General features: G+C 43.6%; 1 protein-coding gene across 5 annotated transcripts; it reads left to right on the top strand.

Moving 5' to 3' along the window:
• The first annotated feature begins 11,714 nt into the window (after window positions 1–11,714).
• On the top strand, window positions 11,715–42,216 carry VEGFA (vascular endothelial growth factor A). Of its 5 annotated transcripts, none has more exons than XM_033144536.1 (8): window positions 11,718–12,852; window positions 20,342–20,393; window positions 27,870–28,066; window positions 30,864–30,940; window positions 32,594–32,632; window positions 35,730–35,783; window positions 36,975–37,106; window positions 39,194–42,216. In XM_033144536.1, exons 1-8 carry the CDS (start codon window positions 12,787–12,789, stop codon window positions 39,213–39,215), a joined length of 639 nt encoding a protein of 212 aa, XP_033000427.1. In that variant the 5' UTR covers window positions 11,718–12,786; the 3' UTR covers window positions 39,216–42,216. The 5 variants fall into 5 exon arrangements, with proteins under 5 accessions (XP_033000430.1, XP_033000427.1, XP_033000428.1 ...); XM_033144537.1 differs by having other exon boundaries at window positions 35,730–35,779; XM_033144535.1 differs by having other exon boundaries at window positions 11,719–12,852; window positions 35,730–35,801.
• The last annotated feature ends 29,873 nt before the right edge of the window (window positions 42,217–72,089 follow it).

Genomic DNA, 72,089 nt, shown 5'->3' on the forward strand with positions numbered 1-72,089 from the left:
TTTGGCCAAGTTGTTGCTGGTTACAAGGTAATCACCGGATTCGAAGGATGAACATTTTTGACAGACAGCAAAAGTTTCAGCCCTGAAAGGGGCTATTAGGGGAAATGGCTTGGCAGTGTGCTAATTAATAAATGAACTGTGGAAGTGCAATATAAACCTGTCAGTTGATGCAGGATGCTAGATGTCAACACCACAAAAGACAGACTGGGCTGAAACTTGCTTTAAAAAGAGGCGGAACAAACAGGAACTTCACCGAAGAGGTGCTTAACAAACAAAGCTCTCTTTAAAAAGTAGTGAACATACCAAATAAAAATTTAAAAATTTTAAAAAATCCACCCTCAACCCAAGCCCCCCCCCCAACAAAATAGCTACATGCACCCAAGACATGAAGTAAAGAAAGAAGTTTGGTGTGTAAATATATTAGCAGTACCCAAGGGAAAGTGCAGGTGGTAAGGCAGAGTAATTAAAATTTAGAAACTACCTCATGAGGCAAATCAAATGAATATGGTTATTGGAGTATCGTAGTGTAATTCTTCTTTTGTTTGATGTTTTTATTTCCACATTTAACAAAGAGAAGTAAAATGGTTGTTTTAAAAATAAAGAAAAAAGAAATAATATGAGTAGTAGTAGTGTAGTAGTAGTAATAACATCACCTCACATTAAGGATGCAATCAGTGCATCAATCTTAAAGTAAACATAAATTATTATTAGCCCTCCAGATGTCCAAATAGGTATCAATACAAAATTGATGTCTATATGAAATATGTTCAAATGCAGTCAGGGCAGCGAGGTCCTCAGGCCATTTTGTGATATAATTTATTCGTGGCCATAATGGTTTTAAAAATATCCATTTTTGTTCTGCCATTAATTCCCATACTACAGGAATATAATTTAAAAAGTATACTGCAAGGATTTGCCATGACAAAACTGTGAACAACAACTTCAGACAACCTCCCCACCCCACAGAAAAACCACTGGACAAGGCCACATCATGTGCCTCAGTGAGGCCTTTTCAGCATTTCACCTCCACCATCTATTTGTATTGAACAGTGCCTGCCTACACAGATGTTGTGGAGTCCAATATACCTGAAATATTAATTTTTGACAGACTGGTCTTAGTTTCAAATCTAAAGAATCATTCCAATTGTTTACACTGTAAGGGGCATTCTAATTCCCTCATCCACACTTCTCTAAGTTCCTGAACTTTTATTTCACAAAAGTTCCATTAAGCATTTATAAACAGCAGTTTATCCATAAAGATCCAGTAATTCATTCCAACCATTTAGGAGACTTTGAAAAACTCAAAACAGATGAACCCATACACAGACACTAACAAATGCTGTAATTGAAGATATTGCCATTCACCACTCACTGATAACTGATGTTTAAACTGTAAAATAGGAAATGACAAAAATGAAGTTGTGGACTGGATGAGGGCTAATAAGCTGATAGGCCAGTTCTGGGTGGGGTTCCACTCCCTCTGTAATAATACATTCAGAGTTTGGAGATGTTTCTGGAACCATTTTTGCACCTGGAGTCTTGGGTAGCTTCAGTAGTGCCTTTTGCCAGCTGTGGCTGATATGCCAACCATGGCCGTTCTTGGACAGGGATAGTATATTCCTGGTGACTGTGATTAAGCAATATACAAATTATTAAAATAAAAATGAACACAAAGTCTCTGTGACAGCAGAGTACCGGTACTTGGCTGCTGAAAAGAAAATTGCATTTTCTGATAGTTTTGGTTCCATCTTCTAAGTATAACTTGAGTGTTAGGGACTGTCCTGTTCAATTCATGTCATAAATTGGAAAACGTACAGAGAAGAGTAATATAGAAATAGTACCAGGATATGCTGATAATGGGGTTCTGACTCAGTTTATATACCGAAGTAACATTTTTAAAGTGGCTGGATGGTGTGATCATGCTATCACTGCCCACAGTTTATACATATGCTTGTTGTTATTCTGTTGCAGGACCTGCTCAAACAGGTTTTGTAAGTTTTTAGCATGCACTTGGTGTAGGAGTAAATTCAATTTCTCCTCTCAGATGGGAGACAAATTCTGTGTGCAGGCATGGCCTTTCGAGTAACTGAGTCCTTTACTTGATTTAAAACTGTTACAAATGGCAAACTTTGAGACTTTTCTATCATCCCTTGAAAAAACTTTCTCTCCCCATCCTGTCTGAGATTTTTAGTTGAATATTTACCTCGAAGAATACCTAGATAATTGAAAGCTTCCTCACTGCTTGTGATGCATTTAGTCCTGTCCATACATTGCAGTTGAATGAATCCTGAGGCAAGCAGTTCTGCTCAGGCTGCAGGTGGGAATGGGCTGGGAATGCCATTTTGGAATGCTTTCCCAAAGGTGGAATGATATTCATCGGTTGATAATTTTGCCAATATTCCTTAAGTGACCTTCTATTTCTAGGGAGATAAGAAAAAGTGTTTGATCTTAAACTAAGCCAATCCTACCCAAGACAATTGGCATTAAAATGAACCTTCTTTACTCCTGAATCCTTTATCATACCTACGTTGTACAGTTTCTTTAAATCTTACCCTAATTGGCAGTTTTACTTCCTGTTTCATGTTTGACTCAGTTCAGTAGAATGAACTTCACATTGGCTATTGGGCTTCTGTGAGTTAATTTAAATCTAGGTAGCCAATGTGGTATATTCCAGATGTTCTGGGACTACAACTCCCATCATCCCTGGGAGTTGTAATCCAACAGCTTCCAAAAGGCACCACATTGGCTAGGCCTGCTTTAAGGCTGCACACATAACAATATATTCTACTTGTGCAGGTAGAAATTAAAAGCTTCAAAGAGGAATAAGTTAAAGTTTAGGAATTAATAGTGGATGAAGAGGAGCACGAATGATCAGGCTCTACAATTAGTGACTCAGGCACTGAGAACCAAAGGTCATTTTCACATGGAAAATGGAGCAAGCTTGTTTTCTGCTGCTCCGGAGAGTAGGAGTAGTTGAATATTTACCTTGAAGAATACCTAGATAATTGAAAGCTTCCTCGCTGCTTGTGATGCATTTAGTCCAGTCCATACATTGCAGTTGAATGAACCAATGACTTCAAGTCACAAGAAAGGAGATTCCGACTAAACATCAGGAGGAACTTTCTGACAGTAAGAGCTGTTTGACTCCCCCAGGAAGTTGTAGACTCTCCTTCATTGGAGGTTTTTAAGGAGAGGTAGTCTGGACATCTGTCTTGGATGCTTTAGTTGAGATTCCTGCATTGCAGGGGGTTGGACTATATGACCCTCAGGGTCCCTTCCAACTCTACAATTCTATGATTCATCAGCAATGCTTAAATGCTTTTTTTTAAAAAAAAAATCACACGTATAAATGGGTTGATAAAACTAACTACAACTGTACCTTTGATTTGAAAAAAAGCCCATTTGATTTCTATATTCAAATGAATAGCATAGACTAAAATGTGCGTGTGAAAATAGACAAAAGCAACAGGCTAGCATAATATACTTTTTAAAATGCACTTCATGCATGCCGGCTGAGAAATAAATTCTGTGCTCAATGGGGCTTACTCATAGGCAATGCTTTTGGGGAGTAAAAAATTGAGGTGCTGGTACACGTAGAATAAGAAAAGGGCCGTGGATGTCAGCAGCAACAAAAGAGGAGCTGCTACTCCATACAAATGAGTGCAGTCACAAAAAAAATCTTGCTCATCAGTGTACACAGGGATGAATTTGAAGGAAAACCACGCTTCCAAGGATGATACTGGGCAAATACAAAGTGTATTTCTGCCTTGAACACACCAGAGGGAGCGTTAGTCATGCTCTGTAAAAAAAGTATCTGTGATATCTAAAGCTACTCATGCAAGTGCAGCTGAAACGAATCTTGATTTCTGCAAGAGTCCTAGTACTATGCAATAATACTGTACAACTACTGTATGTGATTGCATTTTTTATTTTATTTTGGAGTTTTGGTTGGTATGAGTGACCTGAAGCATTTCTGAGATGTGAGGATTTCTGGACTGCTTTTCCTCAGAAGTGAATGCTGTTTGGCCTTGCTCTGCTGAGAAACCTAAGAAGTCATCTGCTTTTTCTGGTCCTGGGCTTTGGGTTTCGTGTCTAGGGATTCTATACGAAATCAGAGTGTGATTTGAGAGTTAAGAAATAAAACTGGCATCACACCAATACCATCACAGGATTCTTCTTCTTGTTTCCCTGACTTCTCAAGATGGAACTCTAAGAAAATAAGTGTTTACCGGTAGTTTGGTTTCTCTAAAGCCTAGATTTTCTCAAATAGAAACTGACATTTGAATTTTGCATAGGACTCCCTTAAAAATGTTTGGACTTTTCTTTGGAGGACACAGATCAAACTGCTTCCAAAGAAAGGGAATACAGTCGTACCTTGGATCCTGAACGCCTTGGTACTTGGACGTTTTGGCTCCCGAACGCCGCAAACCCAGAAGTGAGTGTTCTGGTTTGCGAATGTTCTTTGGAACTCAGACGTCCGACGGGGCTTCTGCAACTTCCAGTTGGCTTGGGTTTCTGAACGTTTTGGAAGTTGAATGGACTTCTGGAATGGATTCCGTTTGATTTCCAAGGTATGACTGTATAGTTTCATGGGATAAGATTCAGAAGTTATTACTAATGTGCAGTGCCTCAGACTTTTCAGTGTGTAGGACAATTTACATGGCTTGGACTATCTCTGAGTAGGTAGTACTCTTGGACAGATGCCTTTTACATTGCTGTAAATGTTGTTGTTGTTCAGTCGTTCAGTTGTGTCCGACTCTTCGTGACCCCATGGACCAGAGCACGCCAGGCACCCCTATCCTCCACTGCCTCCCGCAGTTTGGCCAAACTCATGTACAAAAGAGCAAATCTTTCTTACACCTCTTCTTCTTCTTCTTCCTCTTCTTCTTCTTCTTCTTCTTCTTCTTCTTCTTCTTCTTCTTCTTCTTCTTCCCTAGTGCTTATTTAATGCTTTAGAGCAGAGTGGCTGGGGAGACCCGGCCAGATGGGCGGGGTATAAATAAATAATAATAATAATAATAATAATAATAATAATAATAATAATAATAATAATTATATTATAGAGCAGGAGTGGATAATTTGATAATTTGTGGCCCTTTGGATGTTGGCCATGCTGGATGGAGATGCTGGGAATTGGAATCCAGCAAACATTTGCAAGACCAAAGGTTCATCACCCCTGCCATAGAGTGTTCAAAGTTATTCATCTACCCTATTGCGTTAATATTCATAGCAGCCCAGTAAGGCAGGTCACTGTTATCTCTTCATTGCAGTTGGTGAATGAGTTTGAAAAGAGTGAGGGCTCATCTACACTTCCGTTTGTCCTGTCTGGAAAGCATGGGTCTGAGCAGCTTTCTGCTTGACCCACTCTTTAGCTTTAAATAGGAGCAAGCAGCAATCCAGAGAAACCCTAACTTGCTGTTTGCTCTGATTGAGTGCTAAAGAGCAGTTTTCTTTGGGCAGAAAGCAACATTGCCAGAGGAAGTATGGATAAGCCCTTGCTTAAGCATGGGTACCTAAGTGAATCCATGACTATGATGGAATTTGAACTGTGGATTCCTTGGTCTACCATTCACTGTTATGCTTTAAATCTATACACATAAACTGGGAATAAGCCCCATTGAACAAAGTGAGGCTGGTAGAGGAACCCTAGACATGTCTACTCAGATGTACAGTAAGCCTCATGGAGTTCAGTGGGACTTAACTCCCATGGAAGTGTGCATGGGATTCTAGACTGAGTAAACTTGTTTAGGATTGCAAAGGTAATCTCCTTACATTTGAATTAACATGAATAGGATTGGGCTGCATGCTACAAAGCTATACAGTATATAATAATAATTTAACAGAGAAACAATGGTGTGTGTGTGTGTGAGAGAGAGAGAGAGAGAGCAGAAATAATGCACATCATATTATTTAAAATGGCATTATTTTGTTACTTTATAATGCAGAATGCCAACATTTTAAGATCCCTGGAAAAACATATAGCTTTCCCCAACACCAGAGTTTTTGTTGGAATTGGAACGAAATAAAAGAATTGGGCTTTTCATGGCTTTTTTCCTGAATTCATGCACTTGCACGAACTCATTTAACGTTGACTGATTTTTTGGGTACAGGAAGTTGTGACAAGTGTCAGGCCCATGAGATCCAGATGAAATATAAAACCAGCCAAGCAAAGCCATAGTGGTAATTTTAAAAGAGAGGCTGCACTGAAGCTTTACAGGGATATCCCCTTTTAGTGGACAGCAAACTATTTTGATGGATTACTTTGCCTTGAAATTCCCCCCAGCATGTGATGGTCCAAACAAGGAACTGTGTGCTACTGTGCTGATTTCTCTCCCCTTTATATTCACCTTCATGTATAGTTTCACATAAGGAATTTATTTGAGAAACCTGGCCCACGATTTAGATGCAAATTTACTCACAGACAACTTGCGGTTTGCTGAGAATTTGTTTGAAATTATTTGATCAGTAACCTCTAGGTCCATTTATTGGCTCATTGCATTTTGCTGATTGCTGCCTCTTTTATTTTTACCCTGAGTCTTATTACAAGGGAGTATTTATTTTGCTTAACTGGATGACCAAGTGCCTTGAGAAGACTGATTTTTCAGCTCCAAAGAAGACATTTACAGTTCAAGTCTATGGATGTCTACAGAAGCAAGCACTATTGAGTTCAGCAGGACTTAGGGTTGCCAGACCTCTAAGGCTGACCCGAAGTCTCCAGCTTTACCTCCTACCCCCCCCCCCGGTGGCAGGGGGGGGGCTTGAATCTCCAAGTGAGGGAGAATGCCTCTGCAGTTTTTTTAACATTCAGAAAACTATGCGTGCAGCTTGCAAGCTTCAGCCTGGCACGAGCTGGCTGCAAATTATTGCAGAATCTCTTGGGGAACAATCACCAGGGGCCACCCCATGACATCACCAGGGACTGCCCCTAGGTCTCAAGTTTGGGTCCTGAAATCTCCAAGGTTTTGTGGAAGTACAAGGAAAAAGAATATGTGGTGGACGTGTAAAGTAGTAAAAAACTTTTGGAAGATGATATATAATGAAATAATATTTTTTTTTTCAAAATAACGTTGGTTAAAAAACCAGAAGTGTTACTAGGAATTACAGGTACCAAGATCCCAAAGGATCAGAAAAGATTGTTTGTGTATGCAACAACAGCCGCACGGATGCTACTGGCCCAGAGATGGAAGAAAGAGTCAACCTTGACGAGAGAAGAATGGCAAATCAAGATGATAGGCTATGTTGAAGTGGCAAAACCAACTGGAAAGCTCAGAAATCAAGAAGACAAGAACTTTAAAAAAGAAAGGGGAAAAATTATAATTTATATACAAGACCACTGCAAGCAGGTTAAAACATTGGCAGGATTTTAATCACACTTGTAAAGTAAAGGAAACTATGGACAATTTAGAAGGAAAAATATTGGGATAAATATTGGCATGCAGTTGTAATTATTTTTATTAGGACCCATGGAAGGGATGGGGGGGGAGTCAGGAGATTCAGAGTAATCTCAGTATTTGGATTTTGGATTGATGTTTGTTTATATATTTTTTTATTTTTTATTTTTTTAAAAAATAAATCTCCAAGGTTTTGGATGCCCCTGACCTAGCAACACTAGTGGGATATACTTCCTGAATACTTGCAGGGCTGGCTTCCCTTACTCTCTACCAATATGTCAACAGTAACATCCTGGGTAAAGCTGCAATCCTGCACATACCTTAACAGTGACATCCTGAGAACCAAACATGCATAGAGAGAAGAACAAACAATTGGCAAGAGTCATGGTGAGGTGTACTGTGGCGATGGAGAGCGATGGACGTAGAGATGGACCAGAAGCAATCAACATCATTTAATCATTCCTCCACCTACCCAAAAGGCAGGGCCAATGTGTGTTCCTATATAAAGCATGAAGAGGTCTGAAGACCAGCTCCTTTTGTTTCACAAATTAAAATGGCTGCTTGTGCAAGCAGATTCCAGTTTGCTCTCAGAACTGGGAATACTGAGAAAATTGGTTCTCAAAGAGAGAACCTTAGACGTGGTTTCTTCCCGCAGCAGAATAAAACCAAGAAGATAAAATAAAATTGTCCCCTCTTTGGGGTTGCAAAGGCGATTACAATAATGTTATTATTTCTGGGGTTGCATCAAAGAAGGGGTCATTGCTCCAACTGTTACTGAGATCCTGGATAATCCTTACACAGCATCTCTGATTAATACCAAACTAACTTATCTGACATGGTAATTCTGAACACTTCTCCTATCCTAGCATACCAGGACAGATTTTTCCGAATCACTGGCTTTGTTCACTTTTGACTTTTTCCTTTCTGTATGATGACACACAGAGATATTTTAAATTCCGTGACTGTCATAGGTATAGTTTTCTACAGAATCTCAAAAGGAACAGAAAAATAATAATAATAAAATGATCTGCACTCATAGAAATGGGACTTGTGGCATTTGTTGGTTTATATCATTTCCTCTTCTTTTGTATTTGTCCCAAAGTATTCCTTCCCTAGCTCTGAGTAGTTTCTTACTCTGAGTACGTTTCTTACCTCACTGAAACTCTTTCCATTTTGATAATATTGCAGCAGCCACTAATGAGCAATTTCACAATAAACAGGACAAGTTAATAACAAATTTACTGTTAATAAGAAATTTACAGAACTGTGAGTCAAGAGGAGGAATCTGAGTTCAACTGAATCTGATGTCACTGAATCTCTGAAGCTTTTGCATGGTGTTAATGGGTTGGAGCCAACAATCATGCAATTCTTTGTGTAAAAAGCTAGTGGGGGTAGCCTGGGTAGCCTTGAACCATAAGGGTGGGGAGAAGAAGGGAAGGGTGGGGGGTGGGAATAACTCTTCTCTCCCTGCTGTGGTCCTGATCAAAAACTTCTCCAAAACTGTCATTTGCATTTCAAGGGAAGCCTCCTTTGGTGCCAAGGAGAGCCATAGCTCAGTGGCAGAGCATCTGATTTGCAACCAGGTTCAGTCCCTGGCATCTCCAGGTAGGTCTGGGAGATATTCTCTGTCTGAAATCATGGAGAATCACTATCACTATAGACCAGGCATGTCCAACTGGTCGATCACGATCCCCCGGTCGATCGTGGGGTGTCCTTGGTCAACAACTTAGCTGAAGCCTCCCAAGAAAAAGCTCAAAAACTTTGGGTAGATCACTGACTGTTTTTGTTTTTTTAAAATAGTGGGAGTAGATCACAGTGTCTTGGGAGTTGGACATGCCTGCTATAGACAATACTGAACAAGATGGACCAAGAGGTTGCCTCTGTTGCCTATAATCCTGTGAGCAGTAGCTTCAAAGAGGAGGTTTTTTGTAGTCAGGGAGAGAAATAGTTCTCCACACCACTTACACGAGGCTTCCCAGCAGTTGCTGCGTACATCACAAAAACATTTGTGCATTAATTGCGTCCATACAGTTAACATCACAACTAGTTTGGTACTCAGCAGGTAAGTGCCAAAGCAGCAAGGCAGGAGGCAGGCAGGTAGGTATAGGGGCAAGTGATGGAAGCAGTTTAGAAGCTCACTGGAGGTAGATGAAGGGAGGATTGAGCCCTCGTCCATCATTGTGGGCACAATGGGTTCCCATTTGGCTAGGAATCTGGCTTTGAATAAGCCACACAAATAAGCCACATTCAAAAATTCAAAGGAAATGCTTTGGTTTCCTTATTCTAAAGCCTGACTGGGGAAATTTGCTTCGCCCTTGTTCTCAGGTATTTGTGCATAGAGTTGAAGGTTGAGAATGTGTGAGGAAAAATAGAAGACCTCCATGTACATTATCATATAAAATAATCATGATGTGTATAATCTGCTCAGCATGTATACAACTGCATGAAACTGCCCAGTACTTGTATACCTCCTGATAAGGAGGATGGAGTAACTCCCCAATGAGGAAAAGTTGGCCCACAGTGCATAGTTAAACTATGGAACTCACTGCCACAGGATGCAGAGATTGCCACCTATCTGGATCAACTTAAAAGAGGATCAGACAAATTCATGGAGGAGGAGAGGGCTACCAGTGGCTTTTAGGTACGATGGCTATGCTCTGTCTGCATAGTCAGAGGCAGTATGGCATTCAGCTCGCAGGCTTCCCACAGGCATCTGGTTGGCCACTGTGAGAACAGGATGCTGGATTAGACGGGCCAATGGCCTAATCCAGCAGACTCTTCTTATGTTATTAGTGAAATATTATATACAGGTGTGAACATCACGCGTGTTCACAAAGTGCAAGTCTGTTTCATGCTTTTCCTCAAATGGATTTTCCCCCCAAAGAGGAAAAGTGCCATATTTAACGTGGCCGGTGCAAAAAATACAACATAAAAAATAATGTCATTTTCAATCCACAATAACCATGCCTCCGATTAACCCGTCGACTAAAAAATATGCTGCTAATGGTTTAATGCTGCAAATATCCAAGTAACTCCCTTCCCCACACTTTCTGTGAGGAGTTAGCCACATTTGCTCAAGTTTCTTCAAATTTCTGCCACCAGGTAGCGCTACAGTCACAGCTCTGCCCATTTCATTCAAGGTCCCTAGGTTTAGCGCCGACTGCTTTCTAATGATATTTCCTCTCCCCCTCTCCACCCCCCACCGCGTTTTGCTTCCTTCAGCTGCGGCGAAGAGCTTGCATTTTGGTCGGGCTGAACTTCTGAAGAGATTCAGAAGTCGCTGGGCAGAAAGAGGGGGAATGAAACTGGGCTTCCCAAGCGGGGAATATTTCCAAAGCCAAGGGTGGGCTTGATGAACTTGGATAGAGAATGGTGCGCGCAGCTTTTGGCGTCCGCTCACCTATGGAGCAGAAAATAAGGCCAATTCCCTGGAAAGCACCAAGTATGTCCACCTGCGCACTCCGGACGGAGTGGCATGCTTGCCTCTTTTGCAGGCAAAAGCGGGTGGGAGAAGAGAGGTTTACAAAAGCTGCCTAGAACTTTAAAAACTCGCAAGCCTTAGTTCAAGAAAAAAGGGGCGGGAAGGAAGCCGCCATATACCAGATCATTGCTCTGTTTAGTTCAACACTGTCTGCACTGGCTGGCAGCGGCTTTCTAGTGTTTCAGATATTATCATTCTTATTTATTGAATTTGTATACCGCCTTTCACCCGAAGATCACAGGGCGGTTCACAACAGATAACCCCACCCCCTTTTTTGTCCCAGATGGATAGGATCGAACCTTTTCTATGCTTCAGCGACAAGGAAGGAACTCCACCCGGGACTTCTCCTTGTCCCACGCCAATAGCTTTGGGTCTCTTTTGAAACAACCGACCCGTGAACAGGTGCCATGGTCACTATATGGACTTGGTATTTCATTTCTTAATGTGGGGTTGTTGTTGTTTTTGCATTTCTATAATGATGGTCATAACCGCACTCGCACAATTCAGTCAGAAATCCTCGCGTAAATGAATGGGACATATGCGCTCCTTCCACCCGTTGAGTGAAAGACTCGCGTGAAAGCCTTTCCATGTCACAATCCTCGCGCCTCGATCCCGGATTCCCGGCTCAACCTTCAATGTGCCGAAGAATCTGCGTGTGCAGCGGAGGGAGGCGGGCGGTGGTAAAGAGGAGGGTCTTTTTTAATTCCAGGTGACAAGTACGGAGTGTCATAAGTAGGGAGGGAGTGGGGGGGAGGAGGAGGGAGGAGCGCGGAGGAGGGCGAGGGAGGGACTACGGAGCCTGAAAAAGAGTCTCTTTCCGAGCAGAGTCGCGAGAGGCAAAGCTCACCGAGCGCGCCAACCAGTCAGAACGTCGCTGCTGCTGCTGCTGCCTGACATTCAATCGAGAGAGAGAAAGGGAGCCACGGACGCACAGAGAGCGAAAAGTGCAGGCTCCCTCGGGAAAGGGAAGAAATAAAAGAAGAAGGAAGGCAAGAAAGACACAAGAACGGGAAAGAAAAGATTCAGGCTAGGAGGAGCGATCTTCCCTATATCCTACGCTTTTAGGATTTGCTATTCCTTTTTTCTATTCGCCTAATAATTTATTCCACCACCACGATCGGCTGTGAGGTTTCGCTTTCCTCGCTAAGCAACTTGGATTTTTTTCTTTTTCTTTTTGGTTAAGTGGAAAGAAAGAGGGGAAACATTTTCTGCTCCTCTTCTTCACGCCTAGCAGAGGAGTCCCGAATCGAACTGGGCTGAGCGATCCCGGGCCCCGAAGGTGGTGCTAAAACGAGAGAGAGGAAACCCCCTCAAACCCAGCACGAAACAAACCACCCAACCACTTCTGCTTGGAAGCAGCGACTCCCGCGACTGCGGCTGCAGGATCCGAGCCCACGCGTGCGTTCGAGAGACCTGGGGGAGAGAAAATGCATTGAAACTTCGCGCAAACTTTGTTCGCTTCCCCCTCTCTCTTTTTGGTGTGTGTGTGTGTGTGTGTGCCTGTGCAGTGCACGCTCGCGTGTGGTGTCTTGCCACCAAGGGTTGGAGTGAGAGAGAGAGAGAGAGAGTGGGCGGCTGGAAATCTGTTACAATTCAGAACCTTCTGACGAATCTGGTGGGATTCCTGCGGAGAGGCTCCGAATCCGAACCGAGGAAGCCCCGAGAGCCTTTCTGCAAGCCGAAAAGAAAGCGAGAGGTGTGCGGAGGGGAATCTGCGTCTCGGGCGCCTAGGGAGCCGGGCTTATGGACGGGTGAAACCAGAGACTGAAGTCTCCCCCCTTCCCCCTACAACCCACCCCTGCGCTTTCCTTGATCGGAGCGGCCCCAGGAAAAGGAAGAAGAGGAGTTAAAGAGAGCGAGCCAGCGCGGCTCCGACCAGCTACTCCGGCTCCTCTTTGCCTCGCGCCAGGAATCATGAACTTTCTGCTCGCTTGGATGCACTGGGGGTTGGCCGCGCTGCTCTATTTCCAGAACGCCAAGGTAAAGCAGGGGGCGGGCGGGCGGATCCGGGGCGGCGGGGAAGCCTTCCTCCTGCCCCCGCGTGGCCTGCTCGCTGCACGCTCGGTTGGCGGCGAGGGCGCGTCGCGGGGGTTCAGGGGATCGTCAGCCGGACCAGAAAGAAATCCGCGCGCGCGCTTGTGTCGGAAGCTGCCTTGGCGCAAATGGAGGGCAGATCTAGGTGCCTCGTTGCTCCTCGGCGCCAAGCCGCCTTCGGCTTGCGCTGGTGCGGACATGCGGTGTCTGCGCCGCTTGCGGCTGCCAACAAAAGGCCGGGAGCGAGGCAGGGTAGAGGCGTGTAGGTTTTTACTGCTGGCGTTCGCGCGAACAGGGCGCGCGGGGCCTGTGGCAAGAAGAGAGGCGCGGGATCGGATCCCCCAGGAGGACAGGTCTGACCTCCTCTTCCTCGCACGTTGCCCAGACGGCTCCTGCTGGGCTGCCCTCCCTTCTGTCTGTCTGCGGAGTTGAGCAGGAGTTGGAAAAGCAGGCGTGAAGACGACACAGGCTCTGCGTCGTCATCGATCGCCGAGCGGGGAGGCAGCTGAGCGCGCTGACTTCTTGCATCAGCACACACACACACACACACACACAAACGCTCTCTCCTTCCTGACATTGCAAAATGGGGAGGGGGGTGGCGGCTGTTTCGGCCTGTTTGCTTTAGGTGGAGGCAGGTTTGCTGACCGGAGTTCAAAATTCCTGGCTTGGAAAAGCAAATAGAGATCAAAGACCACAAAATGGATCCTTGTATTTCTTCCAGATTGATTTTCAAAATAAACGGCTCTGCTGAGCTACCATAAGTAGGAAGTTTGTTCTGCCCTCATAACTCTTTTCTTCTATCAGTTTATTGGTACTTCTGATTGTAGAAGACCGCCCCATTCCTCCTAATATATACTGTAAAGGGCTTTTATCCTGCTCTTTCATCGTACTTTTGTTTAACTCTCCTTGTTTAAAAAAGAGAGAGTCTAGAGTTGGGTATCGGAGTTTAGACAGATTTTCCAGTTGTGGTGGCTCATGTGTGCTGATGCCTAGAGATTCGTGTCATAATTAGTACGTTAAGTTTTATTCTGCCGTTTGTCTTGAGAAATTCTAGGGGAGGTCAGTGTGGGCACAGACCACCCCTGCAACAACATGCGAGAATCAGTGTGTCATAGGAAAATGAATCTGCATTTGTTTAATTTAGCACCAAATGTAAGACCTCACTTAGGAGCCATTTCAGATGTCCTGTTGCCAGGGGGGTCACATGCTTTTCCTGCTAACCTGTTAGCCTGCCACTTGTCTTCAAGTGACACCAGCAGATTATGCTGTGCCTGATGGGGAAACGTGGCTCTGATTTTTTGGGGGAGCCTTGCAGCAAGGCAGTGTGATATCATGGCCATGCTCCCTTTGGAAAGTGCTCTTAAAATGGCATTGTTTAAATATGAGGTCCTGCAGGTGAAGTGAAAGAGGTGAATGAAAAGTTGAGTGTAGATAGATTGAGATAATTAGGGAGAACCAGAGATGCCTTTTCTTCCAGGGAGGTGTGGTGACGGGATGCTCGGCTGTGAAGACTGCACAGTCTCTTGGGTCGATTGTATGGAACTATAGTAAAGGAGAGTAATAGGAGTGCTAGCTGAAGCTCACATCGTTGGCAAGCTGTGTCTCTGCTGGGAAAGGGAAATTGATAAATTTATATTTATCAACTTCCTGCAGTTCTGTCTACACACACCTGCCTGCCGCTGGATGTGTTGAGGGAGAAGTGGTGGTTGGGAGGAGAATCTGAGTTCTGTGCTTTTAAGTGAGCACAAAAGGGGAGGTGCCGGGCTGTGATAAGGCTCCTTTGGTCAAGGGAAAGAACATTTACTAATCACAGACGGAGGCTGTGAAGTGAGGCTAGGAAACCTGCAAGTCAGTGACCTGGCAGAGGTACCACAGGTGTTGGTTTCCATCCACAGGAGATACATATAGACATATATTGGTGCAGTCAGTAGCCATTCCCCACCTCCTTGCCCACTCCAACGATTAGCCAATTCTGAAATCGCTGGTCAGGATATGGTGGGAAGAGGGTTACATGACTTGCTCCAAACTTGTCAAGTTATGAATTTGGGTACTTCATGTTCCTGTTGATTTTCTTGCCCTAGTTCAAAGACCATTTGGATCTAGGCTCCGTCTAAGACCTTGGACAGTTCTATTCTGTCCTGGTTTTTACTTAACTGGCATCTTGCATTTCCCTTTCCACCATCACCTTACTTAGTGTGGTTTGATGTTAAGTTAGGTGTAGTGAACAAGCCTTGGAGCAACTTCCCAGGATGTGTTTCCAGTGGGATCAGGCAAAGATCAAACGCGGAGGGAGGAGGAGGAGGAGGGGAGGGGGGAGGGGACAAGAGCTTGTGACTAGACTGCTAATGATCTTGCAGCCACTAGCCTCTTGCTGTTGATCAGGCCACATCGGGGACAGGGCTTTCCTCCCAGCTCCTTGTGTTAAGCTCGAAAGGAACAGAGTGGGTCACCTCCCACCAGGATCAACAAGTATTCTCAGCAAAAGGCAGATTCCCCCCCCTCCCCTTCCAGTGCTCCTCTGATAATATTCCTGTCATTTCTGAACAGTTCAAGCCTCTCTTTCTCCTCTTAATGTGCCATTTCAGAGATCCCTCTCTTGCTACTTGCCTGGATTACTGGCCTCTCTCCCCTTGTATGCATAATTGGGGGGGGGGGGTGGAAGGAGAGAGATTTTGCAGAGCAAAGCTCTTCCTTAAGTAGAAACCTCTGAGAAGACTTTTTTAGCGCCTGAGATGGAAAGGGTTTTAACTCCTGTCCCAGGGGGCCTTCCAAAGTAGCTGGATTGTTTGTTCCAGTCCTAAACAGTTACAAAGCTCTTTTAATGAGGCTGCGGAGATTAGGGGGATGGGGTTGGGGAGGGGGAGGGGGAAAGGGGTAGTTGTGGTGTGAAGGAGTAAAGTGTGTGTGTGTGTGTGTGTGTGTAATTTATTGGATTAACCTTTTCCTTGGTTCAAACTGGAACTGGGCACCTTGTTGTAAAAGCAGGAGGTAGTGGTTTCAAGAAGAGAGTCTTTCTTGGTGACCTGCATTTTCCCTAGTACTGTACCCAGTTTGCTCTATCTATGCTCTAAGGCAGAATCTGTCTTATGGGAAACTCTGAAGTGAGATGGAAAGATAGCCATAGTATAGAAACAATGAGTAAAACCCCAAGCCAGCAAAGGAGATGGGTGGAAGCAGCCTGACCTTCAGAAGGGCACTAGGCCCTTTTGTCCCTCGGAAGGATCCCGCCCCCCTTTAGTGTCTTCCCCGTGATGGAGAAAAATTTGGTGTAAATGGGGACAAATTGCCCTCCTCCGAAGCACCGCTGCTTTGGTTAGCTGAGGATTGCCCAGTCGCAACAGCGGAGAACATAATTCAGCAGTGTAGGCAAGCAAAGCACCTTCATGTTTCTGATATAGACTCAAGGTGACACTGCTGTATAAATAGCTCCAAGAGGCTGTCTCGATCCCAAGGCAAACGGCATGAGCAATGCTGTGAAAATTTGTACGTGATGGCTAACAACAGTGTGTCGTTACAGGAGCAATGGAGATAGATGGCAATCCCTTTTGGGAGAATACCTCGATGTAATACATCTGATCTCTGTTAATCAGCAGTATTCAGTCTCGTCTTAACACATACTTAAAAAAACAACAGCCCAGAGTAAATCTCCATTTGCTGTCTGGAATGATTTCTAGCGGCCTTTCAGCCAGCTCCGAAACTGGAGGTTTTAGCAGAGCAAAGTGTTGTAAGCAATAGTGTAGCCCAGGCATGGGGAGCCTGTATCTCTCCACGTGTTGCTGGATTACGGCTCCCATCATCTTTGTCTATTGGCTTGCTGGTTGGGGCTGACGGGATTTGGAGTCCAACAACACATGGCAGGCCGCAGGTTCCACATCAATGGCTTAATGTATTTTTGTTTTGTTTTGAACATTGAAGATAGGGAGCGGGAGCAAGTGAGAGAGCGCTATTTCAAGTGAAATTAGCAGGACTTTGAAAAACAACACAAAAGTACCTCAAAGGCAACTTTAGCTAAAAAGTAATGAGCAACTTGTAGCTGATTCGGAATCTCCCAAAGAAGAATAAGAGGAAATAAAGGATGGCAAGCTGAGACATTTTGCTCTTTCACTAGGGCCCTGAATGTGTTTGGCCTGCATTGTATTCTTGCCTACTCATGTGGGAACAGGTGCATGCGATCACGTTTGCTGCAGGTGTGGTATTCCATCATAAACTGGAGGAGTCCCAGGACAGCTTGCCACTTGATGCTTGCTCATAAGGTCTACGTGCGATACGCGGTGCTGGCGAGGTGGGTGGACACCTGCCTGACAGCTGTGGCAGCTTGCCATCTCACTTGCAGGCTGTGCATCTGAGGCCTCGGACGCAACTTTTCTTTTGAGTATATTCCAGCTGCCTGCTGGCCTTGGTTGGTTACTGGGGTTCAGGTGTGGCCTCTTCCTCCCAAATCATGGTTATACCTGTTGTCGTCATCACCTTCACACTGGGATAGAAACCGCTCCCTGTTTTTGAATGGAAATCTTCCTCCGTTCGTAAACATTGTAGCCTGTCGACTACCAAGCTCCCTTTGCTAAGGAAGCCAGCCAGTTGTGAGTTTTCTTTCTGTTTAAAAACAGGTGGTTCTGTCCACTTGGCCAGCACACAGTTTCGGCTGCTTAGATTCCATGGAAGTAAATGTGAGTTCAGCAGCCAAGCTGTTCAAGAGCACAGGCCGGGCATCTTCTGGTGCTTTCCTCTCGCTTCTCCTGCAGCCACCTTTGTGGGTTCTTATCCATTATCTGCAGATCAGGACTGTTGACACTAATGGAATGGCCTGATGGCCTTCTCTCCTCACTGAAACTGGATTGTCGACCTTGGCTGAGTAACTCAAGAGATTTGAAACTAAGCATCACTCAAATTCCTTGAAGTTTTGGGACAGAAACAGAGAGACTCGGAGGCATATCAGTAGCAAATGCAAACCGAAGGGGAAAATAAACCATATGTGAATACTCCCCCCCCCCCGCTTCCTCAGTTTTAAACCCCCATTACTCTTTCTAAAATAAATGTGCGAACTGCTTGCATATAGATATGGCTACCTGCTGTCCACCTGCGCCATCCTTCTTCACTGTTCTGGCTAAATTTCCATTCATGTAGCTATAGAAATTAATTTGTTGTCTAAACGTGCAACCTGCAAATTGTGTGTTGTTTGTATATATACGCCACACGTTCACCCCAAAACACATAGACACCAGTGAAGAGAATGGCTAAGCTGGAAAACCAGGACTGTTATTAGTGACTTCCTAAGGGTTTTAGTATTTGAGCACTTGAGAAAGGAGCTGGTTTTAAAGAATGCCATTTAAACAGTTCTCTGATAACAAGAACTATAGAGCATATCTTGGGCAGGTTAGATGTGAGATAGGTGCTTGTTTGCGATGGAGTGATTGAGAAAAAAGATGGAAGTACTTGAAGGGATGGTGAGGACTATCACTTACCCGATTTTAATGGGACATCTAATTTCAAAGACCTGTGGGGAAACAAGCCAACATTTTGTGATGCTGCATTTAAGACTATTTATTTATTATATTTATATTCCTCTTTTGTTCCAGGCAGCTCTAGGCAGCATGAATGTTCTCCCTCCATTTTATATTCACAACAGACCTGTGAAGTAGGTTAGGCTGAGAGAAAGTGACTGGCCCAGGGGCACCCAGTGAGCTTGATGGTGATTATAGCCCTAGTCTCCCAAGTCCTGGTCTAACGCTAAGCACCACACCACATGCTGGCCCTGAGACTAGCTAGGAGCCACCACTCATGTGCAGATGTAGCACAGGTAGAGTCTCCAACCTGAGGGACACTTCTGCTCCGAATTTGCCTCGCATCACGCCATGCCCATCCTGTTACGAAACTAGGAAGGGGGATTTTTTTTTTATTGTGGACCCTTTAATGGCTCTGCCAGCTCCCTTTTGCGTTCTGCTCCAGGAGTGCTTTGTAGCAGGCAGGCTCCTTTTCGAAATACCTTCTACTGACTTTCCATGGAACAGGGACGTGTACAAATCTCGTGGCATATTTGTCATGTCAGCGCTAGAAGGTCACCAATGTTGTTTTCTCCTCAGCCACCCCGCTCCCCAGTTCAGCTTCGCTCTCTTGTGTTTCGACCTTAATAATCTGAAATGCCTTTGAGAGCAGCTAGTTGCACTTCTGTTGCCTGTTAAAGTGACAGGGAGAAGAGCTTTCTTTCTCTCCCCACCCCCTTCTTCTTCTTCTTCTTCTTCTTCTTCTTCTTTATTTCAAAACCAAAAAGAAACAAAGTACAAGCATCAAATTCAAAATCCATATTCGTATTCTAACATAAGCCTATTACATAGATTACCTAAATTAAAATATACATAATTACTCTAGGCTTCCTTTTGCTATATGTAATTACAACACATTTAGAAAATTTATATTATAAATAATATTATAGATTCCCACATGCCCCCCACTCCACCCATGTGTGATCTCAGTATTTTACTTCTTCCATCTTGTTGTGTTTTTATAGTTTAATAATTATTCAGTTAATTCTATTGTTCTTTTCTTGCTTCCCCCTGCACAGAAGAGCTTTCTGTGAGATCTCTCTTCCTGAGCTCCCCTCCTTTCACGGACGGGGCCTGTGGAACTTGGCTCTTTTAGGCCTTCCCCTCTGCCCTGATGGATGGCATTTGAAGCCCACTTTCCTTCCCGTCTGAGGGAAAGAGAAGGGTCTCTGTGGGTGTTTCAGTGTGGAAACTGGAGAAATACGCCCCACAAATGAAAAGAAAGAAAGAAAGAATTCCACACAGCCCTGCCATACCCCAGAAGTATTTCAGTTGATAATTCAGACACGTTCCTTTGAGGATGTCTCTTTTCCCAGTGAAGAGAAGAATTGCGGATTTGCAACTGTTTTGCCATCAACATTTTTGTAATTATGCCACAAATTATGGCAGGCCTCATCTGCACTTTATCATAACTGTAGTATCATGGCCTCCCTCCGAGAATCCTGGGAAATGTAGTTTGTCAAGGGCGCTGAGGGTTGTTAGAAGACCCCTGTTCCCCTTACAGAGTTACAGTTCCCAGAGTGGTTTAACAATCAGTTTCTCTTCCTAAAGATCACTGGGAACTGTAGCTCTGTGAGAGGACTAGGGCTCCTCACAATGCTCAGCACCCATAAAAAACTACACTTCCCAGGATTCTTTGCAGGGGGAGCCATGACCATTTAAAATGGTGTCTTGCTTTTGCCTTGCTGTAGAGTCCTGGGAAGCAACTTGTTTCTCTTGTTTAGAAGCGTTCTTTCTGGAGACAGGTTAACAGTGTTACTGTGTGTGTGTGTTGTTGTTTTTTAAATATTTTTTTATTAAGGATTTTCTTGTTTTACAAAGGTATATGCAATGTCTCTCTCGTATTTTTCCATGTAACATTTTTAGTTTTGATGAATTTTCTCTTGTTTTCACAGTTCTCGCAGGCTGCTCCTGCCCAGGGAGATGGGGAAAAGCAACAGAGTGAGGGTAAGTGGCTAGTCTTCCTTCTCCTCCCCTAATTGGCATGGTGGGTGCAGATTCATTATGGGAGAAGGATGACAGGTTGTGGAGGTGGATCCATTTGCTGGGTGGTGGCGGGGGGGGAGCCTAATTAATGCTGCCACCTTCTGGAAAATGGGTATAAACTGTGGGGAATCAAACACACATATTAAAAGGAAGGAATGGGAAATACAGTTTGAACAGTTAATGACCAGATTTAACCTTGCCTTGGCTTCAATATATCCCAGCTTGTTGTCCCCCCCCCATTAAAATTGCCCCAACTAAGAAAAATATTGTTTTGTTTTGGAGCACAGACAGCGTGAAACCCTGAGTTTTACCAAACCCTATAAAACATATTGTCTGCAGCTTATTTTTCAGTTTCTAGGATGCTTGCGTTTTAATTTGAATTAATTAAAAATAAAATTAATGCCCCCCCCCACATTCTCAGCAACCCTTTCTAGAAGTACAGAGGAATTTGCCATGGTTTCTGTGGAAGGTCTGGCATTTTTTTTTGTTAACACTGGGCAGCTGCGCATCTTTCCCATTGGCAAGCCTTTGACCCAGGTTGTATTGTTCAGACACAGAAGCAAGACACCAAACTAGTAACCAGCGTTTCAGTCTTCCAAAGATCATGCCGCTGGCAAACCTGAGGGAATTAAGAGGGGATAATTTTCCAGTCAATTTCCTCTCTCTATCCTTAGCAGCAGCGAAACTTATCAGAAGGTGGCCATCTTTTCAAATGCTGCCAACCTTGGCATACTTATCTTGAACATAGTGGGGTTTACTTTGGAGGAAACCTGCACACAATGGCACTGTCAGTGTCTTGGGAGGAGGGGAAATGCACGTGGTGGTGTGTGGGCGTGTTTTAGTTTTTAGAACAGTTGTTCTGTACAAGGCAGGATTTTGGGGCTGAACTTTTCCAGTCAATACATTGCTGGGGTTCAGAGTCCAATATAGCTGGGAATATGGGCAAAGGGTGAATGGAAGTTCCTTGGTGCGTCTGACGTTATGGACGTTGGAACAGGCAATTCAGTCACGTCTGGGGTCAGGATGTTGCGACTATACCGATTTGGAGGGTAGTGGTGGTGGGTCTGAATGCATTTGCTTTCTGAACCAGGGGAACCCAATGTGCTGCCCTCCAGATGTTTTTGAACTAGAGCTCTCGTCAGCTGTGGTCAGCTTGGCCAGTGTTGAGGTGTGCTGGGAGTTGCAGTCCAACAACATCTGACGGACACCATGTTGACTATCGCTTGGTCATTAGACTTTGAGCAAGTGCTGGGCAATTAGGTCTTGTTCTGGAAGTTGGGTGCAGGCTTTTCACAACAAGCCTCTGAGAGAGAGGGAGCAACCAGCTCCTTGCAAAAATCTTATATCTTGCATGTCTGTGCATCATAAAAGAGAAGGATGAGAGATGCTGGAGGCAGGAATAGCATTGGGTGAAGAGGTGGAGCCAGAGGAGGATTTAGTGAGTAAAGAGAGCAGAGCTTTATTTTGATAGGTGACTGAATCACCTCAGCAAGACTTACTTCCTAGTTCTGAGGACCTCAGTTTAACAATACATGATGCAAACTTTGGACCTTTAGGCTGTGCAGTCTCCACCCACAGTGAGATCTCCAAGTTGCTGTTTTCCAGCTTTGCAATGTACCACTTTTGCAATGGCAATGTCACCTGCCTACTTTGGGACACTCAGGGAGTGGCACTGGCTGCTGTTCTTAGTGCAGGGCACCAGGGGGCAGCCTCTCATCTTGCCACAGTCGGTTACCAATTGCAACAATTTCTTTTGGCTGGGTAAACTAGAGGAGCATTGCCAGAGGCTTATAGGAGAGCAAGTTTGTAACAACGGACCCATTTTATATTGTCGCTGGATTTCTTTTCCTGGTGGGACAGTTGAACATTTGTTACTCTCTGGGTTTGTTTTAACTAAATGGGAGGAGAATCGTTGAGTTCTAGACGAAGGAGTAGGACCGGAATTCTGAGTTTCTCTTCCCAGTTATTGCGTACTCATGCTTAGCCTCTATTCCTTAATATTCACAGAACATGTACTGGTTTGAGGATGAAAGATCACTTTGTTCCCCTGGGTTTAGGCATATGGGCTTAGGCATACACTGGTCTTCATTGATTAAAATAATTTATTCTGGGGATAGCCACTTGTATTTTATTGTTCCTGGCCAACTACCACTTAGCTGTCAGTCCACATGATTTAGGAGTACAGTAAGTTGTAGCGCAATCCTATACATGAATAAGTGCACCAGGTTTAATTTCTGCTATCCACAAGGGGGTTGACCACCTGTGGAGCCTGTATGTATACAACTCTGTGTGGGTAGGCCAAAGTCGTGGGGTTGATCTGTTAATTTTCTATGGAGGATCAATGGACCTATTTAGGCCGATGCTGCTTAGGATTGTACGTGTGCAGGTCCTGGGTTGTCCCTGTGTGGGTGACAGAGACAGGGGCAGCTCCACACACAGGGCCAGATCAGACCTCATAAGAACATGCAGACATAAGAATAGCCTGCTGGATCAGGCCCATGGCCCATCTTGTCTGGCTTCCTACTCCCAACCAGATGCCTGTGGGAAATCAGCAGCCAGTATCCACTTTCCCACCTGTGATTCCCACCAACTGGTATACGGAGACATATTACCTCTGACAGCGGAGGTAGAATTTAGAATTTATATACCTTTGAAATGTGTGGACCAATGCAGAGAGAATCCAAAAAACCACGTTTGCTTTCAGGGCAAATGCTTCCTCCCTGTAGTATGTATATAAGGGAAACCTCTGGCTGCTGTGATTGCTCTTTAAATTGTATAGCCCTTTATGTTGAGCAGTGGCAGCAGAGGCTCAAGCTGTGGTTCATCGTTGATCCTATTCTATCACAAAGCAATTGTTTGGGTTCCTTCATCCTCTAGCTTTAGGCCTATCTACAGAATGATATGTACTGAAACTGTCCAGCCAAGTTGGCATTGCTGTCAAAAGCAGGTTCCTGGTTTTGTAGGTTTATCCTAATTACATTTCAAATGCTGTTTAAAGACTGTGGAACATGCCTCTTGTGTGCAGATGCTCAAGAAGCAGCCAGTTAAAGCGGCAGCTTCTATAGGAAATCTCTTGTGACAGTGTGTTTTATCACTATGCATTGTCATGATTGTCACAGATGAATATAAGTGGTAGGCAGATGTGGAACAGTCACTGAGCTAGATTCAGGCAACTGCATTTAAAGCTCACCTGCAGATTCACTCTGCTATATTAATAATGAAATTTATCATAATGCACTATATATAAACCACCGCAACTGTATGTGTAGCCACAAATGAGGGACTCTACAACACATGCTCTCTCCTTCCAGTTGTGCATCACTTTCTCCACAAAGCTGCCTGATTCTGCCATCTGGGATTGATATCTTAGAATTTAGTAGCACTAATTCTCAAAATTGTTTATATTCACACAGTTTCCCTTTTTTATTCCTCATCTTAATGCAACTCATTGTAGGCAATAGAAACTGTCAGGCCACTTTCTCTGGAAGCTCCTGGCTGGTTTACATTTCTGCTTTTTGTGCTGTAGATGTGGCTGTCTAATGAGATTCTACGATTCTTAGCGGCTAGGCAATCCCTCTCTTCACCCCCTTCCATTTAAAGGTGAAAATGTCAGAATGAAAAAAGGAGAGCACGACGCCTATCAATTATATTTGGGCACCTGGCATATTTCTTTGAGTGATATGCAGATTACATGTTCAGTTGCGCATTTTGTCCTGTGTAATTAATTGCAGCCCTCCAGATTTTGATGAATTTTTGATGTGATCGGGGGTGAAGAGGTTGCTCATGTAAGAACAGTGGATAAATCAACACAGTAAATTGCTACCACTATGCATACTCTGTTAAAAAATCCACACCTGCTGGCTCTTGTGTTTTTGCAGCATGGATGGAAGGGATCTTGAGATGCTCTGTCCCTGTGCCCATAGCTGCTTGGCACTGGTGTGTGTGTGTGTGTGTGTGTGTGTATGCGTGCGCACACACACATATATACATATATATATATATATATATACACGCAGTGGACCCTCAGGTTACATTACCTTTGGGAAACGTAACTTTCTGGTTGCGAATGTGGCAAACCCTGAAGTGTATACTTCCAGGTTTCGCCATGTGCAGAAGTGCTCTATTGTGCCATGCACGTGCGCAGAAGTGGTGCCTCTAGATGCATACTTTTTGGGGTACATACGGACCCCGGGAATGAATTAAGTTTGTATCTGGAGGGTCCACTGTATACTGAGCAGAAAAATTATTTTTACCCCAACAGGTTCCTTGCTGCCTCATGCTAGGAAAGGTGTGAATAATCAGCAATGTGGTTACGTGTCTGGCTGCATGCCTGCAAGTTTCCCAGGCACTGAATTGTTTAATTCTCCAGTTTATAGATAGCTGTATTTTAAGGTTAAGGTCACTCTGAAGGGGAAGGAGAAGGAGGTGGCCTCATACCAGGCAAGAAAGGATATGACAGGCTGATTCCAGACTTTGGACTGGGCAGAGGGCTGGGGAAGAAAGGAGGGGGGAGGTGAAAGCAATGAAGGGGCTTGCACTTCCTCGATGAGCACTGCCAGTCAGTACTCTGCATTTTTGCTTCCTGAGCAGCTGCCTCTTTAATGGGCACTTAGGCAGGGCAGCCCATAGAAATCCCAGGCGGAGCCTCCTCCTTAGTTATACCTGCTGCCAGCAGCACTGTGGCACTGTCAGCTCCACATGACCGAGAATTAACTTTTGACAATTAATTGAGAAGCCCTGAGCTCAAAGCCTGGCAGCTTCTGTACATTCCTTTCTTCCCTCCCTCCCCTCCCTGCACCTCCACTGCTTCGATGGAGCAACCTTTATGCAGGTTTGCCACAGGTTCAGGACTCTTCAGAAATGCTTACTGGAGTCCCTTTTTTTTCCATGATGCAAGCAGTTTGTGCTTGTTATCACACCGGGTTATCAACCTCACTACTGCAGGGACTCTGCATATGGTACAGGCGTATGATCTGAAGGCAAGAAAGCTCGGGTCAGATGCTATCTGCTGTGTCTGTGAACTGAGCCCTGCTAACAGCTTTTTAAAAACAAAAAAACAAAAAAAACAATGCACGCTGGAGGAAGAAGGAACAACCCCATGCTGCTGGGAGTGTATTTGGAGTGTTCACTCTGCTGTGAACCTTTAGCACTTGGGGACATTGGGAAATTTGTGTGTGTGGAAATTGGTTAAGTTTTTCTCTCTTGGCATATGCACAAGGTCCTTGGGGAAGGGCTGCAGCTCAGTAGTAGAACATCCGCTTTGCATGCAGAAGGTCCCCAGTTCTGTCTGCAGCGTGTCTGGTTAGGGCTGGGAAAACCCCTTAACTGAAGCCCTGGACTGCTGTTCAGTGAAAACAATACTTAGCTAGATTGACCAATGGGCTAATGGTATAAAAATTATAATTTAAATTGCTTGTACATACCTTTGCTGGTTTTTTTTTAATGTAAAACAGTGTTGTGATCTTTTCCGACGTAAAGCAATGTATAACTACTTGAAATCGAGAAGGCAGCTTCATATGTTTGTATAGCATGGAAAATCTGCAGCTGAAATGGGTGCACCATTGCTCCTTTTCTGTTCTACTAGCTACATATTTGTGGCCTTCTTCATGTCTTCAATACTGTTGGAATGCAACATATCCTTTTATATTCATAAAAAATGGTGACACAAGTCTAATAACTGGTCTGGATAATGAAACACATTATCAGAGTCAAAAACAAAATAAAATAAAAAATTCCTTCCAGTAGCACCTTAGAGACCAACTAAGTTTGTTCTTGGTATGAGCTTTCGTGTGCATGCACACTTCTTCAGAATTCTTCTTTCTGCATGCACACGAAAGCTCATACCAAGAACAAACTTAGTTGGTCTCTAAGGTGCTACTGGAAGGAATTTTTTATTTTATTTTGTTTTGACTATGGCAGACCAACACGGCTACCTACCTGTAACATTATCAAAGCTTATGGTGATGACGGGTTGGACCTAGGCTAAGGCTTTCCCCCCAATACTGGAAGTCAGGTAGGATCCTTCCTGCGAACACACAGAGTATAGAGCATGAAACGCAAGAAATAGGAAGAATGTGGGGGCGGGGCGGAAAAGTGCATTACTTTTGCTAAGGCCATGCCAATATACAGTGGTGCCTCGCAAGACGAAATTAATTCGTTCTGCAAGTGCTGTTGTCTAGCGAAAATTTCGTCTTGCGAAGCACCAACGGGGCAAGAGCGGTTTGACGGGGGGGGGGGGAATCGCGAAAATTTTTCGTCTTGCAAGGCAAGCCCATAGGAAAATTCGTCTTGCGAGTCAGCCTTTCGTTAGTGAATGCCTTTTGTCTAGCGAATTTTTCATCTAGCGAGGCATTTGTCTAGTGAGGTACCACTGTACATCCTGTCTCGTTGTAATGTATGGAAGCAGCCTTGTTGAAAGGTGCTGGTAGCTTCTTTGCTCTTTGCCAGGTGGGGTGGGGTGGAGGAATATCCTGGGACACAGACACTCCAGTGCTGAAATGAGGAAGGAGTGAGAGCACTGCTCTGAAAAAAGTAACCTGAACATTTTCTGAAAGGCTTGAAAAATGGCAGGTCATTCCTTCCTTTACTTTGCCTTAAGGGTTTACCTGAGTGATGGACAGATATCCAGTAGGCGACTCTAGAACTTGCATAGCCGCTGTTCCAGATTCCATGCCAATCGCAATAAGCTTAATACTGTAGTTGAAGGGAAAAGCACATTTTCCTTGTGATGAAACATTATGTGATGAGTGCCAGGAAAATATCCCCACCGCAGAAGTGCTTCCTTAGGAGATGATGCCGGGTTCTCCCCAACAGCTGCCTTTTATTTTGTGAAAAATGCCAATTTTTAAGAGAGGCCCTGAAATGCTCAATGTCTAGGACTTGCAGTGGATTTTTTGTTTTTCATATGGTGAGCTATTGGGTTGAGTTATCTGGGTTTGGCAAACTGGTTTCTGAGCAGAGTGCGTCAAACTCCTCATTCCACTTCCACTAGTTTCAGGGGAATGCTGCTCTAATAAGGTCTGCCATGGTCCTCTGTGAGATCTGCTCTGATTTCTGAGGCTCATGATTCGCTTTAGTTTCTGCCTTGCAAATGCGTTCAGAATATGTAGCTCATTAAAATTCAAACGGGCAAATGCTGAACCTGCCAGTGATTTGGCCCTATCTTGCTTTTCTACAACCCCTGTTCTACTCTGTATCTACTTGGGTTTAAGTGCTTTTTAACTGAACTAATGCATTTATTGACAACATGTTTCAGTGAGCCCATGAGATAATGGGAAAGTAGGCAGAAAGAGCACCGAGTGCAGAGCCATTAATCCACACACCCACAGCCCTGTTTCCTACATTGCCTTGAAACAGCTTACGAACGATCACAGTGCAAAACAGAGATGTTCTTAATTCCTAATTTCTTTCCCTCCCCCACCTCTTGTTTTTTTGTAGTTATCTCATTTCTGGTGGTCTTTGAGCGCAGTGCCTGCAGGACAATTGAGACCATGGTGGATATTTTCCAAGAATACCCTGACGAGGTGGAATACATTTTCAAGCCATCCTGTGTGCCCCTGATGAGGTGTGCAGGGTGCTGTAATGACGAGGCGCTGGAGTGCGTACCCACATCGACGTACAATGTCACCATGGAGGTGAGGCTCTAGCTAAGGAACCGGAGGTGGGGGACAGAGCAAAGAGGGAGGTGACATTGCTTGTTTTCTTCAGTGCAACTCGCACAGGACCACGGGTGGTTTATCTAAATCAGGAATGGTCAGCTGGTAGCTCTTGAACCACATCTATCAGCCTCCTCCGTCTACTGATGCTGTCGGCTGTCGAAGGACTGGAGTGGAAGGATTCTTTATTATTCTGATTTTTGTCTGCCGGGTGGCACTCCTTCCTTGAGTGATTTTACTTGCTAGGGAGAGCTGGTGAAGTCAAAAGGAGCACAAGAGACTCCTTCCATCAGAAAATGGGAAGCTGACATAGTGATTTCTATAGCATTACAGAGACCTCTCCTCTCCTCTTGAGGGAAGGGTACCAAGCAGCTAAGTGAGAAATCTGGCTCTTTTTTTTGGGGGGGGGGGTATTACTGGGTTATTGCTTTTATTTTTATTTTATATACCGGTACTGTGATCTTTTTATGTGAACTGCCCTGAGACCTCCGGGTATAGGGTGGTATATAAATCCAGTAAGTAATAAATAATAATAATAATATTATTAATAATAATAATAATAATAGCAGCTTTTCATGTGCTGCTTTTAGATCAGGTAGCCCCTCAAAATTGAGAAATAGCTAGCTGGTCTAGAAGTAGCATGTGAATTGTTGCCCTTCACTCAGCTACTGGGCTGCCCAGCTGGAGTGTCCATGATTTTTTGAGCAGCTTGAATGGGGAGACTGAATATGTTGGCCACTCCAATCTAGCTTATACACTGCCCCCTGCACTGGATGAGCTTGACGTATTTTGTCCCCATTAAGTCTCACAGAAAAGCTTGGGATGGGGAGCCTCTGCACCTTGAGATGTTCTTGGCCTATAACTCCCACCATCTCTGACCGTCGACCATGTTGGCTGGGACTGGTGGGAGCTGGAGTCCAGCAACATGGAGGGAACCCGTTAGCTACAAACTGGGGATCTATGTGTAGACAGGGAGCCCCTCATGTCCATTGGCAACTCTTCACTCTGGCTTCTGCTTAATTCTTGTTTTGGCTTCTGTATCTTCCAACCCCATCTCCCAGTGCAGCAGACTGTGGCACACAAAAGGAGCTGTGAACTTTCTTCATCAAAAGTTGTCCAGGTCAGGGTCCACTGGCCAAGCTAGAGTTCTGACTTGTTAGTTGCAAAGGCACTGCAGGGGTAGGAAGAACAACAATGCAGAGACAAATGGAAGAGCTTCCTCTCTCTTTTACTTTGAATTTAGTCATCCTGAAGGGAAATGGTCGGAAAGAATAGCTAAGGCCAAAGCATACTGTGAGGATGCACGCTTTCCACACAGAGCACAGCCAGTACGCCTCTGCCAGAACTTGCTTCCTGTCTATTCCTCTCAGCTCTGCAAAAATGTCTTGAATCCCGATCCGCATCAAGTGCGGACTTCCGTGCCTAAGAAAACGACTGCTGATGCCCCCCCCCCCCATTACCATTTACAGATGCCAACCTGCCATTCTAGACCTGGCCTCGCCCAGACAGAGGGTGTAAATGCCGTGGTGGTTTTTTATTGGTACACAGACCCAAAACCACAAATGGCAATGTGGATTCCAAGGAAACCAGTTCTACTAATGACCTTGGTGAAGTATGGAGTTAAGCTTGCATTCCTGCCAGTTATCATTTTGGCGGTGCCACCCTTGCGTGCTGTTGCACAAGGCAGAGAAACAGGCCCCCAAGCTGAAGGGTTTATCACCTAAGCCTGCTGCTCACCAAACAGACAACACTAGCAAGCCTGTCTCTGAGACACAGTTTGGTGTCTGCAGGACTAGGGAGCCCCAGTATTTATAGCATTAGTACCCTGCTCTCCATCCAAAAGTCTCTTGCATGCAACCAGTTCAGACAAGACAGTCCTTGCCTGCAGGTGTGAAATCTGAAAGACCCAACACAAAAGGAAAAGGGAGGGACGAGGCGGAAAAGCAAACTCGGATGCCAGTTCTTAAAAGTTGAATAGTTATTTTAGTGACCAGCTGGAATGGAAACAGTTCAGGGGCAGGAGGTTTCCATTCAGCAGAGCTGATGGAATGAGCCCTGCTTCCCTTTTCTTCCTCTAAGGCAGCCTGCTGGAATGACTGCTTACAGTTGACAAGCGAAAGAAGAGGCCCGATAGAGTTGGCTGATGGAATGAGCCCTGCATGTGTGGTTTGCACCTGCACACACCCCTCTTTCCTTAGTATTGCAAATGCACACACACTCAGTAGCAACCTGCACTTCAAGTTTCATCATCCTGTGTGCTCTACAGACATTTGAAATCATTGTGGCTGCCAAAAGTCTCCTGAGTCTGTAGCTGCCTTGCTCAAGTCGTGTCTCATTGTGTCTTCCTGAATCCAGGCACCAATATGCCTCCAGAAATGGTCCTTTGCCCCACCTGTGGAGAAGCATGTCATTTTTGTGGGCAAGTAGGTTGCTTGGTAGCTAAAATTCAAGTAAGAGGAGGATGATCGAAAAAATATGTATAGACTTGCCCTTTTAACAAACAGCTGATTGAGGGTTCTTGTGCTGGTCATCTGGAGCAGGAATTACACAGTTTTATATTACTTTACTGCTTTAGAAAGCAAGTCTATACATGCCTACTCAGGAGTAAGTCCTACTGAGTTCAGTGGGGCTTGCTCTCAAGTTAGGTGGGTATAGGATTGCAGCGTCTCTTAATTTTGTTTTGCCATAGTGCTGTTTGCCTCTTTGTTTTGAGAGGTTGTGATTGGTGAAGGAGACTCAGCCTCTACCTTCTTTCTTTTCACTCCTTTCATTTCAGATCCTGAGAATTAGACACTTTCAAGGCCAGCACTTAAGCCGGATGAGCTTCCAGCAGCACAGAGAATGTGAATGCAGGTGAGAGTGGATACCTTCTTGGAATTGAACACACTGCTTTACAATTGCATCTTTAAAAAAGAAAAGACAAAAAAGGCCCACAGCCTTAGTATGGAGGGGCCTCTGTTTGATGACTGCTTGAAGGAGAATATTTTAATAGAGGTGTTATGTTCTTGATATAATAGTTGTAGGTTAGGTAAAGGTAAAGGGACCCCTGACCGTTAGGTCCAGTCGCGGACGACTCTGGGGTTGCGGTGCTCATCTCGCTTTACTGGCCGAGGGAGCCGGCGTACAGCTTCTGGGTCATGTGGCCAGCATGACTAAGCTGCTTCTGGCGAACAAGAGCAGTGCACAGAAACGCCGTTTACCTTCCCGCCGGAGTGGTACCTATTTATCTACTTGCATTTGGATGTGCTAGGTTGGCAGGAGCAGGGACCGAGCAACAGGAGCTCACCCCGTTGCGGGGATTTGAACCGCCGACCTTCTGATTGGCAAGCCCTAGGCTCTGTGGTTTAGACCACAGCGCCACCCTTGTTGCTCGCCACCAGTTAGGTATGTTCACTGGATGGTGCAGACTGAAGCCGTGAATGCATAGTGCTCGCGAAGTTGGGACAGGGACACCTAGTTAAGCTCCCACCTCTAACTTCTTTTGGTGCATGGGCTTCCCTTTAGATCTTCGCTCAACTAGTTGTAAACACCTGAAAAGGGTTTATAGGTACGTTCAATCAAACATGCTTAGAAACTTCCTACAACCAGGAACCTTACTAAGCTGTGTCTCCCACTTGTGGGGAGGTTTCTAAGTACATTCAGTGGAGCACACTTGCGAAGCCTTCTTCAGAAGCTTCCATTAAGGTCAGAAGCAGTGCTCTGTGACCTCTGAAGCATGGGCCTAAGGAGGCCTGCCAGGCCCCTCTGAATGGTCATCTCTAGGAAACCCCACTCACCTCCCAGCCATTTGATGGCATTTGACAGTTATGTTGACCTTCCTCGCCATTCTCCGCAGTCTTCCTAGGGCTGGGCTTAGCATTTTACGTGTTTTGCATTCGTTTTTACATATTTTTGAAATATTTTATATACAACAGTATATAAAAGTATGTAAGATATGTTTTGAGACCAGCCCAATCCCCTTCTGCCTCTGCTCCTGCCCACAGTTGGAATGCAGCCCCCGGAAGAAGGCTAGCCAGGTTAGGATCAGGCACTTGGGCAGAAAGTGGCCCCCCACTCCCATTCTAAAGGGAAGCCCATGTACCTAGGGAAGTTGGGGGAAAGGAGCTTGTGAGCTCACCCCTGCCTCCATCTCCTCCTTTCGAGCATCACATGTTCAGCCAAAATGCCTGCACACAGCATGAGACTCCATTAGATGCCAATAGTAGCTAGCTGTGAAACATCTTAGCATCATGGCCAGGAATTATTTTGCATCTGGCTGCGATAATTTATTTAAAATGTTTGTTAATGGCCCTTGATTGAGAGATTCCAGGATGGCTTACAGAAGTGTGAATAAAAACAAAATTGCACACAACATATAACACAAGCAGAATGCTGAAAGATAGAAAGGGCACCACTGTAATCATTTTTTTGGGGAGGGGGGTTTAACATGGCGAAAGGGTGGGTGTGATACCTGTGTATATATTCTTGGTTCCCTCCTGATATCTCTTCTCTTGTCTTTCCACACAGAGAGAGACCAAAGAAAGAAGTGAAACCTAGACAAGAAAAGTAAGTAACTTGGCTTAAGTTCTTTTTCTCTTTTGGTGTTGGTAATTTCCCTCCCTCCCTCCCTCCCTCCCTCCTTTCCTTCCAATCATGGGAAACAATAACTGATTGAGCAAACAAACAAACAAACAAAATTGCCATCATAAGGGCTGCACCCTGAATCCATTCTTTGTAGGCAGATAACACATACACACACCTAGCTTTGATGACTGTTGCTGCTTACTCATAGAAATTTGTAAAGAATAGCAAGGACAAAATTGGTAAAGAACAACAATGAAGCAACAGAATCTCCACCCTCCCTCCTTCCCTTTGGGAATGGATTCTAGGTTAAAGTTTCCTTCCATGAGCAGTTGTTGTTGTGGACACTGGAAATCATTGCCTCTCTCTTGCTGCTTGGGTGAAAACTTGCTGACTTACTCATGGCCGCTTGCATAGATTCCTAACACCAAGGCTATGCATGTGAGCTTTGCTGTCTCTCTCAGAGAAGGGGAGTTCTGCCAGCTATAGGGGGGAAAGCTGAAAGTAGAAGCCTGTTCAGGGTATGGGCGGTGAGGTGACATACATGTGAATGAACTTCACATATCGATCACAATGGGTAGAATAAAATAAAGTGAACCTTCTTGACATGTGAACCTTCTTGACATTGGATGGGCTGCCTTGTGGGAAAGGGACTAGCTGATGTTATAATGTGAACGGTGATCTGCTTTCAGCTTTGTGTGGACTAATGCAGCAGTGTTGAGGGGGGGGGAGAAATCCCTCTCTACCCGTCTCCCAGACCATACCAAACAAGGGCAAATGTAATGTTTTCCCCTCCCACTCCTGGCTTAAAAACAAAAATTACACGTGCATTATGAGGGCATGAGTAGGACAGTGGACAGTCTCTGATTTGGTATGGCAGCTACACAGAAACAGAAAGGAAGGAAGAGACTCATAATGGCCAGCTATGTTGCCATTACCATGTTCTAACCTTCTCCTTGGGATTCGTTTCACGGGACCATCAAGAGGGGAGGGCCCAGCAAAGCACTCACAGCTTGGCTTGTTCTTTCTGGAATATCTTGTTCAATGGAGTGGCTGAAAGAGATCAGGGTGTGCTGCTGCGATGGAGAGAAAATGCTCATGTAGCCAAAGTCCTCTCACCTTCTGCCGAAACTTCCACTCCTCACCTTTGGCTGAACTTCAGGTGGCTTGCATCACTTTGCAAATTTCGCAGAACATGGGGCACTCTGCTTTGAGTTTAAGCTGAAATTCCTCTTGCGCTTGATGCTGTTGGTTTTGCTTTCCTCCTGGGGAGTGTGTCCTTCACGAAGTCAAGCATTGTGGAAAGGTTTTCCTCAAGCAGGCACCACTCCCTCTGTCTTGTTTGTAGCTCTAGCTGCGATCTGGGGGTCCTTACTCTGCCTGTAGTAAGGAAAAGAGAAACTGGTGCCAAACAACAGGCTTGAACAAGTCCCAGGAAAGATGCAGCCAGTTATCCCCACAGCCCGCCTCTTCTTCCCATCCCATTGATGTGGACTTGCCTGGGGGAGGGAAGGAGGTAGAACTTGGGAGTGAGATATAGGAACCCTCTCAAAATGCTCTTGCCACAATAGCATTATCTTGCTTCTTTCTGTGTGCATCTCTCCCATGATCTGCTGCTAACACAGGGAATCAGGGTTCCCCAGACATCCACCTGGGTCACGGGATTGGAGCTGAGCATTCCTGCCAATCTCGATCAATTCACATTATCAACATACATTTGGAAGGGCTGTAACTCAGCAGTGAAGCATAAGCTTTGAACCCAAAGGGTTTGAAGTTCAGTCTTGGGCGTCTCCAGGTAGGGTTGGGAAAGATGCCTGCCTGAAACCCTGGAGATCCATTGCAAGTCAGCATAATCAATACTGAGTGGTCTGGCTTGGTATAAGGCAGCTTCCCATATTGGAATAAGACTTGAGTTCCCATATTAGCAGGTTATCAATCTTATCTTAGCTACAGGAAGGTGGCTCCAAATTCTCTGGCAGGACTGTGCCATAACCCAAAGAGCGCTAGCTAGGTTGAGGCTTCGCTTCACCATCTCATCATTTAGAAATAGGCTGTTTGGCAGGTCTTTCTTCCCAGCAGGTCTTGAGAGGCAAGAGAAGTTCAGCAGCCAGTTCTTTGGGTTAGGACTCCTCTTCTTGCATCGTTGTTCACCTGCCAGCATCAGTTATTGCTTCAGTCTTTGTGGATGGCCCCAGCAGCAAAGGGATAGCAGAACTGGCTGCTTTGCTGTCAGTTGCAACAAGACACTCGTAGCCGTGGAACAGCATGCTGGGTTCAAATGGACCCAGAGTTCATGGTCTCCAGAGTAAGGCCAAAGGGACTGAGGTTGAGATTTTAGTCAGCAGTTCCATTTGTTGCCTGCTTACTTTTGAGCACCACTTAGGGCTGAGTTCAACTAAATAGTTGTGCTAGCGGGAGCCAACACAACAAGTCTGGCTAGTGCAATGGGGCTTCCCTCCTTTTGTACCCCCCCCCCCAAATCAACCCATAGAACAGGGGCAAAGATGAGTGATCTCCTTAGTGCTACTTTGAATTCCACCCTTATAATTTTACTGGAGTTCTTCAAACTGGATTTCTGAGGTCAGAAGTTCTGCATGTCAGAATAATCTAGACATATGCTGGGCAAGACGCAAATGCTTTATCAAGGATGCCTGCCTGCACTGTCTCTTACCAGCCGATGGTGAACAATGCATTTCATTTGGGCACAGGTGGCTTCCAGGCCTCTTTCAGCAAGCCCCTCCTCCAAGTGGGGAGAAGTAGCTCCTCCCATCTCTTGGGCCAGTGGCAGGGTTGCATGCTGAGACATTGTTGGGTCTTCCATGGTTCAGCTCCGTAGCCCTGGCAGGGGTTGTGCTGGTGGTGTGAAGGGGGCTAGAGTAAGAGGTGGCAAAAAAGAAACCTTGAGCCAAAGGCTTTCCAGCCTTCTCTTCTTCCTGGGCTTCCTGTTCGCCCAAGCTCACAGGGCAGTTCCTTCCCCATTTCCTGTCCCCCCCTCCCTGTTTTCCTTCCTGCTTCTTCTCTTCTTCCTCCTTCCTTCTCTTTTCTTTCTTTCTGCTTTTTTTTTGTTTTGTTTTTCTTCCAGAAAATCAAAGCGAGGAAAGGGGAAGGGTCAAAAGAGAAAGCGCAAGAGAGGCCGGTATAAACCACAAAACTTGTACGTTTGCATCATGTGCTTGTAGACTCTGCCCGTTCCCCATTTCTTCCCATCACCCCCTCAAATCAAAACACCTGCTTGCAACACACCTAATTACAACAAAGAGGCAATTCCCCACCCACTTCTCCAAATCACTCCTTGGTGGAGAGCTGGGGTGGCCTCACTGGTGGTGGTAAGCGTAGCAGCTTTGGCACACCTGACACAGAGGCATAAAAGGAGGAGCGATTCTTCTTCTTGCTTGGGATTACTCTTTCTCTTCCGAAGGCACAACAACATGAAGGGACAGGCAGGCTTATTTGCTTCACTGTTGCTGCACCCTGCAATTCCCCCTGTGTGATTTTCCACCTCCCCGCTTCCTTTAATTTCAGCTTTCCCTTTAAGGCTGTCATTGTTAATGAGGCTGGCAATGAGGGCTTGGTGCTTGCCATTCATGCATGTTTCTGTCTTTGTGTGTGTGATCTGATGGTAACACTAACCAGTGAGGAGCTAGAGTACTCTGGGAAACATATGAGGAGCGCTCTCTCTCTCTCTCTGTCTTTCTCTCTTTCTTTCTCTCTCTCTCTCTTCTGGATATTGGTGCCTCCTCTTTTACTCTCTCTCTCTTCAATTCACAGAATCCTGCATTGCTAATAATCTGGTGGCAGTTCTGAAACAGGAGGGGGATTTGAAAAGCAGCTATTTTGATTCAATCTCTGAGGAAAAAATTATTATTATGATAATTAAAGCCCACACACACGCACAAAGCAGCTGAATCTAGGAGACTGTCTCCTCTCCTCTCCACCTTTTGGTATAGCTGTTGCCCCAGTTGACATTAGCAAGACTTTCTTTGTAGGAGGAACTGCCACTGGGTATTTAACATGTTTTCACTCTTGTTTTGGGGACCTCTGTTAACATGAGGAGGCTCTCGCCATTTTTACCTTGGCCGATTGGACTAATGCAGGATTTGTGAATTGTGCAGCTGCAGAGAGCCGGTTTCTTTCTCTTTCAGCTGTTGCAAGTAAGTGTTGGAACACCTTTGGGACTGTCTGCCAGCCAGCAGTGTTCTGAATGAGCAGTGCTGAGCGAGTGGGGGTTGGGGGCAGGGGTTGCTTCAATGTTTAGGGTGTTGCATGTGTAAATTTCTTCCCGCTAAAGCGCTGTAGCTTAGACCTCTTTCCTTTTGCCTTTTTGCAGTCACTGTGAACCTTGCTCAGAAAGGAGAAAGCACTTGTTCAAACAAGATCCCCAGACCTGTAAATGTTCCTGCAAATTCACAGACTCACGTTGCAAGTCGAGGCAGCTTGAGTTAAACGAGCGCACTTGCAGGTTTGTGTCCTGAAGAATGAAAGAGAGAGAAAAATACCCACAAACATATGGGCACACACACACACACACACACACACAAACAAACAAACACACACACGTGCGTGCAGCTCACACAAACACACAAACACTCTCAAATTGAGAAAGAGCAAGAGAGAGAAAGTTTGCTTCCTGCTGGCTTCTGTGGCCAATGTTCTATGATCCCTCCTTTTCCCTGCTTGACATGGATAGGGAAAAGGACAGGGCTATTATGAGTCTGATGTCTCAAGCTTCCTGTGTTATGATAGGGCTGGGCTGGAATGACGACAAGACAGGGCGGTGTTAAGATAGAACGTACTCCTTGTCTAGCAAGATGGCTCATTTCATGCTGCTGGAAACCAGGGGAAAGGGCTCAATGCCTTTGATGCAAGTGCTTGTATAGTAGCATATAGGCTATTGGATCATAATAGAATTCCCTTTTGCTCCAGACACAGGGCTGTAAGGAGAACTGAAGTGTAACTAGACAAGCTCTTTAAAATCTTTTTTGAGGCTTGTAGCAGTAGTCCACCTTAGGACTGAGTCCTTCCGTCTGTGGTGTAATTGGAAGAGTGACTAGACTAGGCAGAGAAGCAATGCCACAAGCCATTGATATGCGCCACCTCAAAGTTTGGTTGAGTGCATACGAGATGTCATCATCTCTGTATCCACTTTGTGACCACAAATACCACCCAACCATTCACAAAGATCCCAGAGCTTCCTGCCACCAAGAGGTTTTATACATCCTGTTTTTACGTTTGGGAAATGAGCATTTCTGCCTCGATAGAAAGGGTCTCCTGCAGCCAAGGCTAGAAGGGCAGGAGTCCATTTAGTTCTCTGAGAATAGCACATGTGGTTCTACAGTAACTTTGTCCATTTGGTGCCCTGCAGATGTTTTGGACTTGCTGGGACTGTGTAGAGTTACAGCTGTAGTCAGAAACATCTGGAAGACACTAGATTGGTGAAGACTGACCTACAGTATCCGCAGTTGACCATGTGTGCTTGCAGATATTGAGCTGGATACCGTTGGGCTTTTTGATATGATTGGCCAGGAAGCTCCATTCTCTGCTAGTGGAGGAGTTTGAGACGCACTGCTCTCTATGCAGGGGAATCTTGTGAAGGGTTGTAACTTGAGTGTGGATGCCTTTTGCTGCAGAAAGAAGGGAGCCAGCTCTTCTTGGGTTACAGTTCACCCTGCAGAAGTAGTCCCTGGAGAGAAACCAGGCATCTTCTTGCCCTTGCCCTTTATAGTTTTCCCTCAAACTTTCCAAAGAGCAGCTTTGGAAAACCATCCTTGCTAGAAGCTTAAGGCTCAAAAGATTTCTCAAGGGAGAAAGAAAAATGCTCTAGGATTTGGAAATTGTTCACCCCATGGTTAGGTTCTCCCCTGTGCCAGGGCGAAATGCTGATTTTCAGAGTGTCTTGTCAGTGCATCGGGTGGGAGGAGAGGCTGTACTCATTGGGGCTGGCAACCTCATATCTGTGTGAGTGTGGAAAGCTGCTTCAGATGAACTTTCATTCCTGCAGAGTTATGAAATCTGGACCTTAAAAGGGCACAGCAAATTCATCTTCTTCCTGCTTCCGCCACAAACTGTTGCTGCTGTGTTCAGGCACTAACCACTGTCTCTTGGCAAAGGGTGGAATGACAAACAATATTTTTTTCCCCTTTTGCCTGCGTGAGACACTCACGGCTTTGTTTGGCTGCACCTCCACATAAAAAAACAACAGCAATCTAGATTGGGAGGGGATAATTTGTGTATTTGTGAGTTGAGACGTGCAAGGAGGTATGACAGTTTAGAGGGGAAAGTAGTTTTCTATCATTATCTGGGAACAGGGATCACATGGAAACACAGTGTTGTTGTTTTTAAAAAATTGCTCTTTAAGACAAATCTCAAGTCACCCACCTCACCTGCTTTGTATGGATTTATGTGGGGAAACAATGGGACTGGCTGTTCTTTTAGTAGCTCTGTAGTTCTCCTCTTCCCCCACCACTGCCTTCATCACCTCAGAGAATCGCACACCTAAGTTTCTTCAGTTAACCATAACCTCTTCTCCCCACCCACTCTCTTTAACAGATGTGAAAAACCGAGACGGTGAGCAGCAGAGAAGAAAAGGAGTGGGGGAAGAGAACCTTGGTTTCTGGAGCCTGATATCTCGCCTGGTCAAAAAACACTAATCCAAATGAACACTAAAATGAAGGATCAGTAGAGCACAGCACTTTTGAGTACGGACGATGGACTCCGGAAGGAACATTCCCCGAGGACCCTCACAGGATTCACCTTTTGGTTTTGAACTGGTTTTCTATAGAGACTTTCCTTCTCATGCTGCTAAATAATAGAGCCAGGGAGACCGGAGTGGTATGTTTTGGGACTCCCGTTTCACATGAATAAAAAATATATATGTTTGTAAATATAGATATACATATATATTCTGAGTTTTAAGAAAAAGAAAACATTGCTAACATTATTGGTGTCTTCACTGGATATATTCAACTGCTGTGGACACAAGTGGGCTACTTGGGGCGTAAGAAAGAAACGATGACTGGACTTCAGCCAAAAGCGCTCAGTGTAATCTTCATACTCTTGCTGACTCTGTTAAGCATGCTGCTCCACCAAGCTCAGTTCCCCAGGCCCTGTCTTGACTGGAGAGACATTGGCACCAGAGAGGAGGTGGCAGGGGATTCCAAAGATGGGGCCTTGGAATATTATGGGTCAAAAGGTCAAGGAAGTGGCTCTAGCCACTAGGTCTGAGGATTCGGTCAACTTCCCTCCCCCTCCTCTCCAAAACGATCTGCCCCAACTTGTCTTGCAACCTGCCTGTTTTGATGGGACACTGGTGTATGTTGTCGAATTGACTTTGCTGCAGGAACTTTGCCCTGGATCTATGTTCTGGCCTTAACGGTGCTTGTCAGTGGCTGGTGCTTGTCAACTTGAGCAGGCGTTGCTGGGATCTACAATCTTGCAACCTCTCTTTGCTACTTAAATCAAGGATATAGGGGCTTGGCAGTACATGGAAGCAAGAATATATTAGCCAGGCAGTTGAGCAGTGCTGTCTGCCATCCTTATGCACAGAGCTGCCATTGAAGATGCTTATGGAACATCTCTGGAAAGGGATATTAATCTGAAGTATATATGTACAATAGATTGGGGCGGGGGGTGAGTGTGTGTCTGTGTGGGGAGTATATGCAGACAAATATACAGGTTCAAAATTGGAAAGTGGCATTTACAGCCTGCTGGGCACTATCCAATGAGAGATTACTTCTTGTTTTGTGAATTCATTCATATTCTCAATCTGTTGTAACATGAATGTGCCAAGACATCTTGTGCTATGCTGGAGTTTTGTAACTTTATTTCTGTCCACCATCATGCTGGTGGGGTAATACTGCCTATCCTACCAATACACGGTCTTGCTTATTTGAAAACGTGTTCCATTGCAACAGAAACTTATTTAACAGGACACTTATGAAGCATTTGCCACCAAACATTGGATAATTCATAATGAGTTTATTTGCCTGAAGTAAACTCTCATCTGGACTTTGGGGGTGCCCATCTTAAATTTTCCTCCCCAATAACCTTGAGCAATGTGCCATGTAGAATCTTGAATTTTCAGTGTTGAATTGTTCAGAAAACACTTGTCTGACTTGGCTTGATGTGACAAAGATAGCCTCAAATTGACCCCATTCATCATGCTTCTGCACTACGAGGTTCGGAACATTCTTATGTGGAACCTGATTAAAGTTGGTAGCACCCTAGAGTGGCTAATCTATTCAGGCTCTCTAGATGTTGGCAGTATTGTTTAACCCCATTTAGCACAGCTTTCCCAACCTGGTGCTTTCCAGTGGTTACTGTTGTTTTTACTACAACTAAGTTTTTTGGGGGGATTACAACTAACTCAGCTAGGTTGGGGAAAGCTGTTGAATTAAAGGTGTGTGTGTGTGTGTGTTTGTAAAATCAGGCCCAGTCAACAGCCGCTGTAAACATGCATTGCCTGTGATTTGCAGGACCATGTGTGCACGACCCTTGGGGAAGTAGACAAGACTTTGCAACTCTTAAAACTGGTAAGAGTTGCATTGTAACACTGGCGTGGGGACTGCGTTACAACACGGAAGCTTGGGCTAGTCAGCTAGATATAATGCACAAATTTTGAGTAATGGATGCCTAAGTGCTCTTGTGAGATCAGGCTATAATGCTCAGTGCCTTGCAAGATAAAACACTATAAACACCAAAGCACACCAAACCACTAGGTATTAATTAAACATTCTGATCTGGAAAGGAGCTGGCAGCAATGTACTTTAAATGTCTGAAGTTTGTTGACTTGCCCAAATACACCCTGGCCTTAGCCAGCAAATGAGTGGTGGTGATGATAATAGGGCCATATTGATGACTTGGCAAGCGCAACATGGATACAATCCACTGGTAGCCTCCCCCCCCCACTCATTAGTTCTAGACAAAATTTACTTGGTGGGTGAGTGGAACTGGTGCTCCTGCACTTGGATTGATCCTGGAAGGGCAGTGCTTCCGTTCCCCCCCCCCCCCCAGTTGGATTGAACCCAGCACCTGCGACATTGCGGACAGCTTCCACTGCCTTCTAAGCAGGTGTATGTGGTGCAGACTCTTTGAGATTTGAAGCAGCATTGTTGCCTTTGAAAACCTATTCCTATTTAATTTATGTAAAATATGTTGGCATTCAGTGTGTGTGTGTGTGTGTGTGTGTGTGTGTACCTGAGTGATGCTGCATGCATGGACCTGTGGCTGCCTGGCTGCTCAAAAGGTAGTAAGGCCAGATCTGATTGGCTCGGTGAGTGGGCGGAATGAATCCAAACTTCTTCCCTTGCATTGAGGTAGCTGCAGGTTCTGGATTCTCTCTCTCCCCACCCCCTTCCATTCCTTAAGAGATTCAGCACTTAGCGCTGGCCATCCATTTCGCATTGCAGACCTGTTTCCTAATTCAGTGATGGATGGCTGTGAATGCAGAGGTCTAGAACCATGTGCCCATCGTGTGTGTGTGTGTGTGTGTGTGTGTGTGGAAGCTTGCTTCCAGTTGCCTTCACTGGAGTGGGGTGTATGCCTGGTGCTCAGTTTCAGAAGTTTGGGGGTTTTGTTGTTTTTTTAAATCAAGTTACATTTGGTCTGTGTGAGAATGCTGCCAACTGCCTGTCTGTTTCCAGACAAGCAAAAAATCAACTTGTTGCAAGTTTGATGATTAACCACTATGAAATTCCCTTCTACCCAATAGCAGGTGTGGTGTATGTGAGTGTGAGAGTGTGAAAGTGTGCGTGTGCGTGCGTGCAGGGGTCTGTGTGTGCTTGTGCGTGCACACACACAGCTGAAATGTATATATTCATGCTGCGCAAGGTGACAAACATTGTTCTATATACTTGTTTAATATCCCTTTTTAAAAAAATAGAAATTAAAAATAATAATTTAAACTAGGTATTTTTCAGTATTCTTTGTTAATATTTAATTTTACTATTTATAAGCCGTACCTCTTTTTTGTACTGTTATGTATAAATTTTTAACTCTTCTGCTCCATCCAATCTCTCCCCAGTTGTTGACAGAGTCAGTAGCATGATCAGTTATTTAATTAATATCTCTTTAACACCCTCCCCCTACACATTCCTTTTGAGGCAAGGGTTATACATCTACATATTATATATATATTTGGTTATATGTATGTGTGTGTGTATATATATATATATGTTTATGTATATGTGTGATTCGGAATAAATAGACACTACGATTTTTATATATGTAACCCGCTCCTGCGCCCCAGAAATATAGAAAAAATTACTATCAATTTATTTATTGGTGCTACTGTTTATCTGTAATGTGGCAAGAAAAGAATACATTTGCCACACTGGCTAATCTCAAGATTCCATATGAAATATTTATTTTTAGACAAAAAAATAACAAATATATCTTTAAAAAAACCACCATCTATGGCTTTTTTTGTAATAAAGAATTTAATTCTCACTTGGTTTATTTTCCCAAACTTCTTTTGCATCTTATTTTTCTGCTGCTGTTCTTGAACTGATTTTGCTAATCGGCTGTGGGGAGGGGGTCGGGGGGGAAGGGCTTGTATAGCTGTCAAGCTGCATTGTGAGAAAAAGGAATGTCCATAATCAACAGTCTGGGCATGCCAAGACAATACACTGTAGCCCAGTCAAAGGAAAATCGAGAGTATATGTGAGGTTGGGAGGTAACAAGTAGCCACTTTATTAATTAATGGTTAAATGAAAAATGCACATGAATGGCCAGGATCTCAACTGTCATAGGGGAGCAATAATTTTATTATGTAGTGACCTAAGGCCACAAAACAGCCCTCTTTGATCAATGGGCGGAATACCAATATGCTTTCAATTCTCCCTACTTGTGCTCTTAAGATATCCAAATATTCCTATATACAGTTGTACCTCAGTTTTCAAGCTGGAAGTTGAAAGTTTCATTTTTCGAACGCCGAAAACCTGGAAGTAAATGCTTCCATTTTCAAACGCGCCTCGGAAGTCAAATGGCTTTTGTTGAGTCCCGTCCCCCCCCATTTTCTCTATTGAATTTGCAGGCTGCCCTTTGTGCCTCAGTTTTCGAATGTTTTGGAAGTCTAACAGTTTTCTGGAACTGATTACTTGCGAAAACCGAGGTACCACTACTAGCAATCAAACAGTTTAGTCAGAAAGTAAGATGTCCACTCAGAAGGCTCTAATGAACACAGAGATTGCTGCAAGATCTAACAACCGTTCATTTTCATACGACTGCTGTTTATCAGTGCAAGATAGTTCTGGTGGACATTATTGAAGGCTCTTTCATATGAACCTATGCTACAGATGCCAGTCTTTTGATGGCATGAGAAACCAAGTTTATCAATACCCTAGTGATTTCCTGAAGTACATACCCTCAGCAAGAATGAGTGGGCTTTCAGAAAATACAGTTGCATCACATGCTTTGGTTAACTGCCGGTTAGATAATTTTGTGGGGCCGTCTGATGTTTGTTCCAGCTGGTTCAGGGTTCCAATTTATTAAAACATGGGACACCATGCCTTTCTTTCAGAGATCTTTAAAAATGGATTACAACACATAATGGGAAAATACAAATGTCAATGCTGCAACTGAAATTAACATGAAGTTGGAGCAGTTCCCCTAAGAGGAAAGGTTGCGATGTTTTGGATGTCTAGAGAAAAAGGTGAGGTAAAATTGTGGCCAAAGGACTTCATATTGGATTTTAAACTGGTGTTCCCACTTTGGGCAGTGCTTCAAAGGCTCTAGCAACCAGCTGGTTGTCAGGCACTTCGGCACTTTGGAAGCTGGACAAGCCCCACTCTTTTGGTCACACACCTGTATGACATCAGTTGCAGGTTGGGTGGCTATGTTTGGTCAAAATGACCTCAAATTATGAAAGCCTGTCAGGCCAAGACTGGGCCATGTTCTGGAGTTTCCTGACCCCTGATATCGAGATACAAAATTTCACCTCAGGAACTGAAGGTCTCCTGCCTGTGAAATGTTGAAGGCAGTCTTGAACACAAAGCGTAAATGAATTTCAACATAATTTAAGATAAATGCTACAACCATGGGGAATAATGTCCCTAGGAGAAATGTTGAATGAAAGTGCAGAAGCAGAAGCAGAAACCAGTGAACTACTAGTGTCAGTTGGCAACTTCATTATTTTTGGGTTTAACACTGGGAAATTTTAAAAAAGTGGACCGGGTGATGCAATATTATATTCATTAACATGAAATAATCTTTAAAAAGAGGAACTTTTTTGGCGTTTGTCTTCCTGAAAATGACAAAGGTTTGGTTGGAAAGAAGCAAATCATTTGAGTGTTGCTTGCAGCTAAGTATAAATTCCTTTGGGAATTACAACTTTCCTCATGGACTTGATGCTGACTGGCAACTTGTGAATGCAAGAGGGTTTAGCTTTGGAGCTATTTATTTGTGGATGTCTATCAGTGAATTGTCACATGTTATATTGGTCATGATACATTGGTTGCAGGTCATTTACCAGAGAGCCTATTTCCCACAGTTTCCAATAAACATTACCATAATATTGAGACTTGTCCATGAAACATTAGCTCAGATGGGTAACAAATTATTGATCCATATTTGGGGGGGGGGCGGTTCAAAGTTACAGATGAATTACCGAGGTTGCAAAAATACAGAACATGTTAGTAAATTCAAATGACAAAAAATCAACAATCCAACAAATGCAGAATAAATCAGCATTACCAAAACAAACGAAAACCTGCCAAATCAACGTTTAAGTACATAAATACAAAACAAAACAAGAGTTAGCCAACAATAGTGCATATTTCATTATTATTTTTGTAGGGAATATTAAACCAGTTAACAAATAGTTTAATGTTAATTGGAGTTAAATAATAATAGCTAAAACATAAAATATTATTTAAAGAAGCTTACAAATGTTACATTGGTCACCAAAGAATTAGCCGTCCTTGAGAATACAGACTGGGAGTACCTTTCAATCTGTGGGATCTACTTCTAAGAAGACATCTATGAAGATGGCACTATTAAATTTGTAAATTTGACATTTTCTATTAAAAGTCGTGGTCAAGGAACTTGAAAGCCCTTCATGATCCTCCAACAGCTGAAGCATGTTCAATACAAGAAAAAAATATACCCTTGCCTTTTTGACAGTTTTAAGACTAATTGATTTATTATACACTTTTACTGGATTTGTATTTAGTAATACTGCCTTCTAGGCCAAGAACTTTCTGTTAATTTGTTACATAACGTTACACAATATGCATTGCAACACAACGCCAAACCACAATGCAACTGTCAAATACCACTTTCACTAATACATAGAAAAGTTGCTTTTAAAAAGTTGAATTAGCTTCTGAAGAATGATAATATGCACTAAAGAGAGAAGAAGACCAACGGATGCAACGTCTAGGAGTTTGCTTGTTTTTTGTTTTAGTTTTTGTGCCCTGAATTCTCATATTAAGGGAAAGTCACGTTGAACATTGAAAGACAAGTGGACTGCACTGAATCAAGAACAGAAAGCACACTGGATATTTTAAGTGTGGGATACAAAGAACCCAGCTCAAATTAAGGCCTTTTTGCAGTGTTATCCTAAGCATGTTCACTGAGAAACAAGTCCCATTCAATTCAGTGGGGTTCACCCCCAAGTAAACATGCCTGAGACTGCAGCCTTATGGTGTAACCCTATATATGTCTTCTCAGATGGAAGACCCATTGAGTGTCTCATTGTCAATTATTCACAGATTACTGGGCTGATTTCATTAAGGGATAGACAGCTAGGAATGAGCTTAACTCATTCGTTGAAATTGAAAAATTTGACCTCCACCCCTGGAATGCAGGGGCAGGTATATAAAGGCCACCAAGGGCAAATACAAACAGTATCAGGAAAAGAAAAGAAAATGTCTTCTTCATCCCCATACAAACTCAACCTGGTGGTAACAGAATAAACGATGCAAGGAGGGAGCTGCAGACCAAGATGGGAAAAGAGGTGGTAAGGGAACATCTAACTACTTTAAATGAATTTTAATGTCTAAGGAATGGTGATGGTGCTAAAGGAGCTTATGGAAGTAATCTCAGATCCTCTGTTTAAAATCTTTGAGAATTCTTGGAGAACAGGTGAGGTCGCCGCAGACTGGAGGTGGGCAAATGTTGTCCCTATCTTCAAAAAGGCGGCAGTGGGGTGGGAGAGAAGACCCAGATAACTACTGACTGATCATTAAATAGTCGGTCTGTCAGCAGTTTGAAGAAGATGCTGTGATTACTAAGACCCAGTATGGGTTTCTCAAAAACAAGTCATGCCATACAAGCTTGCTGGATCAGGGGAATGCTGTGGACATAGTGTATCTTGATTTCAGTAAGGCTTTTGATAAAGTCCCCTGTGATATTCTTGTGGATAAACTTGTAAAGTGTGGACAAGATGAGGTAATTGTTAGGTGGATTTGTAGCTGGTTGACTGACTGGACCCAAAGAGTGCTCACTAATTATTGTTCATCATCCTGGAAAAAAGTGACAAGTGACCAGTGGGGTTCCACAGGGTTCTGTCCTGGGTTCGTTGTTGGTGAACATCTTTATAAATGACTTGGATGAAGGAATCAACTCTATGAAATTGAAGGCTCTCCCTTCTTGTGGCTCTTTATCTTTATACTGGACTTGGATCAGATATCCTTTCCCTGAATATGCCTCTTTTGTATCCTGTAAAGTAGGACATATGTCCAGAGTGTTACATGGGAAGAGGAAGTGACTGTTAAAGCACTCTGAGAATTGTAGCTCTGTGAGGGGAATATGGATCTCCTATCAACTCTCAGCATCCTTAATAAACTACAGTTCCCAGGATTCCTTGGGGGAAGCCATGATTGTTAAAGTGGTATAATAGTACTGGATATGACCTTGCTAAATTCTTTTAACTGGCTTTTAATGTTGTCTTTTACCACTGTTATAATCCGACCTGGAACCACATGGTGAAAGGCAGGTAAGAAGTCCAATAATCATATCAAACACACTACTTTTAATAGATAATCTGGCGCCTGGAGCTAAAGTCCTATGGAGGAACTGGGTATGTATAGCCTGGAGGAGAGACAATTAAGGCGCAATATGATAGCCACCTTCGAATATCTAAAGGGCTGTCACATAGATGGCTGAGCAAATTTATTTTCTGTTGCTCCTGGCGGTTAAAGCAATGTGTTCGAATTACAAGAAAATGGATTTGAACTAAACATTCAGCAAAAAAGATCCTAATGGTGCAAGCTGCTTGAGTGACTACCTCAGAACCTTTATTAGAGGTTTTTATAAACAATGGCAAGGTGGTTTCCTGTCAAGGATGCTCAAATACTCTGGGATTCCTGTATGTGGAAAAAACTTACCCCGCAAAAGTTCTCCGCCTCATTTTACTTCTACCCAGCTTCCTCAGGCCTTGATCCTCCTGTGAGCTGAAGTAAGTATTAACAGGAGTGAGCCGACTCCATAACAACAAAGATCTCAGACCTTGGCATGTAATATCCTCTGTGCTACTGACTGTTGCTGAGCAATAAACACCTCTCACACTATTAATAAACCCTATATGTCAGCCTTGGTATTTGTAATATTAGGACACAGTGCCCTAGTGTGCAGAGCGAAGGCTAAATTCAGATGTGAATTTTGAAGCTGGTGTAACCTACACCTTGCTCCAGTGCTTCCTCTGTGTATATGCAATCATCTGTTTGTCTCACTCTGCTATAAATATGGCATGTACACACTGGATGTCATTGCACCACAGTCCTTCCTGAGAATTGTCCATCAATTCAGCTATACTTGGCTATTCCTAGGGTATCCCTTGGCAGGAGGAAACTCTCCTCTTAGTGGACTTTGCCTTGAAGAGAGAAGTGAAGAGAAGAGTTTGGATTTGATATCCCGCTTTATCACTACCCGAAGGCATGGACGTGCAAACACTACAGCCTATCAGAGGGATGCTATTAAATGCTATTGGCTAGCATGAGTCAGCAGAAGCAACTCAGCATCTTCCAAGCACCCTCTGCCACCTGTTACGGGGTGACTGTGCAAAAAGCCTTATGTCCCACACATTACCACATTGTGAAAGGCGATACAACACATCACGTTGCAGGTGTTTACAGACACAAATGCCTGCAAGTTGTGATAATAAATATTAAGCTATTTGGGTGTGCAGTTTGTGATCAAGGTCCATGGTTACTCGCCATGCCTACAAGTTTTGTTAGGCTCTATGTAGTAATTGGTAACTGTAGTGTTAAATATTGTCTCTAGTTACTGTGGATTGGAACTAAGACTCCACCCTTTTGCTTGTTCTTGTGGTTACTTTCATTTTCCTATGCAGTTGTGTGTTAAGCCTGTTCTGGGCCTAGGAAGTGAGTAACCTTGCCTTGTGTTAAAGAAGAACTATGCTAAAATCAAGTTAAGGCTACAACCCACTTACCAGGTTTGGCTAAGCCCCACTGACATGCATAATAGGGCAGGGTTGGAGAACTGATGGCTGGACTCCAGTGGCCCCAGCCGGCATGGTCAATGGTTAGGGTGACCACATGTCCTGCTTTACCAAGAACGGTCCTCTATTTTGAAGGGCTGCCAGGGGACACTTGTCCATTGGAAGGTGTCCAGACCATGTCTGGCTTCAAGAGAATGAACTATAAATAAGGACAGCAGGTGCCTTGAAGTGGTCAGCAGCCTGAGCAGGCACAGATGTCACCTGGTATCGTCCCCACCATGGTGAGATGTATAGTATTTCCATTTAAATGACAGTAATTATTTGTAAATTTGTAGCTATACATATAAATTGCCACCAGCAAATTGCTGTTTGCTTTTGATCTCCATTCTGTTGATTCAAATCCTCTTTTTGGCAAAGCCTGACTGGCCACCCTGCCAATGACCAGGAATGATAGGAATCATAGTCCAGCAACACTTCTGGCACTTGGGTAGACATGATTAGGATCGCCCCATGAGCAGAGCTTTGGACATGAAGAAGATGTGGAATAACAGGAAGCACAGGTGCCCATACTTCCTGTGGTGGTGCTTCACTACCATGGCTTTTGCATATCTTTCCATGGTGAGATGGACACCTTCCTGGTATAGGAAGCTTCACAGCTTCCTGATTAAGAAATGAGCTGCTCCTGTGAAATCTTCTACCCACCCAATCATGTCGAGCATCCACGCTTTTACAAAACTGCCATCTGATCATCTGTTGAAGAGTGGTGGTATAGAAATTAAATAAATAATACATAAACATGGCTGCCACCATGTTTTCTTACAGTGTCAGAGACTGAAAGAACATCCAGGGCATTGCATTTTGGCCAAAGCAAGATGGCACCCACAATTACAGCATTGGGAGCCTATGAAATGGCAACCTAATGAAACCCCGCCCCCTATCCCACTCCTATGTTAATTCATTCAAATGCACATTAAAAATAATAATAATTCATGGCCAGCATTGCTGATGAGTGCACATGTCTCCCTGCCCAAAGCCTGGGAAGAAAACAAAAAACGGTTAGGTCAGTATAATAAATACCAGATAGCAATCCTTTATGTGAAAAAGAACATTAGCTGGAAACACAGTCAGAGTGACTGAGCTGACACACACACATTGGATTCCCTATGGCCTAAAACATAATAATTTAACAAGAAGAGGGACAAGAATTCTATTCCTGCAGCTTCTCTACCATTGAAGTGAATCAGCAGTTACCTGTTTAAGTATTTCCCCTTTGGCCTGTCTATGTCACCTGGTTCTGCTTCTTATGCAAATCAGGTTGTTTAGAGGAGCTTTTTCTACATACCTCTCACTGCTTTCTCTTTGTCTCCTCAGGCATGATGTGAAACTGATAGTCTACCTTTGTTTATTTTGTTGATTAGGTACCTTCGTCCATTACTCATGTATCCCACACAAAGAAAACCTCTGGGAGGGGCATCTTCACCTGATTGTACTTTGAGACACTATGTACAGTAAAAACAAAACAAAAAATAAAAAAAATCCTTCCACTCTGAAGAAGTGTGCATGCACACGAAAGCTCATACCAAGAACAAACTTAGTTGGTGTCTAAGGTGCTACTGGAAGGATTTTTTTATTATTATTTTTGACTATGGCAGACCAACACGGCTACCTACCTGTAGTAAGACTAAGATACCCTAGAATGATACCCTCATGGGGCCAGCTCTACCACTAGGCAGACCATGGCAGCAGGTCCTCGGGGCAGGGAGTGGCAGTGAAGGACTGGAAGGCAGATCTTTGTGTGTCGCCTAAGCTAGCCTGCTGCTCTCCATGTAGTGAGGGATGCTGGCCCGTTGCCAGCATTTAAGCAAGATTCTCTCTCACACACACTCAATTGCTTTTCTCAGGAAAGGGTAGGGTTGCCATATTTCAAAAAGTGAAAATTCGGATATAAAAGTTGTTGAAGTTTTTGAGCTATTTTTTAAAAGGAAATTCGCCCCCAAAATCAACACTTCCAACAAGGGTTGCCATATGTCTGGGTTCTCCTGGACATTTTCACCAATTTTTGGAAATTCAGCCCAGACGTTATTTCCAATGCACTAATACCAGATATGTCTGGGAAATTCCATACATATGGCAGCCCTAAATTCGGGTTTTCCACAGATAGTCATTTTCTCTAAAGAGCGGGTTTTTGCTGGGAAAGCAGCAGAGGGAAGAAAATGTGCTTGGAATTGGAGATTTAGAGCAGGGGTCGGCCCATGGGGTCATTTAACTGGCCTATGGACCCCCACCGCCCACTCGGGGACCCCCGCTGCCTGCTCAGTCAGCTCCTGTGTGCCGCACTAAACTGGTACAGAGCAGAGCAGGGACTGCCTTCTGTGACGCTGCCTGGCTCCTGCAGCCAATGGGAAGCTGCGCACACCTCATCGACACCGGAAGGAGCGCTGGAAATAGCGTTTGTGCATGCGTGCATGTGAACACACACACACACTGCGGCCCACCGCGTGTCTGCGGGACCGTGAACTGTCCCAAGCCACAAAAACTTTGCCGAACCCCTGATTTAGGGTGTGGACCTGTACTTAGAAACGAATCCCAATTCAGCTCATTTTATTGGTTATATATGGTTTTTATCAGTATCTGTAATATGTGTCTTTTTGATGCAATGGCCTGTAGGCTATGCAAATAAATAAAATTTGTTGTTGTTGCCCTGTACTTAGAAATGCGGCATAAAACAAAGTCTGGATGAGCCCTAAATTCTTTGGCAACAGGTCACAGTTACCCACACTCTGATAACTTCTTGGACTGGCTGCTTTAAAACCATTATTTAATTTACTGTATTTCTATACATGCTATTTCTGAGCATAATTCAAAGTGTTGGTGCTTACCTTTAAAGCCCTAAATGATTTAACACCCAAATACCTGAGGTTGTAAGTCATGTTGTGTTGCCTTGGGCAAGATACAGCAACTAGCAAATTTAATAAATAATAATCTTCAATAATAACCGTCTATCTTCATTCTCCTAGCCTCTTGCATGCATTTGAATGTTGTTTTTAGCATGCTGTATTTATGGTTGCATTTTATCTTGTTTTTGTAAATAAGATAAATATAAACCAAGCAACAGATGAAAAATGCAGTGTGATTTCCGTAGCTTTGGAAGGCTTGCTGCCTTAGAAAACCCATGTTCATTTCACAAAGGCATCAAAAACAGAGATCTACCCAGCCTTATGGTGTAATATCTAGTTGTCACTTTTAGGAATCTCACTGATGTTATTGACCATGAACTTTAGTGGACATCATCATACTGGAATAATATGCCAGTGTTTCATCTAAAATAAACCATAATGCCTATAAATCAGCCGAAAGGGGATATTTTAAAGGACCCTGCTTGTTCCTACTGTAAGGCCACTGTTGATACACTGATATCTTCTCAGTGACGCAGGGAATTGACAGTCAGTAACCTCCTTGTTACAATAATGCCAGGGTCACAGTCTGTCTGATGTTCTCTTGTCATTACAGTACCTGAATGATAGGCTTTGTTCCAGAAAATTTCCACATGTCTTGAGGGAATTTCTGAGGCCTGTAAATCTGTTAAATGTCTACGAGAAGGAATCTGTTTGGACCTTGGTGGTTCAGATGACACAGAAGAGACCTGAACAACAGCTTATTCAGTGCCACAACTTTTAGCACCCCAAATACCATGTGTTGCATTCATTTATAAACATTAAACCTAAGGATACTTTTAGCCCAGTTAGGATACCTTTCAGGTATTGTTGGCCATGGGAGCTGTAGTCCAAAACATCTCGAAGACTGTTTTGGTTTTAGGAAAAAGATGGCTGACTGGGGGGATTAAAATCATGAGTGAAGAAACAAGGAAATAATAGATTTTCTTTCAAGCAGAATAATTCAGGAAATGGATAGATGGCATGTTTAAGAAGGAGGTAGGGTGCAGGGAGGAAGGACAATTAATTTTAACAATTAATATTATGTCATATTCCTTCATGACAGTTTCTCAAGGCAATTCTTGTAGACCACACCAGGGCTGATGCGTTTGTGAACAGCAGAGGTGGTGGCAGTAGGGATGTAGCAAGGAATCAATTTCCATTCTGACTTGTGTGGTCACTGCAGCTATCCTGTAAGCAAAGTTTTTTTTTTTTAAGTTTAAAAGGATTGCTATCTGGAGTCTGGTGCAAAAGACCCAAGATTCTGGCCCCCTGGGCCTCCCCTTAACAACACCCATTTAAACAATTCAAAGAAGGGATCTGGGTTTTATATTGGAGCAAGAAAGCTTTGGACTCTCATGCAAAAGACATCAACATCACAAGACGATTTTTCCTGCCTCTGGTCACATATCAGGAATGAATCATCTCTGTGCTAAAGAATGTCATTAGTTTTTTCAAGTAATTTCCTCAGAAACATGGGGAAATATGTCAGGGCCTTTGAAGACATAAGAAGAGCTTGCTGGATCAGGCCAATGGCCCATCTAGTCCAGAATTCTGTTCTCACAGTGGCCAACCACTGTCTGAGGGAAGCACACAAGCTGGACATGAGGGCAATAGCACTCTGCCCCCCTGCCATTCCCAGCAACTGGAAGTAGAACATAGCCATTGTGGCTAGTAGCCATTTACAGCTTCTCCTTCATGAATTTATCTAATCCTCTTTTTTTTAGGTCATCCAGGTTGATGCTCATCACTGGCCTCCACGGACCTCGTCTGCTAAGCACAGTGATATCAGTCATTTCCAGCCATTTTCATGTTGGGTGGGTGCATCTAGGGATATCCCTCTCCAGCATTGCTCTCATATTTTTTTTTCTGGGGGGAGATCTCCTGTTGAATCCTCCCTCCTTGGTGCTGAGGGATCCTCTAACATGCTGGTCCAGCCAAAGTTGGAGGGCCAAAAGGGTGTGTATCAGGGCGTGTCATGGGAGAACTGGAAAATGCCTTGGATCTGAAGCACCCAGATCCAGCCCAATCCCCTGATCTGCACTCAGAAATGGGAAGAAATATGAAGGGATTCAGGAGATCTGTCATTATCCCTCCTGCAAATTTCCCTCCCATTGTTCCATACCATCCAACATTTCTCCAATGAAAATAGGGACATACTATTCTATCATCATTTTATTCTTTACACCCCACCCATCTGACTGGGTTGTCCCAGCCACTCTGGGTGGCTTCCAACATATATAAAAAACATTAAACATTAAACAATGTCCCAATTCAGGGCTGCCTTCTGATGTCTTCTAAAGGTTGTATACCGGTAGTTACTTATCTCATTGGCTTGCAGGCTGCATAACTCCATACTCTCTGATGTCCTAAGGAAAAATGGGACATTCCAGGATCAAATTAGAAACCAGGATGGCTTCTGTAAATCTGGGACTGTCCCCCAAAAATAAGGACACTTGGAGGGTCTGTTGTTCCCAATGAGAGAGAAAGTGCCAGGGAAGAAATGCCACCCCCCCCCAAAAGATGAAGGGACGTGACTAGAGTGTTTTTGTGCCCTTACCTGCTGGTTTGATCCAGGGCGTAGGATAAGGCAGTTAAGGATTCCTTAGGATTGTACCTTTAGTATCATAAAGAGCCTTTGTGATTTATGAAATCTGTGAATCAGAGGGCCACAATCCATTTTAAAGTTAAACCCTTTTATACCACGCTGATTGCAATGGGAGAGGTTAAAGATATGCGTACTGCTTCTTTGGATGCCCGTGAAGCTAAGAAATACATGTCAGCTGAATCATGTATGTTTGTAAGGCCTGGAAGCAGACTGGAGGGAGGTGCAAGCAGCATTTCACGGTTCTTTTACATGCTCTCCTTTGCCCCACTGTTTGGATACATTGCGTTCCCTCATCTCTTATACACACATGAACAAAACAATACACATGTTGTTGTGATTTGAAGTTCTTTCAACAAGGAGCCAAGGTCTTGGAAGGAACAAGGAAGTTTGTGTGTGACGGGGGAGCAACAGGAACAAACATTGCTCTTTGAGAAAGAAGGAAGAGATGAATTACGTTGGAATCATAATTTCACCCATTTAAGCAAATGTATCTTTCTTTTCACTGAGGAATGGGGTTGAGAAAAACTTTGTGGTCCCCTCCCCCTTCAGAGGAAAACAGATGACATTTTGAGCATAATAAAGATGCACTCTAGAAATAAGCCATGTTTCTAATAAAGAGTAACGTGATGACAAAACCCCACCATGGATTACAGACCTGAGTCAAATTTGAAATTTTAAGTGTATGGCAAGGATGGGAAATGTGTGACCCGACCTTTGGCCATGCTGGGAACTGGAGGGCCCAAAGTCCCATACTTGGGGAAAATCTGGCAATTTTGGTTTTTCTATTTCTCATTTTTCATTTTAGTTCAGTTTGCCCTATTTTCGCATCGGTTTGCATTTTCTTTTTTAATAAGTTGCACAAAAATATGTATGCATTTACACGTGCATTTCTCCCTGTGTATGCATTTTGGCAAGCAATTTCTCCAGGTAAGTATGAGGTCTGTTCACTAATATTTCCTTTTACTAAATATATTATTACCTGCATGAAATGAGGGCCAATCCTGTTATGGGGGGAAATCAGAGCTCATTATTTCTGATTCATTCTGGCATCTCTGATTTACAGGACCTTGTCCATAGAGTCATTGCCAGCAGGGGCAGAGGAAGCCTCTTGGCTGCCCAGGGCGGCAAACGCTGCACGGAGGCACCCCTTGGGGGCGGGGCGTCCTGACGCATGCGTTGTGATGTCACGACGCATGTTGGGATGGACTGCGCATGCGCGAAAATGCCGCGCATGCGCAGTCCATCCAGGCAGGTGCTGCTGCTCCTGCAGCGATCGAGCGAGCTGCCAAGCGAGCGGCATCTCATGGGGCTGCCCCATCCGTGCTGCTCTGGGGCAACCCCACAAGCCGCCGCTTGCTCGGTGGCTCGCTCGGTCGCCACGGTTGCAGCAGTGCCGACTCGGATGGACTGCGCATGCCTGGAATTTCCGGGCATGCGCATTCCATCCGGGCCGGTGCTGCTGCTCCCGTGACGACCGAGGGAGCCACCGAGCAAGCGGTGGCTTGTGGGGCTGCCCTGGCCGTCCGTAAAGCAGCACAGACAGGGTGCCGGGCGATGGGGCTCGGCTTGGGGAGTAGTGGGAGGGGCCACCGAGTGTCATCCCCCCTCCCCTGGAACCCAGGGCGCACCGCCCCCATTGCCCCTCCCTTGCTACGCCACTGATTGCCAGTCAAATAAGACAATATTAGGCTAGATGGAACATTGGACTGATTTCAATATGTCAGACTCCATATTGCCTTGAAAGTGGAAATCTCCATAAATTTGCAGATGCGGTTTCTTAGTATGTAATAACCTCTTTGTGCCAATTTCCCTTACATTGTCTCACACTCCCCATTAGTATCCTTCCACATATGCACCCACTTATACACATAGCTCATATATACCACAAACCAATATATATCTAATTTTTTATTGAGTTTTCATTTTTCTACATTTCAAATTAAACATTTTGCAAACTTTAAAATATCCAATGACCTCCCTTCTTCTCCTTCCATGGTTCATATTATATATCATACTCTCCTGCATATTTTACTATAACCATTCAAATCCATTTTCCACTTTTACATCAATCAAATATTGTTTACTTTGTTGAATTTATCTTAATGCTGCCAGTATTTTCAGCTGTGTACAATTATTTTTCACATATTCAATAAATATTTTCCACTCTTCTTTAAATATATGTTCTTCTTGCTCTCTTATTCTGTGTGTTAAACCTGCAAGTTCTGCATATTATAACATCTTAAATGGTCAATCCTCTTTACAAGGGATCTCGCTTACTTTCCATTTTGGGGTTAACAGAACATAAGCCACTGTTTTTGCATACATAGATAAACTTTTTTTTAAATTAAGAATTTATTGGTTTTTGCAAAACAAAGAACAACATAACACATACACCAACACAAACCCAAACACAAACCCAACAATCAAACCATAATAAAAACAATACAAATCACACCAATAATTATTTTTCTTGTTTACACACACACACAAAAACTTTTCTTGTTCGAATCAATACTAGGTGACTTCCCCCATTTTCTCTCCTTTGGTTCCAATTCTAATTTTACTTTAATAACTTCTCATCTCTAAAATTAAATCATTCAAAAATCAAAACTAAACATACTTCTTAAAATCTAGTTTTTACTCCAAAATAATCTATCACTTCTTAGCTTGAATCAAATCTATTCCAAATATAACTTCATAATAATTAATAATATGACTACATAACACAACATATTACTTCTTGTATCAAATCATACGTCTTCTTTCACTTAGACTGCTGCTAATAAAGAAATTCAAATATCTCTTCTCTAGTTCAAAAACTTAAAATCTTAACACACCGGCTTCAGGGTACCATAATAAACCATCCTAATTTTTTCCTTAATGTATTTCACCCTATCCCTTTTCTAACCATTTTCTTTCGCCATCTCGGGGTCTCCCCCCAGACATTTCTCCATCTTACACCAAAACCATTTTTCAGAATGTCCTCTTTTCTTATAAGTCCACAGTTCCAGACACAGTCTATAACAGTCCTTGCAGGGAGCATCAGGGTACACAAATCATCACCTTCCAGCATCTCCGCTTCAAAATTCCGTTCATCTTCTAATTGTAGATATATAAATCTTTTCCCCATCATTCCTGGGCTCTCACCCCAGAAATTGGATATAGATTGTCTTCTAATCCTGGGTCTCTCACCCCAGCAGGATTTTTCATCTTCTCGGAGTTGCAAGAGCATTGGACTTTGTACTTCAATAATTCCCTTAAGCTCCCTGCCAAGGTTTTCTTCCATTTTAACAATGCTCTGAATAGTCTTTCCTGTGGGATATAAATTGTCATCCTGATTCAGCAAAGTTAATTTCTGGTTCAGCAATTCTAAGTTCAAAAAAATAATCCTTTGTTCGTGAGTCAGTCCAGAGTCTAAAACCAGCTTGAAAACGAAACCCAACATGGTAGAAGTGGGCATAGGGTATCAGGTTTCAGTATTTTTCCATCTTAGTCACAGTATTTTTCCATCTCAGACACAAGTCTCCGCAGCCATTTTCCCTGGAGTCAGGGCGAAAAGATTACATTCTATCCACTTCAAGAAGAAATATTTCCACCAACTTAGGTCCCCCAAAAGGGGTCTAACCAGTCTCACTTGTCAAATTCGAAACATTGTATCCACCACTGCAACAGCAGTCGCCATCAAAGCAGTTACTTTCTCTCCACCAAAGGGGAAAAAACGGGCTTCCTTTCCATCGTAGCTCCCGGAGCGCCAAATGTCAAAAATAAGTCCAATTGTTAACGTACTCACGGCCAACGGGCTTCTTCTGTTTTCCTTCTGACAGGTAGAACGATCTCGCTCATCGCGAGCGGCGGCTGCCGCTTCGCCGGTCCGGTAGGGGCATGCCTCCACAGCCCGGCTCCGTGGTCCCTTCACCCCCACTCCTCCTTTACAGGGGGAACGGGAGAAGGGTTCGGAGCCATAGCGGGCTCGCTGGAGAGCCCATGCCACGGGACGCTCGACCCGCGGTTTAGCGGAGCCCCGCTTTGCAGTAGCGGGGCTCCTACCCCCGGGCCGGACTGAGTCGCTTCGCTACCGAAGCAACCCACGCCTGCCCACGATGGCGTCCTCGCCGGAAGTCTACATAAATAAACTTTTATGGCACCTGGGAATTGCTGTGTGAGCTATTCCCAACAAAAAGGACTCTGGCTTTTTTGGGAAGATAAATTTAAACTTTTTTTCAACTCATTTGAATCATTTCCCAATATTCTTTCACCTTTCTGTATGTCTACCACGTATGAAAAAAGTTCCTCCCATTTCTTTACATTTCCAACACTTATCTGATTCTGCTTTATATATCTTAGCCAGCCTACTTGGAGTTAGATACTATCTATGAATCATTTTCAGATAGTTCCCTTTCAGAGAATAACACAAAGTAACTTTCAAATCCCTTTTCCAAAGTTTCTCCCAGAGGTTGAAGTCTATATTGTGTCCTATATCTATTGCCCAGTGTGTCATTGATACCTGCTAGAAATGAATTACATGTCTCCATCTTTTCTAAAACCTTGATAATAAATAACCAAGAAATATTATCAAAGGCTTTCTCCGCATCTAGAAAGATCAAAGCAACCTGTTTTTCATTCCTTACTTCCAGGTACTCAATTAAATTAATTACATTTCTTTTATTATCTTGCATTTGTTGGCTTGGTATATACCACAAACTATTCTCACGCAGTACTCAAATACCACTTTCATACATTCACAACACTCACGTACAGTTTAGCAGCTGGTTACTTCTGGTGGTTAATAATGCCGCCTATTCTATTCTGTGCAGAACTCTTCCTACTAGTAGCACACAGCCCCATACATCTGCTGGAATGTGTGATGACAGCTTTTAAGCTTCTGAATATTTGGGGTGTTCATAAACATTCCATAGCACCTTGCCAGCCGAGCCAATGACCTGAGAACGGCTATTTTGATAAAATGAAACCAGAGCTTTCTCACACAGCATAGCAAGAGAGGTTAGACTGCAGATTTTGCTTACTTCAGCTTGTTGCTGTTGCTTATGTTGTGTGTGTGGGATTGGTACAACCCTATTATTTTTATTCAGTCTGTTTTAATTTGAGGGTGCTTCGTTTGTCTGCCTATGTCAATAGAAAGGGCCCTAACAGATTATTCAAAGCTAGTTTCGACTTTCCAAATCCATCCATCTGTCTCTTCGTATAGCACTGTGATGTCATCATCATATTCTATAAATAGTGGTGCATGTTCTAGAAATAGACTGGGCTCACTCCTTTTCCTATGCAGACTGTGTCTTGTCTTTGCCAAGCAGACTGCACCCTTCTCTGTACTTGCACTACTGTGCCTCAGACCTGCTGATCAGGCAGCTGGGGAAACAGTACAGGCACCTGAAGGGAGATCTGCACACGAGCTCCTTTTGCACCCCTACTGTTTCTTAAAGGTGGAATCCCTACTATTCCCCACATATGTTTCAGCAATATGCTATATCCCCTTAGACGTCACATAGTTCTTTTCCACGTGGCAATGTTGAAGTGGGCCGCACATGGCAAGTTGGATGCTATCAGCAATGTCATGTTGACTGTCTTCAGACACATTCTGATCCCTTTTCTCTCTCATAGCTTGTCAAATGCACACTTGTGCAGTGCATTTTTTGGAACCTTGTGAGTGGTATTAGTGACGATGACATATGAGAGTTTTACGATCAATGACCCCTCTATTTCCGCTCCCCCATTTATTTATTTGTTTTATTTGGGATTGCCCCTCTTCCAACAAGAGTCCAGGGCTATGCACAGCAAAGGATAAATAACAGAATTAAACCAATGGCCAAAACAAATGCAGAACTAAAATATCCATCAAATAACTGTCATGTAAAACAAAAATCAACATACTGCTGTTCAGGGAAAATATTACCATGCCAGATTGAAAAGGCCTGGGTAAACAAATGTTTTTAGATGTTCTTAACACTTGTAAATGTTTTTAGATGTTTTTCAGTGTTTTAAATATATTTTAGTTTTCGTTATATTGTTTTACCACTTAGGTGTTTGCCACCCTGGGCTCCCTTTGAAACAAATAATAAATATCCAGCTCTTTTATTTTTCCCCTCAGTGGACTTCTGGATGTATCCAACACCATACACAGAATAGACTCATTGAAATTAATAGACATTCCTATACTGGTTTCACAACCAATCTTTCTTCCTAGGTAACTCTGGGAGTTGTAGCTCTGGGAGGGGTATAGGGGTCTCCTAACAAGTCTCAGCACTCTTAACAAATTACGAGTCTCATGATTCTTTGGAGGAAAACATACTGTAACTGTTTAATGTAGCATCATAGTGCTTTAAATGTTTGGTGTTAATGTGTGCATCTACTTTGGATACCAACCTTGGCCTCCAGGCCTCACACTGACTATGTTGTCCTGTGCTGGTGTCCTTCTTAACCTGCAATGATTATGTCATGAACCTAGGGCTGCCACACATCTGGATTTGTTCAATTTGGGGTTTCTTCTATAAAAAAAAGCTCAAAAATTTCGGGCAGTGTACAAATTTAATAAATAAATAAAACCAACAACTAAAACAGAATAGAATAGTACTATTTCTTCTGACAATCCAGACACAATACTTCTGCTGATGCAACCTAGAATTACCTTAGGCATTTGAAACTGCCATGCCACACTGTTGAGTCATGTTTAGTTTGTGGTCTACTAAAAATCCTAGATCCTTTTCACATGCACTGCTGTCAAGTCAGGTGACGCCCATCCTGCATTTGCGTACCTGATTTTTCCTACCTAAAATGTAGAGATTCATACCCTCCAATATTTCTCCAATGAAAATAGGGACTTTCATTACATAATGATAATTTTACTATTTATACCCCACATATTTTACTGGGTTGCCCCAGCCACTCTGAGCAGCTTCCAACATATAACTCCATACCTTCCAACATTTCTCCAATGAAAATAGGGGCATCGTAAGGAAAAGTGGGACATTCCGGAATCAAATCAGAAACCTGGATGGCTTCTGCAAATCAGGGATGTCCCTGGAAATTTTGTTTTCATCTCGTTTCAAAATCATTTTGTGAGGCTTGGTCCGTTTCTCTGTGGTAGAAATTGACAAAGGGAAATGTGAGGTAGATGAACTGTGAAATGACTTCTGCAGTCAAAGCTCACTGTTCAGATGTGACAATAGTGCATCACTAGGCCACATATGCACAGCAAGAGACAGCATAAGAGATAGACCAGGGGCAGGCAACCTAAGGCCCAGGGGCCGGATCCAGTCCAATTGCCTTCTCAATACGGCCCGCGGACGGTCAGGGAATCAGCATGTTTTTACATGAGTAGAATGTGTGCTTTGATTTAAAATGCATCTCTGGGTTATTTGTGGGGCATAGGAACCCCCCCCCCCAAATATAGTCCAGCCCACTACATGGTCTGAGGGACAGTGGACTGGCCCATGGCTGAAAAAGGTTGCTGACCCCTGAGATAGACGAACCATCCCAACTCCGAAAAATAATGGAATAAAGAATTTAGAGAGTACAACAGAATTGACTATTGCTTTGTGTGGATTCAGAGTGAGTGAGATGTTATGGTAATGTGTTTGTGTTTCTGTGTGGTGGGTAGTATAGTGTGTACAGTGGTGCCTTGGGTTACAGACGCTTCAGGTTACAGACTCCGCTAACCCAGAAATAGTACCTTGGGTTAAGAACTTTGCTTCAGGATGAGAACAGAAATCGTGTGCCGGTGGCGCGGCAGCAGCGGGAGGCCCCATTAGCTAAAGTGGTACCTCAGATTAAGAGTGGTTTCAGGATAAGAACGGACCTCCAGAATGAATTAAGTTCTTAACCTGAGGAGGGGCTTCCGGGTTGGTGCCGGATAATGGCGGAGCGGAGCTGAAGAGCTCCCGCTCCCGGGGGGGTTTAGGGGTCTCCTTGTCTGCGCCAAGGGCCCCTTAAAGCCACGGGAAGAGCGTCCCGTGGACCGCGGCCTCGTGGGTCCCAGACGTGCCGTCTCTGCTCTTGATTGACCCTCGTAAGGGGGGGAAATCAAGCGAGCGGAGCTCCGACACGGGACTGGAGAGGCGGATGCACCCCCCCAGGAGATCAAAGCAGCGATTCTGCCAGACCTGAGCACCAAGCTTTTCCTGCTAACTTCAAAGAAAAAAGAAGAACCCCGGCTGCTGTAAGTACGGGACTAATTGGATTTACATTTGAATAATTGGCAACCGGGAGGGATGTTAAAAGGAAGCCCGTCCCTCTCCTTTGTTGTGCAGAGGAGGTAATTAAGTTTCAAGTGGCTGCAGCTGCATCACTAGATACAATGTTGCTACGAAGCACTTTGACAGAGAAGTGGATTAAATCCCTGTGAGGGGGATTGAAGATTTTGGAAATATCTCTTCTGTGGCTTTTGGAATTGTTTTTGGCACCCTGTCTCAGGGAAAATGGCGCTGGAAAACTAGTACGCAAGATGGAAAATTACTGACATCTGACACCCTTTGTCTTCTCCAACCATGCTTGCTTTCGCTTTTAAACTGATTCTAGATCCAGGTATTACCCAGGAACAAAGAACAATCCTTCTGCAATTGGAGTTTGTGAATCGGAAAATGGACTGGCTAGGACGCAATCTCAAAGAAATTTGTTGTGGAGCAGGAGAGACCAGCCAGATTTGGGAGAATTTTGATAACTTGGAAGCAGACTTCTCCAGGGAACTGGGGGAGGTGCTGGAGAAATGGGACGAATTGATTCAGCAACCCCAGGTAAATGGACGGCCCTGGTGTAGTGAGAGACACGGGGCTGATGTTTTGACTGGAGCTACAAGATCCAGTCTCTGGAGTGGGAGTCCAGAGATGAAGGTGAGAAGATTTTTGAAGACACAAGTGGAAGAAAATCAAAATTGTGAAATGGAGTTGCTGGGAGAGGAGAGTTGGTGCCTCTTGAGGCGCCCAAGGAGGAGATTTATAAACTATAAGATGACACTGAACAAGGACAACAGAGGGGAATGTAAAGATGAATGGTGGGGGGGCATGGGAGAGAGCAGAAAAATGGTAAGAAGGGGAATAGGGTGAAAATGATAAAAATTGAATTAGGATGGATTTATGGTACCCTGAAGATAGTGTGTTAAGACTTTAGGATTTTGATGTTAAGTTTTAAGATTTTGATGTTACGATTTTGGGAATTCTGAATTAGTGAAGAGATATGTAACTGACTAATAGCAGCAGCTTAAGTGAAAAGAAGTATAAGATTGATTTAAGAATTATTTCATGATACTATAAGATGTTAAGTTTTTATGATAGCATAAAAGGTTGGATAATGAATTGTATTGTTAAAAATGGATGTTACCAAAGTATATTAGTATTGAAGGCAGAGGAGGGAAAGCGGGGGAGGTCCCTTTAGAAGATCAGAAACTAGATTTCGTTAAGTAGTAAGAGATAGATTGGTGTTCCAGTTTAGGTAGGTATTGATTTTGGTTTTGTTTTAATTGTTCTTTTTGTCGATTGTGTCTATGTAATGTGTTTTTTATTGTGTTAATGTTGGTGTTTATGTTATGTTATGTTTTTCTCTTGTTTTACTGGAAAATAATAAAAATCTTATAAAAAAAAAAAAGTTCTTAACCTGAGGTACCACTGTACTTAGCAAATGGCTTAAAAAAAATTCTGTGCAAATCTGCCTGAAGATGAACTACTGATTGCCGATGTTGAGTTATTGGAATAATATATATATATATATATATATATATATATGGATTTGATTGCCTTTTTCTGCTTGAAGAAATAGCTCCTGATGAACGATGTGCACCTTCCCTTTCTAAAATACGGTTGAATGAAAATAAACATTATAGCACTGTGAGAAAGTGTGTTACTTGAACTCAAGTAACCTAGATCTAAGCATTGTCTATCCACATTGGGTCCACAAGACCACACAGTATCTCACATTGTCACTTCAAGCATATTTCTCCTCCCTCCTTTCCACCAACACTTGCAACACAGAGTCAGATGACTCCATAGCATTCTTTTTATGCCTCTTGAATGAGTGTGTGCTTTCTAAAGATAGGTCTAAAAGTCAGAGAGTACCATGAGAATTATGGGTTTCTATATCCTATTGTACTTTATAATAATTATAATTATTGTAAATACTGACCCAGACACTGTAATTTTCTGCTTTCCATTGGGCCTTTCTTTGCATTTTCTTCATTTTTTATGACCGTTTTCTAAGAAAGTTTCTACATGTCACCTTATGTATGTTTAAAATAGGAGCCAGATTCAAAATAAAGGGGGGGGGGGGTGGAAGGTTACTAGAGGTAAAGCATGGCAAGATCAGGGGACATAACAGTCAGTCCTCTGGCTTGAGAAACATGAAGAATGTTCTAGTCTCAATATAGAAAGGGCCTTTTCAGTGGTGGTGCCTTTTCTTTGGAATGATTTCCTTACACCGATTCCTGAGCCCCCTCCATTATTTCTGTTTAGGTGTGAGGTTAAGACCATCTTATTCATCAAGGCTTTTAATTTAATTATGCTTCTGCCATTTACTTGGCTTGTTGGTTTTTCCAACTGTTGCTGTTTTTAACCATTTTTTCTGTGTTGGGCTGCAACCCTATATCATGTGACCCTATATATTGTGTCTCCCTCTCTGACTCTGGAGACAAAGCTCCAGTGTTGGAAATGAAGACCTGATGTGGAATCCTTCTCTCTGCCACAGCACAAACACCTGATGCCCTGGCCCCAGCCTATGTCAAGGACTAAAAGGGACACGGGTGGCGCTGTGGTCTAAAGCACTGAGCCTCTTGGGCTTGCTGATTGGAAGGTCGGCGGTTCGAATACGCTCAATGGGGGTGAGCTCCCATTGCTCTGCCCCAGTTCCTGCCAGCCTAGCAGTTTGAAAGCATGCCAGTGCAAGTAGATAAATAGGTACCGCTGCAGCGGAAAGGTAAACAGTGTTTCCGTGCACTCTGGTTTCTGTCATGGTGTTCTGTTGCACCAGAAGTGGTTTAGTTATGCTGGCTACATGACCCGGAAAGCTGTCTGTGGACATATGCTGGCTCCCTTGGCCTGAAAAGTGAGATGAGTGTTGCACCCCATAGTCACCTTTGACTGAACTTAACCTTCCAGGGGTCCTTTACCTTATGTCAAGGACTGAAAAGTGAGTATGTCAGAGGGTTAGGAAATGGCTTCGATCCAAAGCCATCTCAGCCACTTGACACACCTTCAAACTGGGAAGAGATTTAGACTAGCTCAGGAATTGAACTAAATCTCTCTCATCTTTCCTTCCTGTTGTTTTCAATGGGAAGGAAACCGTTTTTGGGGAAAACCAGGCTAGATGAAAGGAGGAAGGCAAGTGTGCACCTCCATCAATGACTTTTTTCAATAGACAAAACAAAATCGAAAATTCTTTCTAGTAGCACCTTAGAGACCAACTGAGTTTGTTCCTGGTATGAGCTTTCGTGTGCATGCACACTTCTTCAGATACACTGAAACAGAAGTCACCAGATCCTTAAATATAGTGGGGGAGTGGGGAGGGGTATTACTCAGAAGGGTGGTGGGAATGGGTGATAGGCTGATAAGTGAGGAAAACCTGTTGACGACTCTAAACGGCTGCAATTAGTCTTGCAGGGAAGGGGTGAGATGGCTAAAGATGGCTTTGTTATGTATAATGAGATAAGAATCCAATGTCTTTGTTCAAACCAGGTTTCTCCATGGTTTTAAGTTTGGTGATGAGTTGCAATTCAGCCACTTCTCTTTCCAGTCTATTTCTGAAATTTCTTTGTATTAAGACAGCTACTTTGAGATCTTTTATAGAATGTCCTGGGAGATTGAAGTGTTCTCCTACTGGTTTCTCTGTCTTGTGATTCCTGATATCAGATTTATGTCCATTTATCCTTTGGCGTAGGGTTTGGCCTGTTTGTCCAATATAGAGAGCTGAAGGGCACTGTTGGCATTTGATTGCATACACAATGTTGGAAGATGAGCAATTAAATAGTCCTGAGATGGTGTGTTTGATGTTGTTGAGACCAGTAATGGTGTTATCCGGGTTTATGTGGCTTTTTCAATAGAAAAAGCAGCACAGAATACTTGGAATAACCTAGGCACTATAGTGCTGAGAATTATTTCTTGAATATACTTCTTTCTTCACAGTACTACTATTCACAAGATTCTCCTTGGCTAGGAGCCATGACAATTAAACACATTTGCAACAGGGTTATATTTGCAATCTAGACATGCCTGAAATTGAAACTCCCCAAATATGGCACAAACATTTTGGAGGGGAAGTCATGGGGAGGAAGGCAGCCCTGCAGATCAAAGGGCCACTGCCTTTTAAAATTGGGTGCATATCCAGTGTCTCTTCTAGATTTTCTTCGGTCCTTAATATAATTAGGTATCAGTTTACCACGGCAGCAGTTACAAAGTAAGGGCTGATTTGGAAATTGTTGAATCTGAAATAACACCCAATACGCAATGTTCTATCTCTCACTGATTGAAGTATTATTGCCCATAAAAATAAAAAATGGCAGTTAAGTAGCTAGGAGGTCACAGGAGTTAAACGAACATCTGAAGCATTAGGAAAATCACTAAAATCCTCAACTATTTGCATTTTTTAAAGCAAATACCATGGATTATGGCCCCTTCATTAAGAGTGGATGGAGTTGAGGGAACTGGTAATGTTTCTGTTTTGAAAAAAAAAATATAATGATAATATGGGTAACAAGCCAGTAGGTCATACTCAGAGTAGACCTTGAAATCAATGGACTCAAGTTCATTTATTTCAAATAGGTAAAAGGTAAAGGTAAAGGACCCCTGGATGGTTAAGTCCAGTCAAAGGCGACCATAGGGTTGCGGAGCTCATCTCGCTTTTAGGCCGAGGGAGCCGGCGACAGCTTTCCGAGCCATGTGGTCAGCATGACTAAACCACTTCTGGCACAACAGAACACCATTATGGAAACCAGAGCGCATGATAACACCGTATACCTTCCCGCCGCAGCGGTACTTATTTATCTACTTGCACTGACGTGCTTTCGAACTGCTAGGATGGCAGGAGCTGGGACAGAGCAACGGGACCTCACTCCATTGCGGGGATTCAAACAGCCAACCTTCTGATCGGCAAGCCCAAGAGGCTCAGTGGTTTAGACCACAGCGCCACTCATGTCCCAAATAGATCTACTGTTGAGCATGGCTAATGTTGGAGATCATCCTATGTGTTTCCTTGGCTGAGATGTTTCAACAAGTATTGATTTCTACTTCCCCTCCCCTCTCCCCAAAAAACCTAATTGCAATCACACAAGTAACATCATGTCCAGTTTGGTCCTGATTCTACTGCACCTGGCTAGAGTTCCGTGACAGTCTTGGCACTGATTCAAATATACCAGAAAGGAAACAGTGCATGCAATCTTTCCTGGACTGTATCACTTGACTGAAGGTAGGTTATCCACCCCAGCAAGTATTAAAGAGGCGGAACCTACCATTAACGTTTTATAAGTCTTAAAAGGTCAAGAGACACTGTATAATTCCATACCATAATTTATTTCCGTATCCCCTTGGTGTTATCTTATGAAGCTGTGGTAGAATCACAGCTAGTTTCTTTCTTCTATACACAGAAACAAATCACTCTAAGGGGGCAATAAAAGGAAATGAGGCACTTTTCTGTAACCCTTAAGGCTAGTGGGACCATTCTGGCGAAGAAAACGCCTATATAACTTTTACTGGGCTAAACGGAGTTGGTGTCAGGGCTCTTTAAGGAGTTGGGGAGGAGGCATGCTAGTGTTCATAAACGCTAGCAGAGTGGAGAGTAAAGTTCAGCTTTCGACATGCTCACTATACAGAGAATGTGATTAAAAAACAACAACCCCCCTGTACTCTCCTAGTGAAGAATTATATGAAAATAGGCAGGATTGCTATTAACTCTTTCTATAAACTTCTTACCTGGGATCCATTTATTCAATATATCAGATTGGCGGAACACCCCCCCCCCCCAAATATAAAACTATTATTATAGTGTGCATTAAGGTTTTGCAATTTCAGCCCACTGAAGGTCCCCAATACATGGACAAAAGCTTCCCTGGTGTAGATTCCTTACCAGCAGTGTTCTGGTAGTGAGGGAGACTGGGCATGCTGGGAGCAGGCATGGGTCTCTGGGGAAGCTCTTATTTTGGTGGGCAGGACTAGCTTTTAATCAGCATGGATTGTTTTCCAAGGCCACTTCAATCAGAGTAGTTTGGGGAAGAGGAAAGCTGAGGTAAATAAAAGGATTTGTTCCTCACATAGGTCAAGTTTTGATTGTGAGAGCAGGACAGGACATAACAGGTGAATTCTTTGGATAGCCGGCTTTCCCCCTTCCATCATTCTTTTTCCTCATAAAAATAATAGCTCTCTCTGTTTTTTTCTTCATGGAGAGTATGTCCAAGATAGGAGGGGGGGTATACTAATGGCATTTTTATGTATTTATGTAAAAGATGCATGCAAAATACAGGTGAAACTCGAAAAAAATTAGAATATCGTGGAAAGGTTCATTTCTTTCAGTAATTCAGCTTAAAAGGTGAAACTAATATATGAGATAGACTCATGACATGCAAAGCGAGATATGTCAAGCCTTTATTTGTTATAATTGTGATGATTATGACGTACAGCTGATGAGAACCCCAAATTAACAATCTCAACTTTGAGGTTTTCATCAGCTGAAAGCCAAAATCATCACAATTATAACAAATAAAGGCTTGACATATCTCGCTTTGCATGTCATGAGTCTATCTCATATATTAAACTCCAGTAGCTAATGAAAACAATTGCTTACATAAATGAACTCTTCCACGATATTCTAATTTTTCAAGTTTCACCTGTATGTATCCTACAGATGAAATGGGGGCGGGATGGGCCCATGACTCAGTACTGGTGGTGAGATTGAAATGGGATGGAAATAGGTGCTGAACCCAATTTTTGTGGCAGCAATGTACTTCACTGGCACAAATATCGCAAGAAGAAATACACATAACAGCCTTGTCGTACTTAATAAACAGGTGAACTGCATACACATTGCAAGCTGGGCAAGGTTGAAGGCCTTGGCAGACCTCCATTAGCTGGCTGCTCTCTGCCAATGTCCACATGTACATAGCCACAGAGAGAGGGAGGGCTCATTCCTCTTGCACCAATGCCACACGATCCGCAGTGCAGAGAGAAGTACAGGTGTTTTCCTCTTCAGAATCAAGAGGTGACAGACCTTTTAGCTGCATTTCTATTCACTTAGGAGCAAGTCCCATTGAACTCCATGGGACTTTTGAGTAGCCATGCTTAGGACTGCCCTGTGAAATGGCTCCACAGCTGGGAACAGATCTTCTCCCGAGGGCGACAGGGAAAGAGTTTACCACTTGAGTTTACTACTGAAAACAGGACATGCGGCTTCTCCAGCTGGAGCTACAGAGTAATTTCACCACAGCAAGAATTTCTGTTTGGCCGGGACATTTCATAGTAAGCTTGTTGGCATTGTTGACTACCTGGCCAGATCATCTGCTGGAACAAGCAGTAGGCAAGCCTACCGCCCCAAAATGACACCCTCTTTTTAACCTGCGCTGGTCTCTCCAGCAGGAGTTCACCTTTACCCCTTCAGCAAATCCTTGCGAGCTATATATACACACACAACTCCTGCCTGAACAGTTGAACTGTAAACAGAGGCTGTGATCAAAGGTGAGACAAACAGGAGGTTATGAAAATCAAGTAGCATAACCAAGCAGCTCTCAAATTAACTGCGAGCTGGAGACTGAGCTGAAGTCCAAGAGCCAACCCAAACGCTCGTGTTTGCTTGCCCCGAGGAACATAGAGCATTGTTTGTTTTCTAGATTCCCTGTCAGGAATTTTGCTGACTAATGCTGACAAGGCGATTCAGGGTGGGGGTGGTTATTAGCAATTATAAATAGGTTATATTTTTGTAATAGTTAAATTACGTATTAAACACGCTTTAAAAACAACAACAACAACAACCCTAGCACTTTGCTTCTTCATTTTTGCTCGGTACTTCACTTTGTTCAAATAATAAATGCATATGTGTAAATCGCATGCACATGAACATGCACTGCACATCACCCAGCATAGTGCAGGAACTCCAGGCCATTCTCCTCACCAACACCAGTCGCAGAGTGAGTGCAGCCCTTTGCTTAATTTTAAAAGCTGTCTGCAATGAATCAGTTAAGATAGCTCTGTCTTTCTTCCAGCAGCTCACTGAGAGAAAAGAGTGGCCCCATTTACTGTTGAGTTTAGCTCTGCCTCCTACTGGATTTGGTCTTTATTTTTTGCAAGATCTCATTGAGCAATTTTATTGGGGTGGGGGTGGGATAGCATGGTACCAGAGCCAATTGACTCTTAGGTTTCATGACCCACCATGATTCTATGTAGGTGGTCTGCCCCGTTTGGGATTTCTACTTTGCTAGACTCAGTGCTGTCGTTACATACAAAGTGACACCACATCCAGTTCACCCCTGTCCTTCCTATAGAGTTTATATCCAGAGATAACCATGTCCATGGGTTCTCTTGTCCCACCAGTTTTTTCTTATACTGTATCCACCTTGTCTCAGAGGCTGCTAACATTATTGCACAGTCAACTCGCCACCTATGCACATTTAATTTGCACGAACGCAAATTGATGTGCTTGGCCAAATAAAACTAATTTTAAAAGGGGGCAGGAGAGGTGGGGAAAATGTGGGGAATCCCACCTGCCATTGCACTCACCCTGGGAGAGCATTTGGAAGTGCAGGGAAAGTCTGTCTCAAGCAGTGAAACAGGCCATGTTGCTCCGGGCATTAAGGTGGCTGTCCAGTGTCAAGTGAGCTACTAAAACATCTCCAAATAATGCCAACATCTTACCCAGAAGCTTCTGTTGTCTGGGGGGTTGGATTCAAATGGCTCTCTCCTGGCATTGGCTGAGAGAACCTTTGAGCATTTTTCATTCCACAGCTATGTCATAAATGCCTGTGTTTTCTAATCTCTCAGTGAATGTATAGCAATTATAAAACCACACCAATTAATGCCTAACTGTTCTGACAAACTGCCAGAACATGCAGGAAATTCCCTGAGTCAGAAATAGAATTCTAAACTACTTGAGTGTCCTACATTTTAAATCTGATGCAATGGAAAGGCAGGTCTTACGTTGATTGTACCTCAGTGAACAGCTTTGAAACCTACCAGCTAATAATTGCCATTTTCCCCCCTCATCAGCTTAAAATGGCTAAGAACCAGTTTTTGTACCTGAGCAATATTACATGTCTTTAAGTGGAACCTGCAACAATAGGTTGCAGTTTATCTGTACCTCCTAACAGGAGTGCTTCTGTTCAGAATTCAAGAAGGTCAGCTATGTTCTCTGCAGGTAGGTCCTGGTTTACTACTTTCCTTTCTCAGTTGACATTCAACTTTCTGTAACTATTGAGCATACTAAGGACTCAGCTGTACAGCTGCAAATAAAATGTTTTATGTGTGTTTTAAGTGCAATATACAATGTGATACTAGACGGCGATGATGAGCCTTATGGAAAATTCAATGTATT

Source organism: Lacerta agilis, chromosome 3, assembly GCF_009819535.1.
Source record: "Lacerta agilis isolate rLacAgi1 chromosome 3, rLacAgi1.pri, whole genome shotgun sequence".
Classification (NCBI taxonomy): domain Eukaryota; kingdom Metazoa; phylum Chordata; class Lepidosauria; order Squamata; family Lacertidae; genus Lacerta; species Lacerta agilis.

Coding starts and splice junctions, on each gene's coding strand:
- VEGFA (XM_033144535.1), top strand. CDS start 12,787: ATGAACTTTCTGCTCGCTTGGATGCACTGGGGGTTGGCCGCGCTGCTC. Junction 12,853..20,341: donor TCTATTTCCAGAACGCCAAG/GTAAAGCAGGGG, acceptor TTGTTTTCACAG/TTCTCGCAGGCTGCTCCTGC. Junction 28,067..30,863: donor CGTACAATGTCACCATGGAG/GTGAGGCTCTAG, acceptor CTTTCATTTCAG/ATCCTGAGAATTAGACACTT.